General features: G+C 35.0%; 1 pseudogene; it reads right to left on the bottom strand.

Annotated features, from left to right (window-relative positions):
• Positions 1 to 25309: 25309 nt before the first annotated feature.
• Positions 25310 to 25860, bottom strand: LOC128563921 (ras-related protein Rap-1b-like; annotated as a pseudogene).
• Positions 25861 to 72089: the final 46229 nt, after the last annotated feature.

Here is a 72089-nt window from a genome sequence, read left to right as displayed (position 1 = left end):
AACTAGTGTTTCAATTTTATTCTCAATACTTACACAAAAGTAAAAATCTATCATTTATTCTGTATACATTATAATGCTTTTTTATAATACAAAACCTTATTGTACTTAACATTTTTCTAAGATGACTACATTAAATTATTTAATTATTAATAAATTATTATTTACAATATCAAGAAGTATAACTGTGCTTTAAAAATGTCCTTCACAATGAATAATCTAGGTAGGTTATATTGTCAGAAACAATATAACATTAATATTTTATCCATACCTTGCTTTAATATTGTATTAATAGCAAATTGGAATCTATGCCTCAATTTCATGTTTTGAATATTAATTGTAGAAACTTCATGGATTTTTTTTTCACCAGTTTCCCACATCTTAAGTAACCATGATTAAATTCTAAAGAGTAAAAAATGTCCATTGAAAATTAGTATTCCATTAGGTCATTATAAGAAAGTAAAAATGTACAAAATTAAAATCAACCAAAACTCTTGAAGCTTATGTGAAGGAATAAAAGAAATACTTTAATTTTAGTGTGAAACTTGGAATCATGCTTTTCTGTTTGAGAATATTTTGGCTGTTGAGATATTTTTGTTAGTAGGCAAGGGAGCCACATATTTGCTATTCAGTAAACTGACATGTTTTAAGGAAATGTTTGAACATTTAACATTATTCTTCTGGAATGATATAACTGCATAAATAAGTATCTTGACTACATCTGTAAGACTTGTCAGAAATAAAATTCTAGTATTCATATAGGGTGGCTTAAATGAGTATTTTCTTAAATGAGGGTCATTCATGTCAACATAGGTAACAGTATTGAGAAGTATAGGCTCATCATGGTTTGGATATTACGTAATGATATAATTCTTTGCTTTTCAACTAATAAAATATTACTCTATTTGCAAGTAGTTACTGACAAATCATTCTCAATGTTTATCTTCAAGTGTGTATTTTTAATAACAATTAAAATTTAAGGGTGATGTTATAAATCTTATGCTTTAGTAGAATAAATACAGTTATGCTTATAGCAAATGTAAATTCCTGATGTGATGACCAAAATAAACTGTGTATTTCCACATATACCAACTGTTTATGTGGATAGCATTGCATAATACATGGGTAGAGATTTGGGGTTCAGATAGATCTGGATTAAATCTAGATTCCATATTTTATTAACTGTGTGTTTGTGGCCTAATTGCAAAAGTTTCTTTTTTTCAATGCTAAAATTCTTTATCTATAAAATAAATATGGATAAAAACACCTATCCAATAGGGTGGTTGTAAGAAGTATATAAAAGCGCACACAGTATGCTTGGTTCAGGCTTAGACATTACAAACACCTAGTACTGGCAGCTATTATGATAAGTTCAAAGAAGACTTTTATGTAGCTTTTAGAAACCTACATCTTAAAATATAGAATTATGTATGAATTTTACTGCTGTCCCAGCATCAAATTAGCTTGAGCATGTCAAATTTGTATAGTATCTCTATTAACATAAGAAAAAGGAATTTCAGCTTTGGAGCTCTAGATTTAAGATTTTTTTGTGGAATCAGTTTAATATTTATTATTACTAAGTATATTGCTCATATGTTTCCATTCTTCAGCATACACGGGTCAAAACATGTGATAGTATATATGTATATATTTACACAAACCCTTGTATGTTGTTTCTTCAAATGTTGTTGCATATAGAGATAAGTACATGGTATAGTTATATGAAGATTATATAGATGTACATATGTTGTATATCATGACTATAGAAAACTCATTTTAAAATAATGAATTTGTTAGAGCTTTTATACGTAGTATAGTAATGACACTCATTTTCTCTTTTTTTAAAAAATTAATATCAGCATTTTTTTATTAAATTATAGCTGTGTACATTAATGCATTTATGGGGTACAATGTGCTGGTTTTATATACATTTTGAAATACTTTCATCAAACTGGTTAACATAGCCTTCACCGCACTTTCTTAATTATTGTGTTTAGGAATTTATACTCTACACTTAGTAGATATGACATGTACCCTTGTAAAAACGCACCATATTGGTGGGACCACACCTATGACACTCATTTTCTTGGCAGTGATTCACCTCTGAAAATATCGTCCCATTCTTTGATTCTTCTTCACATTTGGAGAACCTTGAACCTAGCAAATCTACATTCTTTCAGAATATGTTTTAAAACTAGTAAAATGATTGCCCCTATCATAAAATGTGCATGGCAATGCTGTTTTGTTTGTGCATTGCTAACTATGACTTCTAAATTTGAGGATGAATTCAGCAGGAAAGAGAGAGAATCCTCAAAGAACTTAAAATAAATCTTCCACTTGGTCCTACAAACCCATTACTAGGCATCTAGCCAGAAGAAAAAAATTATTTTATCATAAGGACATTTGCATATTGTTTATTGCAACTCAATTTATAATAGTCAAGATGTGGAAACAACCTAAGTTCCCATCAATCCATTAATAGATTAATAAACTATGTATATCATGTATACCATGAAATACTATTCAGCCATACAAAAGATGTAGACTTTACATCTTCTTGTGTTAACCTGGATGGAGTTGAAACACATTCTTCTTAGTTAAGTATCACAAGAATGGAAAAGCAAGTATCCAATGTACTCAATACTAATAGGAGCCAGTAGACAAACTCAATACAAGCACACAAATGAATACAAGAGAAAACTCAATTGAAGTTGGGGGGAGAGGAGAGGAGGAGGAGGATTGGTGTGCTCCCACCTAAGAATGTATGGCACACCTCTTGGGTGCGGGACACAAGTACAACAGGGACTTTACCCAGCATTGTAACCTAATCATTTGTACCCTCATATTAATCTGAAATAAAAAAAAAAATCAGGAAAGTTCTACCTGAACAACACTATTATGACCCAACATTGGCATACTGTGTAATAGGCATATATAACATTTATAGGGATTTTTTTTCCTCTTGTGAATGATGTTAATTCTTAGTATCCTAAGATGTCTATTTTCTGTGTCCATATTCACACGTATTCACACTGATATCAGAAAATTACACAGATTTGCTCTTTTTACCTTTAAGAAAAACTAAATTCCATTTAAAATATTCATCACATTTGTAATTCTCTTCAATCTTTTGATGTAAAATCTGAACCAAAACTCTATTCGGAATAACACTAACCTTGTACCACATGCTATTTCCCATACTTGATGTCAATCAGCACTTTCCAACTCAATCTTCTCTATATTAAACATATTCAGATTCTTTAATTTTTTATTGTTAGTCTTAAGTCAATTCACAATCACAGAAACTTTTCTTTTTGATGTTCTCCCCATGTGCAATATGAGATATAGCATAGTGGATAAAAGCACAGATACTTGGGCTATTTTGCTTCTGCCGCTTACTGCCTGGGAAGCACGGGATGAGCAAAACTTCTTTCTGCTCAGTTTCCCCATCTCTGTAATAGGGATACACATCTCAGAAGGTTATCGTGAAATTTATGTGAGATACAAATAAAATTAGTTATTTATATTCTTGTGAGCTGCTGAACTCAGTTTTTATTCAATATCAATCATGGTATTATAAAAAAATATGCTTAAAGGGTCAAAGAAGGCAGAGGGAATCAAAGCTGGATTCATGAAATGAGTGTAAGAGAAAAGACCTGGGGGGAGACGGTAGAGATGATGTGACACAAACATCCTTAACGCTTTCTCCCATAAACACAGCATCTTAGCTTTATGAAGAAATCAAGAGACAATTTCTTTCTTTCTTTTTTTTTATATAAAGAGAATCCTAGGGAAATTTGTGATTACTGTCAGGATGAAATGTGCTGGTGGTTTGATCTCTTAGCTAGCACAGCTTAGGAGCCATTCTATGGTGCCTTTTCTTACCACAGGATTTGTTATTCTGGATGGTAATTTCCTGCCATTGGTTGGGATCCCCAACTAAACTGTATGGTTTGTATAGATAGGAAATTTTCTCTTTTGTGCACTTTGGTATTCCTCATAGTCTACCCATAGAAAATGCAGAAAAAAAAATTTACTGAATGAATTTTGAGTAGTATAAACACACCATGTGTAGAACTGGAGTTGTATTGTTTTTCTGGGTTATGAGCTATTTATGCAGTGGTGGAAACTTTGTCAAATATTTAAACACACACCCATATAGTATAATGGCAAAAGTAATATAGCTTGAAAAATTTAAGGAAACATTTCAAAAAATAAAATGTGTGAGGAGAAAACAAAATTTAGGAAAAAGACTTCAACCTTTTAAAGAAAAAGATAAATATATGAAGGAAATTATCAACTAGCAACAGGAATAATTGGATTTGTTACATATGGATAGTTCAATATACCAATTATTTTCAACTTAAGGCTGCTCTATAGTTTATGTATGTAACAGTGATTACACAAGGTTTACAAGAGGGAGAAAAGAAAGTTACACTAATAAGTAAAATTTTAATCTTTCAGATTTTGCCTATCCACATTTACAAATATTGAAGATATTTTTTTCTTACAGAATAGTTAGAAATTATAATTGAGTATTTTGCTCTCCTTCTGGTCCCTTTTGTCTCCCAAATCAGTGGGTTTGTTTATCATCTCCCAGCTACCTAACTATCTGTTAACAAAAGCAGTAACAAAACAGTTGGATGATGATGTAATTCTCAGGACATTTGTGACCATAACTTCTGCATATTTGATTCATTCAGTCATGGATTGGAAACATTTGCCGGAAAAAACTAATAAACAACAATACAACAATAAAAATAATATAAATTTGAAAACTAGTATAACTATTTACTAAGCAATTTCATGATATGTGATATTATAAGTAATCTAAAGATGATTTAACGTGTATGGGAGGATTTGCATAGGTTATATGCAAATACGACACCATTTTATATAAGAACTGAGCATGCACACGTTTTGGTTTCCCAAAGGGCCTATTCAAACTAATCCCCCAAGGACACATAGAGAAGGATGGTGATACCAGATCAAGTGAAATTCTCAAATTTAAGAGTGACAGCCTGAAAGAAAATATTTGGGTAAGAAGAATTCAGGAATTCAATATAAAATTTACATTTTTATGGACTATGTTCTAAATGAACGTTTCTCAAACATATTTCCTTTCCCCACTCATCTGGGTAGATATTTATTTTTCATCTTTACTTTATTTTTTTTTGAGGGGTTGTAGATATTTAAAACATTGTGTCATTCATAGCTCCAATCTATTCCTTTATTTAAATGTTTGGGAGTAGATTCTAGACTTGATAGATCTAACCAACTTTAGTTTTTAGACACTTTAAAAACTGCCTGCAGATGGACATGTGGAAACTTTTGCTACAAATATTTGACCAGATATAGATCATAAAAGTGAGCTTCAAAGAGTGAAAGTACATAGGGACCTTCAAATATCAGTAAGGTACTATGATATAGGAAATACATTTGGTCTTTATTTCAGATTCCTGGCACAGAACTCTTCAGACTTTTCTAAGTGCTAGGAGTGGCTTTTGTTATTCACAAGGAGCACCTTTTGATCGTACTGGATTTATGTTAATGAGGTGACTTGCGGTAAGGCCCCCAGATAACCTCAGGACAGGAAGAGTCACCAAGTGACTAGAGGATTAGAAGGTTGAAACTTTCACCTCCTTCTACCAACCTCCAGGAAGGTGGTGGTGGGGGTGGTAGGGGTGGTGTGGTGGGGGTGTGGGGGTGTGGTGGGACTGGAGATTAAATTCCATAAAAACTATTAAGATGTGATGAGCTGCCGAGTTAGGGGACACATCAAAGTTCTGGGAAAGCGGCTTGCCCAGATAGGGCATGGAAGCTCCAGGCCTTACCCTCTTCATTTGTTGCCCCAGGCATGTCTTCATCTGTTCCCGAGTTAAAACTTATAATAAACCAGTAAACATAAGTAAAGGGTTTCCCTGAATTTTAGGAGATATTTTAGCACATTATTGAAAGTGAAGAAAGGATCACAGGAACCTTCAGTTTATAGTTACTCAGTCAAACTTGCTGTAGGGAACTTTGGTGGGGACAGACCTGTGGGACTGAGCCCTTACCTTGTGGGAACTGATTTAATTCCAGGTCAATAGTGTCAGAATTTCATTGACATGAAGAACAACAGCTGGTGTGAGAGAATTGATAACTGTGGGGAAACGCGTGAAGTTCTGGTGTCTGAGGTGTTCTGGGTGAGAAGGTAGAGTAACAGAGGTTGTTGCATTTTTAATAGGTACCAAGAGAAATTATACATTTTTCTTCCTTAACAACTTCATATATCAGCGGATTAAAAACATGAGAACTCCAAATATATATGTACATTAACCAATATAAAGAATCTTTTTGTTAAATGACAAAGAGGTGACCTTAGAAGAAATCAATTCCATCATATGTGGTTATGCAAGTATGTACTGTTTGCAGTGGTATTCTCAGCCACAATTGTAATTGAACAAGAAGCCAAATGTTGAGTTTCAAGTCATTGGTATCAGACTGTGGCTGGAATAATTCAATATGTTCATAGAAACTATGCTCATAATTCCACATTGAGAAAATGTTCCGTAGTATGCTCATAAAATGGTGTTCTAATCATGGAATAATGAATGATCTTGGTGGGAAAAAATAGGGAGAGTTGTCTAGGAAGGCCAATGTACTTTTCTATTGGCTTCTTTAATAAGCAAAAATTAAAAATAAAAATATACCAAAAATTCAAAAAAGAAAATTAAAGAATATGAAAAAACATTAGCAGGTTTATTTCCGAACCTCAATAGGAAGGCAGATTCTCAAAGTGTGTTAATATTTTCAGTCCCTAGAAAAGCAAAGTTTTCAGTTGTGTTATGAGCAAGGTTGTAAAAATTCCTCTTCCTGGGACAAATACTATAATAATAAATAGCAAAAAAAGGGAAAGATTATCTCTTAACTTCAGTTTGTTTCCATCTTTTCTTTCAAAGAGAATGATCTTCATGTTGGGAGTATGAAACTAAAATAGTGAAGAGAAATTAAAATTCTAAATAGTTGAAATATGAATGGAAAAAGTATAAAAAATTCTCCAAATGACTTGCTCTCCTGGCTCAGAAAATATCTAAGTTAAGGCACTAATTTTGAAAGTAAGGTAGATGTCAGTAATCTTTGAGGAGTTATTGGTAATAGGGGAGCTGCCATGAGAGTAAAGAAAGGAAAATGTCCCTAGTTTCCAAAAAGGTTAGGCAGAGTCTTAAAACTATAGACTAGGGATCTTGACATTTATATTCAGTGAAAAATTTGAAGAGAATACTAAATGGATGGATGGTTTCTGAGTACCGAGAAAGGTCATAATTTTAGCAGCAGTCAGTATGTGCTCCCCAAGAGTAAGTCACGATATCCTGTCTTTATCCCCTGTGTTTGACATAATGACTTAGTTGGTATTCCAGAGGACTGATACAGAAATGGCACATTAGGATTAACCAGGCATTTGCAATATTTCTTTCTATAAGGTGGAATATGGAAGTGTGTGAACTGTGAGATAATAGTGATAAGCAGACTCATCACTGGTTTAATTTATCTATTGAATGCTAATTACTAAAGTATCATCGTCTTGAAGGAAAATAGATCTGTGTTCTCCCCTTTTTTCCTAGCATTTTTTCCCCCAATAACATGAAGGAATCTTAGGTAGCTGCAATATCAGGTATTTCAAATTTCATGTCATGAGTTTAAGCCACAAAGATTTTAGGTACCATTCGAGTATAGGAATAAAATAGCAGTAGATGAAGAACATGTGATGTTTATAAAATTGAAAGACAAACTACTCATCAGGTAGACAGTTGCAGCTGAGGGAAACAAGGGCTCTCTTTAGGGAGTAAGAAAGAACTTCAGATCTGTAGGCCTTTAAAGATTCAAAGTGTTCACTAATGTTCAAGGCCAGCGATAAAGCTGAAAATTAGAATCATGGACTCCACGCTTGTAGCTCAGTTGTTAGGGAGCTAACCACATACACTGGGTCTGGTGGATTCGAACCCAGCCCCGGACTGCTAAACAACAATGGCAACTACAGAAAAAAAAAAAAAATAGTTGGGTGTTGTGGTGGGTGCCTGTAATCCCAGCTACTTGGGAGGCTGAGGCAAGAGAATCACTTAAGCCCAAGAGTTGGAGGTACCGAGGGTGACATAGTGAGACTCTGTCTCAAAAAAAAAAAAAAAGATGAAGAAAAAAGAAAAGAAAAAGAAAAGTAGAATCATAAGCAAAGGTACTTTAGTTTGAAACACTCTTGAGACTGTTAGAAATAAGAAAAATGGCAGAAATAGAAATAGAAAACTTCAGGATGGAATGAGTATATCTGTATACATCTCTGTAACTGTGTCAGAAACCAGTGTAAAATTTCAAAAATCCCAAAGTTAAGACTCAGAATATGCTTTAAAAAGTACTGTACCTGTTCTGTCATGGATAGGAGTGATAAAAATGAGCATCATTTTCTTATTCCAGTTCTTAGAGGAAAGGCTTTCAGCTTTTCCCCATTTACCGTTTGGTATGTTCACTGTGGGTTTGTCATATCTGGCCTTTATTATGTCAAAGTGTACTTTTTCATTACTGAGATTTTAAATGGGTTTTATCATAAATGAATTTTGAACTTTATCAAATTCTTTTTCTACATCTATTGAGATGATTGTATGTTTTTTAACCTTCATTTCTTTGATGTGATGCCCCATGTTTATTGATTGGTGTATGTTGAATTGACATGGTATCCTTGGGATAAATCCCACTTGATCAAGATATACTGTCTTTTTGATGTACTGTTGGATTTACCTTGCTAGTATTTTGTTGAGGGTTTTAGCATATGTGTTCATTGGGGATATCAGCCTATATATTTCTCTCTTTCTTTTTGGTATATCCTTGTCTGGTTTCAGTATTGGGATAATGTTAACCTCATAAATGAGCTAGGAAGAATTTCTTCTCCTTCAACTTTGTGAAATATTTTGAGGAGAATTGTTGTTAGTTCTATTAAAGTACAGTAGAATTTGCCAGTGAACGTAAAGTTTTATTACTGACTCAATCGCATTACTAATTATTGGTCTGTTTAGATTTTCAATAAATTTTTGATTCAGTCTTTGTAAGTTGTACACATACAGGAATTTATCTATTACCTCTGGTTTTCAGTTTGTTAGTGTGTAGTTGTTCACAATAGTTTCTGATTGTTCTGTACTTCTGTGGAATCAGTTTTAATGTCTGCCTTTTCATTTCTTATTTTGTTCATTTGGGCCTTCTGTTTTCTTGGTTAGTCTAGCTAGCCATTTATCAATTATTTTGTTTTTATTAAAAAAATATTTATGTATGGATCATCATTTGTATTTTTATTAGTCTATTTTGTTTAGTTGAGTTCTTCTCTGATCTTTATTTCTTTTTTCTATTTATTTGGTGTTTAGTTTGTTCTTGCTTTGCTACTCTCTTGAGGTGTATCATTAGATACCTTATTTGGAATTTTTTTACTTTTTGATGTAAATATTTATTGCCAAAATCATCCTCTTAGCAGTGTTTTTGCTTCATTACATGGTTTTGGTATTCTGTGTTTAAGTTTTCATTTGTTTGAAGAAATTTTTTAATTTCCATCTTTCTTTCTTTCTTGATCCAATTGTTATTCAGAAGCATGTTGTTTGATTTCCATAGTTTTCAAAGATTCTCTTCTTATTTATTTCTAGTTTCATTTCATTATAATCTGAAAAAATGTTAGATGTGATTTCAATTTTTAAAAATTTGTGACTTGTTTCCTAATGTTCCGTGTGTGAAGGAGAAGAATATTCTGCAGTTGTTGAATGAAATTTTTTGTAAGTATCTGTCAGGGTCATCTGGTCTAAAGTCCAATTAAATTCCAATGTTTCTTTTTTGGCTTTTAGTCAAAAAAGGTATAGATTGTTTCAAATGATTTTTCTTTAAGTTCTGAAATCTTTTACTCTACTTGATTTTGTCTTTTATTAAAGGTTTCAAATGAATTTTAGATTGAATTCAACGAATTTTTCAGCTCTGAAATTTTTTAATGGTGAACATCTCCTTGGTAAAATTATCATTCATCTTCTGAATTGTTTTTCTGACTTTTTTTGGTATTATTTTCCTATATTTTCTTGTGTATCACTGAGTTTCTTTATTGTTACTTTAAATTCCTTTTCTTGTATAGATTGAGTATAGATTATATAATGCTTAGAATGGGGTTTTGAAGTCTCCCACTTTTGTATTGAAGTTAATTATAATTCGCTATTGTATAAGTTAATTATATCTTTCTCTTTTTCTCTCTTTAGATAGAGTAATATTTTCTCTCTTTAGATAGAGTAATCCACCCTTAAATTAGGGTCCTCCAGTGTTGGATGTATGTATGTTTAGAATTGTTATATCTTCTTGATATATTTACTTCTTTATCGATATACATGCATAAATTTTCTTTTTACTATTGTTGATTTGAAGTCTATGTTATAACAGTATAGCCACTTCTACTTGCTTTCAGTTTCTGTTTGCATGAAATATTTCAGTCTAGGGCAGCGCCTGTGGCTCAGGGAGTAGGGCGCCGGTCCCATATGCCAGAGGTGGCGGGTTCAAACCCAGCCCCGGCCAAAAAAAAAAAAAAAGAAATAGTTCAGTCTATATATGTCTTTACATATAAAATGCATTTCTTATATACAACATATATTTGGATAAAGTCATATATGTCATACACATACACACGTATATGTATAAACACATACATCTATGTATAGAATTTTAATCCGTTTATATTCAAGGTTATTGTTGATATGTGAGGCCCTATTCTTGTAATTTTATTACTATTTCATGTCTTGTTTTATATGTTTTGTTCCTTTTTTTTTTTTTTTTTTTTTGCAGTGTTTGGCCGGGGCTGGATTTGAACCTGCCACCTCCAGTATGTGGGGCCAGCGCCCTACTCCTTTGAGCCACAGGCACCACCCAGTTCCATTCTTTATCTTTTATTTTATATTGTTGTGGGTTGGTGATTTTCTACAATGATAACATTTGAGTATATTTTCTTCCTTATTTTCCTGTTTGCTTTACCAGTGGATTTTATACTTTCAGGTGTTTTCATGATGATATATATTATCCTTTTGCTTCCAGGTGTGGTATAGGATTTGCTTAAGTCTATTTTGTAGGACTAACTTAGTGGTGATGAATTACTTCAGCTCTTCCTCGTCAAGGAAAAACTTTATTTCTCCTGCATTCATAGGATAACTTACTCAGAATATCCTTGGCTTGCAGTTTTTTTTTTCTCTCAGCAGTTTGGATATACATAGAATCATTTCATTCTCTCCTGGCCTCTAAGGTTTCTATGGAGAAAGGTGCTGTTCATCTGATGGGTTCCCTTATACACCTATGTGCCTAGATATGTAGGGACGTTTCTAGTGCTACTTTTAGAATTCTCTTTGTCTGAGGGGTCCTCAAACTACGGCCCGCGGGCTACATGAGGTGGTGTGATTGTATTTGTTCCTGTTTTGTTTTGTTTTTTTACTTCAGAATAAGATATGTGCAGTGTGCATAGGAATTTGTTCATAGTTTTGTTTTTTTAAACTATAGCCTGGCCCTCCAACAGTCTGAGAGACAGTGAACTGGCCCCCGGTTTAAAAACTTTGAGGACCTCTGTATTAAGACTTTTCATCATTTGAAATAATGTGCTGTGGAGAAGACTTTTTTGAATTATATCTACTTGGAGATTTCTGAGCTTCCTGTATGGATGTGTCTAAATTTCTTGGTAGACTTGGGATGTTTTCAGCTATTACACGTATTTTATTAAATAGATTTTCTATCTCTTTTATTTTCTCTTTACCTTATAGGAAACTAAAAATTCAAATGTTTGGTAGCTTTATTCTGTCCTATGAAGTCTAATAATTAAGTTCAAGAACTCATTGTAGATAAAGTGTTATATACCTCATTGCTGAGTATCACTGCAGTTACCTATGAAGTACTCCACTTCGAAAGCTATGCACTGACACCAATACCTGGTCCACCCTTCAAAGCAATTTGGGAATTCTTTCTGGAATGATCATCAGAGCTGTCATTGCATGTAAACAAAAACACACAACAATAATAATAAATTCCACTCAGCAAGACACCACCAGGCATTAGCATGAGCACAGCTGTAAGGAAGTGATATACCAAGGTTATAAAACCTTACTAAGTTATTGGTATACTGCTGCCAATGTAAGCATGTGGTGGCAAGTTCACAAACTTAATTGTAAGGTCTCATATATATCACATAGACTTTGTTCGTTTGTCTTTATTTTTTGTCCTTTATTTTTATCTGACTGGGTTATTTCAAATGACTTGTCTTTGAGTTCTGAAATCTCTTATTCTAATTGATGGAGTCTATTATTAAAGCTTTCAAATGAATTTTAGATCGAATTTAATGAATGTTTCAGTTCTGAATTTTGTTAATGATATACATCTCCTTGATAAAATTATTATTCATCTTCGGAATTGTTTTTCTGATATTTTCGTATTATTTTCGTGTACATCACTGAGTTTTGAATTTTTTTGTATTATTTTCTTGTATACCACTGAGTTTCTTTATTATTGTTATTTTAAATAACTTTTCTGGGACTTTATAAATTTATTTTTCTTTGGAATTTGTTGCTTAAGAATTATTGTATTCTTTGGGGGTGTCCTATTTCCTTGCTTTTGCATGTTTCTTGTGTCTTTCTGTTGATCTACGCGCATCTGCTATAGATTTCTAATTTTTTTTAATTTGCTTTTGTAGGGAAGGACTTCTTTCTTTTTTCCTTTTCTTTCTTTTTTCTCTTTCTCAGACAGAGTGTCACTCTGTCACCCTGGATAGAGTGCCATGGCATCATAGCTTATAGCAGTCTCAAAATCTTGGGTTTGAGCAATCCACTTGCCTCAGACTCCCAAGAAGCTGGGACTATAAGCGTGTGCCACATTGCCCAGCAAATTTTTATATTTTTAGTAGAGACAGGATCTCACTCTTGCCCAGGCTGATTTCAAACTCCTGAGCTCAAGCAATTCACCCTCCTTGGCCTCCCAGAGTGCTAGGATTATAGGCATGAGCCAGCTTGCCTGGCCAGGAAGGACTTTTTCTTAAGTACGTATCCGTGTTCTTGGTTGGGCATAGCACTTTGATTTTGATTCTGTATGCACACAAAACTTCATTAAACTGAAAAGCTTCTGTACAGCTAAGGAGACAATAACCAAAGCAAAGAGACAACCTACACAATGGGAAAGGATATTTGCATATTTTCAATCAGACAAAAGCTTGATAACAAGGATCTATAGAGAACTCAAATTAATCCACATGAAAAAAGCCAACAATCCCTTATATCAATGGGCAAGAGACATGAATAGAACTTTCTCTAAAGACGACAGACGAATGGCTAACAAACACATGAAAAAATGTTCATCATCTCTATATATTAGAGAAATGCAAATCAAAACAACCCTGAGATATCATCTAACCCCAGTGAGAATGGCCCACATCACAAAATCTCAAAACTGCAGATGCTGGCGTGGATGTGGAGAGAAGGGATCACTTTTACACTGCTGGTGGGACTGCAAACTAGTACAACCTTTCTGGAAGGAAGTATGGAGAAACCTCAAAGCACTCAAGCTAGACCTCCCATTTGATCCTGCAATCCCATTACTGGGCATCTACCCAGAAGGAAAAAAATCCTTTTATCATAAGGACACTTGTACTAGACTGTTTATTGCAGCTCAATTTACCATTGCCAAAATGTGGAAACAGCCTAAATGCCCACCAACCCAGGAATGGATTAACAAGCTGTGGTATATGTATACCATGGAATACTATTCAGCCATTAAAAAAAATGGAGACTTTACATCCTTCGTATTAACCTGGATGGAAGTGGAAGACATTATTCTTAGTAAAGCATCACAAAAATGGAGAAGCATGAATCCTATGTACTCAATCTTGATATGAGGACAATTAATGACAATTAAGGTTATGGGGGGGGAAGCAGAAAGAGGGATGGAGGGAGGAGGGTGGGGCCTTAGTGTGTGTCACATTTTATGGGGGCAAGACATGATTGCAAGAGGGACTTTACCTAACAATTGCAATCAGTGTAACTGGCTTATTGTACCCTCAATGAATCCCCAACAATAAAAAAAAAAAAAAAAAAAAAACAAAATTGCAGTCTCTGTATGATTACTTCAACTGTAGAAAGTGTCAGCAGTCTGTAATTTCCTCCATGTCTTTCTATGTGGTCGTTAGGGGAGGCTGTGGTGAACTTTTCCTGAAGACAGACATGCCTGATTGGCCAAGGCCTCGGGCCCCAGTGGTTGCAGTGGAGACTGAGTTTGGCTATCCTTGGACCCAGGGTGATGCATGCTGACACAGATGTTAATTCTTCTAGGTGGATGAATTCTTTATTCTCTAGGTGGCTAGCTCAAGTGCTGGTAGTGCCAGTGGTAATCCAGGGGGTAGGTTAGTTCTTAATCCATGGGCAGTGTGCATGGCATAGCAGTAGCAGTGGCAAGACAACCCTCTGGCTCCCAAGAGGTCCACACTCATTTTGGCAGTGGCTATGATAGGCTGGGTAGGCCAGATCCCAGGCCCAAATTTGGCATGTCAGTGGGTTCCAGCTATGGAGTTAGAAGCAGGTTGGATGGATTCAAGCTCAGGCTGCCAAGTTGAGCTCTCAGGTTCCAACTGTGTTTGGCTGGTCTGGGTTGTTGTTAGACCCTTGGATGACATGCTAGGGCATTGGGTTGTGGTACCGCTGTGTTAGGCAGGCATGTTCAGGCCTCCTAGTCATGAGTGCAGATTCTGGCTCTCGCAGGCTGGGTAGGGTGGTCTCTGAGACGCTCCCAAGTGGTTAGGGGAGTGTGGCAACAATGTGCAGGTGGCTGGTGAGTGCTTCTCTCCCTCATGCTTTGGTCTTGGTGACAGGAGTCTATCATGGTGGTAGCTATAGGTTGGAGAGTTTGTCCTAGGATACGAGGGAATTTTCAAGGACTTTTCTGTGCAGGACAGTGAGGTCATTGCCAATGTCTCACACTGAAAGCCCAGGTAGTAGCATCTAGCCAACATAATGGCACAGGTGGGGGATGTCAGTGGGGTTCCAGAGATATGGAAATTTGGGGGGGTGGGACCCCCGGGCAGGCTGAAGTCTGGTGGAAGCTGGGCTTAATGTAATGCCTTGGTGTAGCTGCTTAGGACTTGGGGAGCGTGTGGGATCCAGCATGAACTCCATCTCTGGAGCTATACTCTCACATGGTTTCTGGGCAGCTCCTGACGTTAGTGTCAGGATCATGAGGGTCTAGGGGCTCTCCCATTGCGAGGACTGCAGGAGTCGTGCCTGGAATGTGGACTGCAAGATGTCTCTCATTTATCCTTTCGTTGCATTGGAGAGCTTCTCCAAGCTGACAGCTAATCCCGACTGAGTAGGCTATTTCACTTCCCCCTCTTTTCTTGCTTTGCATATTTTCTCTCATTTTTATGTTGAATTCCAGGGTAATCTTTTAGATGATCTATTCAAAGTGTGATTATCTACTTGCTATTTTTGTTTTCTTTGCTAAAAAGGGATGAATCAGAAGCCTGTAGTCAGCTAACTTGAAGGCCCATGAAACCATCTTACCAGAAATATTTTATATGAGAAAAATTTTAACTATCAATGTATTTTCTTAAATAGTAGACATGACATACTTTACATTTTATAACTAGTTCATGCATTTTATCTAACATGATGAATTTATGGCCTTAGCATTGTCCATAGTATCCCCTAATCACCTTCAAATGTTCATAGATCCAGAGTAATGTCCCCCTCATTATTCCCTACACTGTAATATGTGTTCATTGTTTTTTTCTTTGTCAAAGTGATTAGAAAAGTATCATGTTTATTGATCTTTGTAATAAAGCAGGCTTTTGGTTTCATTAAGTTTCTCAGTTATTTAATTTGAATTTTACAAATACGTACTTTTTTTTTTATTATTACTTCTTTCCCCTCCCCTTCGTTTGGTTTAATTTGTTTCTCCTTTTCTGGTTTTTTAACAATTAGGCTTTGGATTATGGATTTGACACATTTCTTCTCTTTAACATAGCACTTACTACTGCATATTTCATGGAAAGCACTGCCCTGGCTGCATCTGACCAAGTTTGATATGTTGTGTTTTCATTTTTCTTTAAACATTTTCTGATTTCTCTTGATATATTCTTGTGGGTTGAAACATTTTCTGATTTCTCTTGATATATTCTTGTGGGTTGATAGGCTATGTAGAAAAATGTTGTTTATATTACAAATATTATTAATTTACCAGCACTGCCACAACGGACTGAGTGGCTTAAACAACAGAAGTTTATTTCTCACAATGCCAGAGGCTAGATGTCCAAGATCAAAGTGTCAGTAGGTTTTTTTTTTTTTTTTTTCTTTGTCCCCCTCCCTGTGGCTTCACTTCTTTACTCGCATGTGGCTGGCTTCTTGCTGTGCTCTTGCATGACTTTTTTCTGTTCACATGCATCCTGGTGTTTCTGTCTGTCCTCATAATCTCTTCTTATAAAGTTATCAATCAGATTCAATTAGGACCCACCCTAATGTCATTTGATTTAGTTATTTTCTTAACGACTTTATCTCCAAATACAGTCACATTTTGAACTACGGGGGAGTAGTGTTTCAACACACGAATTTTTTGGAGGAGAAGACACATTTCAGCCCATAACACAAATATTTGGGGTTTTAAAAATAGGAATTTCTTGGTACTAATTTTCTGGTTTGATTCTGTAGTAGTCGGAGAACATAATTTGCGTGATTTAATTTTTTAAATTTTGTTAAGGCCTATGTTATCCCCAGAATGTTATCTATTATGGTGAATGTTCCATGAGTGCTTGACATGAATGTGTGTTCTGCAATGGTTAGGTGGAACGTTCTGTAAATGTTAATTAAAACAAGTAGGTTGACAGTTTTATTTAGGATTTCAATATCCTTACTGATTTTTCTGATCACTTGTACTATCATTTACTGAGAGAAAAATGTAGAACTCTCTGACTATAATTGTAGAGTTGTCTATTAATCATTTTTTTTTAAATCAGACTTTGCATCTTATACTTCAAAGCTCTCTTGTTAGATGCATATACAAGATTGTTGTATCTTCTTGGAAAGTTAACTTTTGCTATTTTATAATACTTTGTCTTTATGCTTGGTACTATCTCATGTTTTTAAATCTTATATTATTAATATAGCTACTCCTGATGGAGTTTGGTTGTTATAATCGTTGCTATGGTTACCCTCAGTGCATTATATAGGCCTTTAATTCTTCTGTTATTTTGTATTTAGGGTGGGGGTTGGTTTGCCAAAAGATTTTTCTCCATGTCTACTCCACTCTCAGCTCCCAGTCTTCCTTTTGTGCACGTACCTCCGGGAGAGTGTCTCTCTGCTCCTCTCTATCAGCAGTAACTTGCTGTTAGATGTTTCTTAGTGCTTGGCAGTGAGGGTGGGAGGAAAGTGTTCTCTGCTGCTCTGATTTCATGTGTATATCAGTCTTAAGCACGCATTGTTTCCCTGGGTCTCTGACACGGGGACTTTTCAGTGATCCCGTCTTTTTCACTACTGTAAGGTGACTTCTAATGGTCTGGACTCTGTGAAATTTATGCTCCACGGCAGAGGTAGAGACTTTTTCTTTTTCTTTCCCTTTGTCTTCACAGTACCCTAAGGACAACAATTTTTTTTTTGCTCTTTCCAGGTTGTTAAAAGCTTTTGCTTCCTTGGAGAGATAAGGAAGATGGATCTGGGCAGGGCTTTGTCCCTTTACTGTAGTGGCTGTTGTGCCCTTCCTCAAGCCTGCATTGTGATAGGCACTTTCTCAGGACTCTGGTCCTGTACTCAGTTGTTTCTGTGAGTCTATAGTGAGGTCTGTGCAGAAAAGCTGGGAGTGGGTGTGAATATCTGCTGTGTTTGCATCTACTCGGCTAGGGCTTCTATATTTTCATGCTGGTCCCTTTAGCAATTCATTAAAAATAAAAATCAGGTAAAATATTATCCAATTTGACAGTGTTCGGCAACATCTATCAAAGGCAAAGAGTTCTCACTTTATGTCTCTCCTTTGATGGATCTGCATCTGTTTAGATGTGAAGTTTGTTAGTGGATTTGTCACCTGAACTCTCTGATGGACTAAAGAAAAGCTGTGAACTTGCATTCTTCATAATTATTTTGTTATTTGGAAGTCAGTGATACTAGTTCCAGTTTGTGTCTTATGCAGATGACAAATATTTTAATATGTACTTATACAAATTCAAAATTAAAATTTTCTATTGAATTTTTTTTTTTGCTTAGATTTGAAACTCATTGTATCTTAGTTTGAATCTAGAACTACACCTAGACTATTAAACACAGCTTTGATAATTGACAGGTTCTTCATGACATCAAGATGCTATAAGATGTGCTCTTGATATGAAACTATTAGAAATATATTCAACACATTTTTACATTTATCTTCAATATTTTAGTTTTTTTAGAGATAACCATCACAGAAATTTGTGACTGGTATTCCATTTTTAATTTTTAAGAAGCAAAGATAAATTAGTCTCTTTTTATGGGCATATTTTCTTCCTAAAATAGCTTCAGTAAATACTGTATTGACTTCCTTTTGTATAAACCTCATAATACATACTGGTAGGTTGAATTGTTTACACACTGAAGAATCTTGTTATTTAAAATAACCTCAGACAATTTCCAAACAATGAAATTGAGATTGGTTTTTAGTTCATCTTTTAAACCCTCTTGTCTTTAGGGAATTAAATGGTCAATCAGCCAAACTTCAAGAGTGATCACTTATAATTACATATAACTTATTTTAGTCATTTTTATGATTTCATCTTTGAATTCTTTCAAAGCTCCTATGTGGTTTCCTTCCAAATTCAATTTTTCTTTTATTCCTTTCATTTGATTTATAGATAATCCCCGGGTTACAAATGAGATTGGTACTATAGGGTAGCACCTGTCGCTCAATGAGTCGGATGCTGGCCCCATATACTTAGGGTGGCGAGTTTGAACCCAACCCTGGCCAAACTGCCAAAAAATAGCCAGGAGTTGTGGTGGGTGCCTGTAGTTCCAGCTACTTGGGAGGCTGAGGCAAGAGAATCACCTGAGTCCAAGACCTGGAGGTTGCTGTGAGCTGTGATGCTACGGCACTTTACCGAGGGCAATAAAGAAAGACTCTGTCTCTAAAAAAACAAAGAGAGATTGGTACTATAAATTTGTTCTTAAGTTAAATTTATGTGTAAGTTGGAACAGGTACGTTTACATATTAACAGTAATAGCCTCTGTTAGTAAGTGTGAGTTGCACGTCAGTCTGCTGTTTATAACTCGGGGACTTACTGTAAGTCTCCATTTGTAAGTGTGAGCTGTATGTGAGCTAGATGTTTTAAACTCAGGGACTGCCTTATAATGTTTATATAGTTAGCCCGTGAACAGTGCAGGGGTTGGAGGGCCGAACTCCATCTCTGCACCATCAAAAATCTGCATATATCTTTCGATTTCCCTAAAACTTAACTACTAATAACGTAACGTTGACCAAAAGCCTTACCTATAATAGGAACAATGGATTAATGCATGTTCATTGTTTTTTATGTGTATTATATAATGTATTTTATAAGGTAAGCTAGCACAAAGAAAATATTATTAAGAAAGTTATAAAAAAGAGAAAACACATTTACTATTCATTAAGTGGAAATGGGTCATCATAAAGGTTTCATCCTCATCATTTTCACAGTGAGTACTCTGAGGAGAGTTCTGTCTTGCTCTCTTTGGGTGGCAGAGGCCAAAGAAAATCTAAATCTAAGTGGACCCACTCAATTCCAACTTGTGTTGTTCAAGGGTCAACTGTATGTTTAACACTAGTTAATTTAATACTCTGGTTACTTATCTTAAAAGAATTTTCAAATTTGGTTCACTTAATAAAAATATTTATAAAAGAATAGAACTTAAAGTTTCTCTTTTTTAGTAGTATTTCTTAATTTGTTAACAAATTCTGGCTTTAATTATATTTTTAAAAACCTAATTATTAGCATTAATTTTCTTTTAGGAAAATTTTCATTAAATAGAAACAATGGGTTATTTAACAGCTAAAAAATACTATGCACTGTAATGAGTGGTAGATTTGCAATGTTTATGACCCATATATTTAGCTTGTATTATTATGTATATATTGTTATTTTTATTTGTTCATTATCCTACTTAAAAATGTCCTTTGAAAGGTGCCTCTGTCAGTAAGAGTGCACTAGGAAATTCAGAACACCACTTACACTGAAAATAGCTATACAAGCTAGAAAATAAATCTGTTTAAATATACTGGAAAGTTAAAAAGTGAATAGGGAAAAATGCGTCAAGGTATAAAAGAGTTAGAGAGGAAAGAAACCCAGAGAGGTGAGCCCATCATTTTAGGCTGCTCTTACTTAGGAGATTTTTTTTACTTAGGGGATTTTTCTGATTACTGCAGAGGTGGCTGAAGGGTTGAGATCCTGAACAAAGCTTTGAAAGCCTCATGGAGCCTGAGGACAAAAATTGGAATCCAAGGCCCTTAGGCTTTATGTTAGGTCATAAAGGTCTACATAAGGGGAGTAAGGGTTAACCAGAAATAGTTTAGTCATTTCAGGGACTGAAGCACTGTTTTAGCTCATCTCCTTGGAATTGGATTATGTGATCTGAAATTCCAAGTGCCTGTAGCCATCTGCAAGTATAAAAGCAAAGTTTCTCTGAAGGAACATATAATCATTCTAGGCCTCAAATTATTTCTATGATATATTAAACCTAGGCACTTTGTCAAAGTAACAATGTGTATATTAAGGTTACATGTTTTAGAACAAAGAAAAATAACAGGCAGAGAAATACAACCTCAGGTAATCCAGAAAATGTAATTCTGAGAGGCACCATTTCAAACAGCTAAACTTGATATAATTAATGATTTCAAAACAAAATTGAGAATTTGGACAGAGAACTGAAATACAGAAGAATAAGCCACAAAAAAATCCAGGAATTAAAAAATTTAGTAAGTGAACTAAAATTCTGACTGTATTTAGCATTATATTAGAAACGTGTACAAATTGAATTACTTACATAATATGTAGGGCAGGAAAAAGTGTTGGAAGATGCATGGAAAAATAAAAGGGCGAAAAATGCACTTAAAAAGGAGAGAGATAGATGACACATTGGGAAGGCCTTGCATAGGGGTATAGCAGTTTCAGAAAGAAAATGGAAAGCAAATGGGTCAGAATCAATGTTTGAAAAGATTAATACTGTTGAGAATTTTCTGGCGTTGACAAAAGACATTAAGCTTCAGATTTAAGAATCTTCATGATAATCAATCTAGTGCAAATGTCCTTATGATAAGATGTTTTCGTCTTTTCGCCTGCTGGGTAGATACGTAGTAATGGGACTGCAAAATCAAATGGAAGGTCTCTTGTGGGACACAGCTACACCAAGAACCTTACCTAACAAACGCAAACATTGTAACCTGTTTGTACCATCATATTAATCTGAAATAAAAACAAAAGCCATAAATTAGTTTCAGAGTAGGGCTGAGTACATTGGATACTTTTTCTTCCATTCTTGAGATACTTTACTAAGAAGAATATGTTCCAGCTCCATCCATGTAAACATAAAAGAGGTAAAGTCTCCATCTTTAAGGTTGCATAATATTCCATGGTGTACATAACCACAATTTATTAATCCATTTGTGGATCGATGGGCACTTGGGCTTTTTCCATGACTTAGTTATAACCCAAGAATAGGGGGAAGGGGGAAAGGGAGGGGTGCGGAGGAAGGGCGATTGGTGGGATTACACCTGCGGTGCATCTTACAAGGATACATGTGAAATTTAGTAAATGTAGAATGTAAATGTCTTACACAATAACTAAGAAAATGCCAGGAAGGCTGTGTTAACCAGTGTGATGAAATGTGTCAAACGGTCTATAAAACCAGTGTATGGTGCCCCATGATCACATTAATGTACACAGCTATGATTTAATAAAAAAAAAAAAAACTATGAACACCATGCAAAATAATAAATAAAAAACCAGAGAAAATTACCAAAAAAAGCAATTATAGAGAGAACATTTTAAAAGCATTTACAGAAAAACATATTACTTTAAAAACAGGAAAAATTAGCTTGAAAACAGTTTCTCAGTAGCAGAAATAAATAAAAGTAAGACTTCAGAGCAATGATACCTTTAAAATACAAAAAGGAGAAAGTGTCATGAGACAAAAAAATGTCATGCAAAATGAAATCTATGAGAGGGCAGACAGACACATAGATGCAAGCAGAGGTGCCGTGAGAGACAGATCATACGGCCCCTAAGAGAGAAGGAACAGCAGGAGTCCAGATTCTATAATGATCTGCAATGAACTCCGTTGTTTTCTTTAAATAAACTTATAAAAACTCTATAGTCTGGTAACTACCTGTCATGATAAAATCCATCTTGCAAGTACATGTATTTTCCTGATGTTCATTAATCCTCCTGTATCTGTATATCTAAATCTCTTACTATACCAGGGAACTCATTGTCAATGGTTTCCTTAAATAGGTTTTCTAAACTTTTTTTTTTACCCCCCATGGGAATTCCAGTGATTTATAAATTCCATCACTTTATGTAGTCCCACATTTCTCAAAGGCTTTGCTCCTTCATTTTATTTTTTTTCCTTTATTTTGTCTGACTTTATTAGTTGAGACAAAATTTTTGTCTGAGATGCTCACTTCTGAGTGGTATAGTCTGTTGCTCAAGCTTTCAACAGTATTTTGTAATTCCTTCAAGGTATCTCTCATTTCCAAGAGTTATGTTTGGTGTTTTTTAAAAGATATTTATCTCCTTTGTAAATTTCTCATTTATATCCTGAATAAATCTTCTAATTCCTTTTTATTGGTTTTCAGATTATTCCTATTGAGGTTCTCTAAACCTAATATTTTGAATTACTTATGTGGCATTTCAAAATTTTATTTTAGTTAGGGTTCCTTGCTGGAGAGCCAGAGTGCTTTTTGGTGGTGTTCTCACACCCTCCTTTTTTATATCTCCACGATTCTTATACTGATTTATTCACATCTGGACAATCAGTTCTTTTTTAATTTTTTTAAATTTGTTTTATTTTTATTTATTTTTATTTTTTCTTAAATCATAAGCACATAGATCATGTATACATTAATGCATTTATGGGATACAATGTACTGATTTCATACAGAATTAGGAATGCTTAACATCATACTGGTTAACATATATCTCATCTCATTTACTTAGTTATTGTGTTAAGACATTTATACTCTATACTAATAGATCTGACATGTATCCTTGCATTATGCACCATTGGTGTGATCCCACCATTCACCCTCCCTCAATCTGACCTCCTTCCTCCCTTTTATCGCCCCTCTTCCCTCCTTCATCTTGGGCCTTAGTTGTGATCTATTCTTCATATGAAAGTGTGAGTGATTATAAATTGGTTTCTTAATAGTACTGAGTAAATGGGATATTTTTTCTTCCATTCTTGAGACACATTACTATGAAGGATATGTTCCAACTCCATCCATGTAAATGTGAAAGAGGGTGAAGTCTTCATCTTTTTGAAGGTTGCATAATATTCCATGGTATACATATACCACGATTTATTAATCTATTCATGGATCAATGGGCACTTGGGCTTCTTCCATGACTTGTCTATTGTGAATTAAGCTACAATGAACAATCTGCTGCAAACATCTTTGTTATAAAGTGATTTTTGGTCTTTTGGATATACACCAAAATTATAGAGAAATTGCAGGATCAAAGGGCAGGTCTACTTTTAGATCCCTAAGTATTCTCCATACTTCTTTCCAAAAGGGACATATTAGTTTGCACTGCCACCAGCAGTGCAGATGTGTTCCCTTTTCTCCACATCCATGCCAACATCTGTAGTTTGGGGATTTTGTTATGTGACCCAGTCTTATGGGAGTTAAATGATATCTCAAAATTGTTTTGATTTGCATATCTCTGATGATTAAAGATGATGAGCATTTTTTCATATGTCTATAGGCCGTGCCCCTATCTTCTTCGTTGAAGTTTCTGTTCAAGTCCCTTGCCCACAATGAAATAGGATTACTTATTCTTTTCTTATTAATAAGTTTGAGTTCTCTGTAGATTCTGGTTATGTTTCAAATTTATTGAACTACTGATGCTAAGTTATACAAAATTGCACCACTTTAATTAAGGCTTATAGTTTACATTTGGCCACCTCAAAGTAGTTGTAACAATAAGTTGGTCAATTTAAATACTGTGGCTCCCTGTTGGATAGATACACAATCTTTACATCCAAACATTAATGCATACAAAGCAACAAAGCATTGTTAAATAAAACAGCAATAGTTACTGCAAATTAGGCCTGGTGACCAATTACACATGATTAAAATTACTTCCCACATTCACATCACAGTACTCATCCACCATTTAACATCAACCAAAACATTACATGTGTGAAATAATCACTAACAGGGACAAATACTAAAACCATATATTTGGTATTGCAAATACACTTATGCATGAGCAAGCAAGGGATTCACAGTGAGAATCTATAGCTGCAGAAGCCTGGAAATGATTTACAAAAATTGTGAAATCATTAAAAAATTGTTTGAAAATATACACTTCTTGTTGTAGACCCCCACTGTACACACAACTATAAATATTGTTCCCTATGTAAACAAAAAAGGAAACATAGTAAGAGATTTGAAAATTCTGGACATTTCTTTCCCAACAGATATTAAAAGCAACATCTTTAATATAGGACATTATACTTAAAGGACTATCATATTTTAAAGACAAGATCATTGTCTCCACAGGTTTTTTAAAAAATTAAAAAAACTATACAGCTGTGTTAATCAAAGCACTTATTTTGTACAATACAATGATAATGACCTTGAATTTCTTTTAAAAAATTACAATAAACTACAAGTATCAAAGAAGTGAAGTTATCTGGAGTAGTCAATATAGGCTCTCTTGGACTTTCTTTTATTATGCTAAAATAGTGGTTCTTTCAGGATTTACATTATTGTACTCTCTAATACAAAGTATGGGGCATGTTAAAGTATACAGTACACCATTTTCATACATGTACAACATTGGTGGATGAAGAATGTCTCTTAGAAGTAATACTGGGATGTAGCCTCTAGGACTCTTATATAAGTAAAAATCTCTTGTGATACTGGAAAGTGATTAGAATGTGCAAACTGTTATAGTAGCTTTCATCTGCCTCTTAAAGGGTACCACCAAAGGAAAGTCCATTTAAGATGTTGGTAGGTTTAACCAAGTTGGAATGCTGGCCCTGTTGAACTGGGCAACAGTTCTTCAGACGTGGCTCAGAGCTACAACGCATTTAGTATATTAAAGCAGCTGACATGATGATTTTTTGCAAGGCTTCCCAAGCATTGGAGTCTTTCTGTTAATTTGCCGCACTAAGTCATAAAAGAACTCATTAACATTTATTTTTGATTTTGCAGAAGACTCTAAGAATGCACAGTTGTTCCACTGTCTTGCTAGATTTTGACCTTGCTCCTTTCCTACAACTCTCATCTTCCAAGTCACATTTATTACCAACCATAATCATTGGTATGTCATCAGTGTCTTTAACTCAAAGAATCTGTTCTCTCAGATCTTGTAAGTCATTAAATGTAGACTGCTATGATCAAATAAACTAATGCAAAGCCTTCTCCATTTTTCATGTACAAATCCCTCATTGCTGTAAATTGTTCTGTTCCTGCAGTATCTAAGATTTCAAGCATGCGCTGTTGTGCATCTACTTCAAATTTCTTTCTGTAAGAATCTTCTATCGTAGGATCATATTTTTCAACAAAAATCCCTTGAACAAATTGTACAGTCAGAGCAGACTTTCCATCACCTCCTGAGCCAAGAACAACTAGCTTATACTTGTGCATGATACAAATTTGCTAAAACTTAGTACCTCTCATGCCTCCACCAGGTCCCTGCAGCCAGGGTCGTCCCGCGTTTCCTCCCAGTCACTCTTCCGGCACCAAGGCTATTCTGCTGCTGCCGCTGCTGCCACTCAGGCTGCTTTACATGCCTGAGTCTGGGCGAGGTTTGGCAGTGTTGCCTTGACGTCAGGTGTTCGGCCTTGCTCTCGCTTCTTCCCTCTGGTGGGGCACACGGGTCCCAATTTATATTTTTGATAGGCTTATCAAAGATCAAATGGTGTTAAGTGTCTGGGTTCATCTCTTGTTCTCAATTCTGTTCCATACATCTAACTCTCTACTTTTGTGCCAATACCATGCTGTTTTGATCACTATAGATTTATAGTATAGTTTGAAGTGTGGTAGCATGATTCCTCCTGATTTGTTTTTATTTCTGAGTAATGTCTTGGCTATTCAAGGTTTTTTTCTGGTTCTATATACAATGAAGTATTAATTTTTCCAGATCTTTAATGTATGATGGTGGTGCTTTGATAGGGATTGCATTAAATTTGTAAATTGCTTTGGGTAATATGGACATTTTAACAATATTGATTCTTCCTAGCCATAAGTATGGTAGGTTTTTCCATTTGTTAACTTCTTCAGCTATTTCTTTTCTCAGAGTTTCATAGTTTTCTTTATAGAGATGTTTCATGTCCTTTGTTAGGTAAATTCCCAATTATTTCATCTTCATAGGCACAGCTGTAAAGGAAATAGAGTCCTTGACTTTTTTTTCAGCTTGACTATTATGAGTATATATAAAAGCTACTGATTTGTATTGATTTTATATCCTGAGACACTACTGTGTTCCTTGATCACTTCTAAGAGTTTTGTGGTTGAGTCCCTGGGGTTTTCCAGGTATAAAATCATATCATCTGTAAAGAGTGAAAATTTGATCTCTTCTGACCCTATATGTATACCCTCAATTGCCTTCTCATGCCTGATTGCAATGGCTAAGACTTCCATTACAATGTTAAAAAGCAGTGGAGACAATGGGCAACGTTGCCTGGTTCCTAATCTGAGTGGAAATGTTTTCAATTTTACTGCATTCAATATGATATTGGCTGTGGTTTGCTGTAGTTGGCCTCTATCGGTTTAAGAAAAGTCCCTTCTATACCTATGTTAAGTGTTCTGATCATGAAAGGATGCTAGATATTGTCAAAAGCTTATTCTGCATCTACTGAGAAAATCATATGGTCTTTGTCTTTTAGTTTGTTTATGTGATGTATTATATTTATAGATTTATGTATATTGAAACAACCTTGAGACCCTGGAATAAAACCCAGTTGGTCATGGTGTATAATTCGTTTGATGTGTTGGTGGATTCTGTTTGCTAGGATCTTATTGAATATTTTTGCATTTATGTTCATTAAAGATATTTGTCTATAGTTTTATTTTCTTGTTGGGTCTTGTCCTGGTTTGGGGATCAGGGTGATATTTGCCTCATAGAATGTGTTGGGAGGTATACTTTCTTTTTTGATGTTTTGGAAAATGTTAAGTAATATAGGCACTATTCCTCTTTAAAGGTTTGGTAAAATTCTGATGTGAAGCCATCTGGTCCTGGAATCTTCTTTTTTGGGAGATTTTGTATAGTTGATTCTATTTCAGTACTTAATATAGGTCTGTTCAGCATTTCCAATTATTTCTTATTAAATCTAGGAAGTTGGTGTGCTTCCAAGTGTTGGTCAATTTCTTTCAGATTTTCATATTTCTGAGAATAAATTGTAGTATTTATTAAGGATTCTTTGAATTTCTGAGGTGTCTGTTGTTATTTCACCTTTATCATTTCTGATTGACGATATTATAAACTTTAATTTTCTATTTTTGTTTAGGTTGGCCAAAGGTTTATCAATTTTGTTGAATTTTTCAAAAAACAAACTTTTTGATTCATTGATCTTTGAATAATTTTTTTTGTTTTTGATTTCATTTAATTCTTCTCTAATTTTAGTTATTTCTTTTCTTCTGCTGGGTTTGGGGTTGGAATTTTCTTCCTTTTCCAGTTGCTTAAGATGTCCCATTAAGTTATTGACTTCCTCTGTTTCTGTTTTGTTGAGGAAGGCTTGCAATGCTATAAATTTCCCTCTTAGTACTGCCTTTGCAGTATCCCACAGGTTTTGATAATTCACGTCTTCATTATTGTTTTGTTACAAAAATTTGGCAGGTTCCTTTTTAATCCCATCTATGACCCAGCTATCATTCAGCATAAGGTTATTTAATTTCCATGTCTTTGTATGAGTATGCAGATACCTGTTATTGGTGAGTTCAACTTTTACTGCATGATGATCCGAGAAAATACAAGGAATAATTTGTTTACTTTTCAATTTATTGAGGTTAGACTTGTGACCTAAGATGTGATCAATTTTGGAGGATGTTCCATGGGCTGATGAGAAGAACGTGTATTCAGTTTTGTTAGGATGAAATGTTCTGTCGATGTCTGTTAAATTCAATTGTCGTATGGTGAAGTTTTAGTCCAAAATTTCTTTGTTCAGTTTCTTATTGGAATCGCTATCCAATATTGCCAAAGCAGTGTTAAAATCTCCAATTATTATGGTGCTGGAAGATGTTAAATTACTCATGTCTGTTAAGATCTGCTTCATAAATTGAGGAGCATTCTGGTTGGGCGCATAAATGTTAATAATTGACGTCTCATCATGTTGAGTGTTTCTCTTAACAAATATGAAGTGAGCATCCTTGTCTTTCCTTACCTTTGTTGGTTTAAAGCCTAGTGTATCTGCAAATAAAATTGCCACCCCTGCCTTTTTCAGCTTTCCATTTTCCTGAATTACAGATGCCCATCCCTTCACCCTGACTCTATATTTAGCCTTTAAGGTAACATGAGATTCTTGTAGGCAGCAGATGTCTGGCATGTGTTTTTGTATCCACTCAGCCAACATGTTCCCCTTAAAAGGACAGTTTAAGCCAGGGGTACTCAAACTTTTTGAACAGGGGGCCAGTTCACTGTCCTTCAGACCATTGGAGGGCCAGACTATAGTTTAAAAAAAAAAACAATGAACAAATTCCTATGCACACTGCACATATCTTATTTTGAAGTAAAAAAACAAAATGGGAACAAATACAATCACACCTCCTCATGGCCTCCTGGCCCACAGGCTGCAGTTTGAGGACCCCTGGTTTAAGCCATTCACATTAATTGAGAGATTTGATAAGCCTGGTAGTATTTTGGGTGTCCAGTTTTTTGAAAGTCCGGTGGACATTTTGAATGTTTTCACCACTGTGGAAATTGGGTTTTGGTCAAGAATTTCAGAGTGAGTTTACTTTGGTGGTAGAGCATTGTGCTGGTCATTATGGAGGATGGGTGTCAGGATATCCTGAAGGGCTGGTTTATATGGCAAATTTCTTCAACATGTGTATGTCATTAAAGTATTTAACTTCTCTGTCACAAATGAAGCTCAGTTTAGCTGGATATAGGATCCTGGGCTGAAAATTGTTTTATTTTAGGAGATGGAAGGTCGATGACCATTCTCCTCTGGCTTGAAAAGTTTCAGCAGAAAGATCTGCAGTCATTCTAATATTCTTCCTCTTGTAGGTTATGTTTTTCTTCTGGCTGCTTGCAGGATTTTCTCCTTCATACTAACTTTGGTGAAGTTAATTACAATGTATCAAGAAGATGTTTGATTTGGTTTGAGTTGTGCTGGGGTTCTGAAACTGTCTGCTATCTGAATTTCAGTATCTGTTGCCATGCTTGGGAAGTTCTCCTCAATTATCTCTTAAAGTAGAGTATCTGTGCCTTTTGGACCATCCTCTTCTCCTTCAGGGATTCTTATGAGGCGAATGTTTGCTCTTTTGGAGTGTTCCCATAGTTCTCTTAGGGAATGATCCATTTTTGCTCTCCGCTTCTCTTCCTCTTTGAGCATTTGGGAGCATTCGAAAGCTTTGTTTTCAATGTCTGAGATCCTTTCTTCTGCTTGCTCCATTCTGTTACTGGGGGATTCTACTGTATTTCTCAGAAACTTGAGGCTGCAAGTTCTTGCCTCAATGTGTCAAAATCTTTGGTGATTTTGTCTTTGAATTCTATTTTTTTTTTTTTTTTTTTTGCAGTTTTTGACTGGGGCTGGGTTTGAACCTGCCACCTCTGGCATATGGGACAAGCACCCTACTCCTTTGAGCTATAGGCACCACCCTCATTGAATTCTTGAGACTTTTGAATGTCTCCTTAAATTTCTAATTCCATCTTTGCCTCCATTCTGTTAATCTTATTTGCAATCCAAATTCTGAATTCGATTTCTGACATCTCAGCCATTTGTTTATTAATGGGATCTTCTGTTGTGTCTCCTTTGTCATTACTTGGGGGAGTTGATCTACTCTGATTATTCATGTTGCCAGAGTTTTTCTGTTGATTCTGCCCTGTGATTATTTTTCACCATTTGACTAGAGGAGCTGGCAAGGTGAAATTGAATTGAGGGCTCTAGGAGCTGTAATTGACCAGCCTTTTACCAAAGAACTGGGACTGGTTATTGTAGCTTTTCTCTGAGAGCTTTACAAAGTTCCCATTCAGAACTACAGTCTAAAACTCTGGGGACCTGCTTGGTGTGGTGGGGCTAGATTGTGCTGACTGGTATTCAGCTAGTTTCTGCCCAATCCTGGTGAATCAGTGGCTTTGGGCTGAAATCTCAGCTGTGGAGGTATATAAGCAACTAAGATACCCCACTGCCCCACAGGTGACAACTGGCAGCGGAGAATCCCACACTCCCCCAATAACACAACCAAGGTACAACCTTGGTTGGTCTCCAGGTGATTGGCCTAGGTCAAGAGTACCAAACCAATTGTTCTGGTCAACACAAACAGTGTTGGGAGAGATCAAAAGGTCTTCAGCATCTAGGCAGTGGGGGGTCCACTGGCAGCTCAATTTGACCACAGTGGGAGGGACTGTGGAGCCACCACCACTGTCAGGGACAGCACTGCCACTGTCCGGGGTGGTTCTGTCAATCTGGGGTACGGCTATGTGCAGGTCCCTGGAGCTGTCAGGAAACAGGAAGGTGTTGCCACCAGCTGCAAGGGTCAAAAGAACTGGATGGGAAACTGGAGGGCAGAGTCACTGGCCTCTGGGGCCTTAGGGGTTGGAGGAGCCAGCCAGGTCCAGCATAGGCCATGGGTCACAGAAACCAGCAGGAGTCACTGGCTGCAGGCCACCGGTTGCAGGAGCTGGTGGGAGTCACCACCATTGCTGCAGGTCACAGGAGCCCAGCAGGGAGCTGAGCCGCCCACTGCCAGCTACTGTGCTGAGAATAGGGTGGGCCTCGGTCCCTGGTGGTCAGTAGTGCAGGTCCTGAGCTATGCTCTTTCCAACACAGGGCAAGTCTCTCTCCCCTTGTGACTCCCTGCCTCTATTAAAGTTATAGTTTCAGCGCAACTGCCCCACAGCTCATGAGGGTCCCCGCCCTAGCAAAAATCTGCAAATGCTCCAGATTTTGCAAGGCGTAGTCTTCCAGACCACCAGGAGAGGTGGGAAGGGTGGATTGGGAGTTCAGGAAGGTAGGAAGTACACCAGAGCAACTTTTGCCCCAGCAAGAGACTGCCTGGGCTTGCAGTGGTATCTCTCCATGGACAAAAGGTCCTCTGTTCTCTACTCACCTCAGGCCACTCTCCTGGGGTGGGGGAGGAAAAGGATTTCTGTCCTCTGTGGGTTGGGTTTTATACCTGAAATTTGTTTCCTTGGAGTCCTAACTTGTTGCAGCAGGGGTGATGGGAACCTATCGATCCTCTCTCTCAGCTCAGCTCCCAATCTTCCACTTTACTGCGTTATTTCTGGCCATTATTTCTCCCTCTGAACAGGAGCCTCTGCTGAAAGCTGGCTTCAGTCAGCCATCTTGCCTCCCTCCCCAGTTCTTCTTATCTTTGAATTTATCTTTGTTTCGATAGGACTTTTCTTTTTCCTGAGTATGTGACTATAATATATGTTGACTAGAGGGCCATTTGGCTTTTTTTCTGGATACACTCAATGACAAAGACTCTATGATTTCTTTGGTAATACTAGCCAAATGTGATGGCTTTCTCAAATGGTGTTTGTAAGGTAAGTGTGCTTATAGTCTCCTGTGTAGCTGAGGTGACTTGGAAATAGTTGTAGCAGAGGTGGTAAGAAGCTTGTCTTCTAAGTGCTGTGTGCTTGTGTCAGATGTTGTGATAGGCTGTGTGGTTTTACCTCCAGGCCAGGAAGTGGCACTGCAGGTGACATCCTACTGAGTGGTGACAGCAGGGTTTAATGCTTTCCCTTTGTTAATGAAGAGAACTAAAGGGCATTCCAGGTGATGGATTAGGCTATAGAGCGCTCAGTGGTCTTGGTCCCCTGATTTGCCTTGAGGGAAGGGGGTAGGGTGTACGCCTCCTGGGAGTAGCAGAAGAGAAGCTCAGTAGGCCCAGCAAGGCAAACCCTCTCTTAGGTCCCCTATGGTGAGAAGAGCTGGCTCCCAGGAGAATTGGGTGAGAAGTTCTCAGGTCCCTGGAGAAACACCCCAGTGGGGAGCAGAGCAGCCATTTCCCAGCACTGGGAAACAGAGACATCTCCACTTTCATAGTCTGGTGAGTGGTAGGGAGACCCACATTGGGCTCATATTCCTGAGTCACTGGGGATCCTTAGACAGCCTAAGGTTAGAAGTGGAAGTGAGTCGGGACAGTCAGACAAGTTATGAACAGCTTGCTTTTCGTCCCTGACACTTCCCCGGTTAATAAAACTTTTCCCCAGGGCAAATCTATATCCCTCCAGCAGATCTTCATCCACTCTGGTCCCAGGAGGGGTGAGGCACCGAACTCTAGTGTCTCCCTCTGGGGTCCACACCGTGCCTGTCTCTCAGTTCTGGCTGGGGGCAGGGTGCATCTATTACTCTGGACCAGATGGCCAATCCCCAGTTCTAGACACTGCAAACCAGTGACTGCCGGCCTTGCTAGCTGGCAGGTTCCCACACAAGCCCTATGACCTAGAATTAGGAATAGCTTCCTTCTACTGGTGTTCATGTCGGAGAGTTTACATGGGGAGAGCTTCTGTATTGCTCTCCAAGTCAGACCTAGGGTCAGGGTGCACCTCTGTGGCCTGCATCACCTGGCTTCTGTATGGGCCTGTGTGTCCTGGAGACACACACTCCCTTCCTCTCTACTACTGAGAAAACTCAGTTTTCTGCTTGACTCTGTCACATGGGCTCCTGTTGCCAGACTTCTTTTTCCCATTACATGAAGTTTTCTTCACTTGTATGTGGAACATGTTTCTTCATGGATAAAAGTTCACAGTGTAAATATCTGTAGACTAGCTATTTCCAAGTTGGTAAGCACTTTGGCAATGCTTCCATTCTATCATCTTGTAAAAAGAGAGAGAGAGAGAGAAAATAAAAAGCCTTTTCAAGTTTCTTTAAGAAATTAAGAATTTTCTATTCTAGTTAACCTTTTTAAGTTGACTAATATGTAATTATTTTGTTCCTAATCTTGAACCCATTTTGCTGGATTATTGTAAAAAAATATGCTCACTCCATGTGCATGCTCCTACTGCCATTGTTCACAGCCACCAAGGGCAGTTCATGGTACACTGTTTTTCTATAATTAGGAAGTAATAATTTTTCTTGGCCTGCTTTTCTCAGATGAATCAAGGGAAATTTAATGAGTATTTGGCATATAATTTTTTTATTGTTGGGGATTCATTGAGGGTACAAAGAACCAGGTTACATTGATTGCATTTGTTAGGTAAAGTCCCTCTTATAATTGTGTCCCACCCCAAAAAGGTGTGTCACATGCTGTGACCTCCAACCCCCTCTGCTATATAATTTTTATAAGAACTGTGGATAATAAAAAAACTAGTATGATGATGGTGCACATTATTTTTCCATTATAAGGAAAAACATGTAAAATTACCAAAAATGAGGCAATATATACATAAAAATAGTGTTTCTTAAGTTTAAAATAAAAAAAGAAAAAGATTGATGTTTATTGTACTTATTGTTTATGATTTTCATTGAGATGCATTAGGACTTCAATGAACATCATCCTAATTTGGAGAAAATTAAAGACAAGTTCCAATATGTGAGCTGGTAAAAAGGGAAATTAGTATGAAATATGCAACATTTGAGAACACTACAATATATATAGAAAATAAAATTTATTTATTTATTTAATTCACAAATATTTGTTGAGTGCCCAACATAGTCGGGTGCTATGTTAGGTTATTGGAATCCAGTGATGAAAAAGACAGGTAGTCTCTTTTCATCAACAAGCTTATTTAGTATTATGGGACCATATCATGAACAAGAGGCAGAAAATGGAACATGGAATAATTTGAACTATCCAGAGGAAATACTTGGCTAAATGCAGACATTCTTTGTTATTAATTTAGTTATTACAGTTTTCCCTATGAAAAATTTTTATGTTAGATCATTATGAGTTTCATTATTATTTTATTAGATATAACATTTTCCCAACAATGATTATCTAATAGAACTAATATTTGTTATAATTTTTCTGCATATTTTATTATTTTCTCACATATAATGTACACTTAACTTACTTGACTATAAGTAAGTTTGTACTTTTGTTCATTTTGTTTTGTAGTTTTATTCTTTTAGACAAATAACCAAAAATTATTTGTTGACTGTAAGTTATATGTTGAGGTTAGGTTTCATTCTGGGCTCTAAAGAGCAAAGAGAATATGGAGAGACATAAATGGTGGGAGAATAGAGAATAAAGGTTTTATGAGTGGAAGAATAAAAAAAAATTCAAGAAACAAGTGGGGAGACAAATCCATTTAAAGGGAAAATAATATAATGGATTATGAGGAAATAAGACTGGGCATACTATTGAGAGTCTTAAGGAATATCAGAAAGTTTGAACTTGAGGCAGTGTGTGATAGAAAAACCATCTGAACTTACTGCAATAGTAGAAATGATACAGTAGCAATTTAGGAAACTTCATAAGGTGCTTCACTGATTTTACATTTTAGTTGTCTATTTTCTAAGAAAATCAAAACAACAGAAATTAAAATAATAACTATAAGATCAATATTTTATATATCCCAGTAAAGATTTACTGTTTTACATTGTTCTCAAAAGTTCTAATGGTAAGAACCATCTGTTTTAAATCTCTAGTTTAGTTTCCATTGTTTTCAAAATAATTTTAATCTAGGGCGGAGCCTGTGGCTCAAACAAATAGGGTGCCGGCCCCATATGCAAGAGGTGGTGGGTTCAAACCCAGTCCTGGCCACAAACTGTAAAAAAAGAAAAAAAATGATAATTTTAATCTACAATGAAGTATATAGAATTTAAGTATACATATGCATTTTCCATAAACTTGCATGTATATCTTTCTATAGATTTTTGTTTTAGCCTAATATGTTTCAATACCAAGAATTATGATGAATTAGAACAGGCATTTACTTCAAACTGTGTTTTAGTTTGTTGCTACTGTAGATAATAAAATCTACAGTTTGTAGGAAATAATAAAAATTGTGAGGCAATATATAAACAAATTTAATTTTTTTCAGAAATGATAAAGATTAATGCTTAGTGTAATTATTCTTCGAGTTTTCAAAGCTGTGAGTCCGTCCTAAAGCTACATTAATAATAGGGAGTTCTAAGGTCATCTGAGAGTTTATAAAATATGTTTCTCATTTTAAAATATAAATTATAGCAAGATAATAGCGTTGGCTTCCTGCACAAGGGATAGTATTTGCTTGTTTTGAAATTTTTTAAGTAAATTAGAATCTAACATATTTAGATAATTTACAAAAAGTATTAAATTAGGAGTAGGACACCTGCAGCCTTCAGGCCACATGTGGCCTTCTAGATTCTAAAGTGCCACCTTTTGACTGAATCCAAATTTTACAGAACAAATGCTTTTGTTTTTATTAAAACATTTGGGCCATCTTTTTAAATTTTATTTTATTTTTAAAATGAAAACATGTAAAAACCAAAGAATAAAGTAAGTTTCAACAACAACAAAAAAAAAGAACAAGGGTAAAGAGGACCCATTTTCTGCACTTAATAATGTAAAAAAATGACATTAATGTGATTGAACTCCCTGGACCTCAGTTCTTTATGGATAGACTAAATGGTGTCATCACTTACAAATGTGTCTTGAACATGATGGTGCTTATGCTGAGAAATGAAGTTTATATTTTCTAGTTTTATCTTTTAATTCCACTTTTCTACATGCTTTTTAAAGTCCACCTCCCATGTATGGATTTATTTTGAGAAATTACCTCATGGCATTGTGGGAGCAAGTGAGGCTGAAGAGAATAAGAAAAGCCCGACAACTGGAAACTGAGGCAGCAGTTCACACTACACTCAGTCCCAAGGCAGAATTTATTTTTCTTTGGGAATCCCCATTTTTGATCTTAATGGCTTCAGTGTTTTAGATGGGGCCCCACCTGGATTATCAAGGACAATCTAATTATAGATTCCAACCACCATATATACAATACCTTCCCAGCAACACTTAGTGTTGGTTAAATAGCCTAGTGTTCGGTTAAATAGCCTAGCCGAATTGAAAAAATTGGCCATCACAATAAAATTCATGTTCCTCTGTATCACTGAAGTGAGAAAATGGGAAAAGAACAGGACAAAAATAAAACATATTTATTTCCAATGAAATGATTAACATTCATTATGATTAATAGAATGGGTGTTTAATATAATTTGATGAAGTTCAAGGTCAGCTTTAGACATAATATTAAGACACAGATTGAACATTTACATTTTGCTGGTAAAAAGGACACTAGGATTTATCCATAATATAGTTTTTGTTTGTGTTTGTGTTTTTGTTTTTTGAGACAGTCTCACCATGTTGCCCTCAGTAGAGTGCTGTAGTGTCACAACTCACAGCAACCTCAAACTCGTGGGCTCAAGCGATTCTCTTGCTTCAGCCTCCCAAGGAGCTGGGACTGCAGGCACCTGGCACAATGCCTGGCTATTTTTCTGTTGAGGTTGTCATTGTTGTCTAGCAGGCCCAGGCTGGGTTCAAAACTACCTGCCTTGGTGTATGTGGTCCGGCACCCTAAACACTGAGTTACAGGCGCTGAGCCTATCCATAATATAGTTTTAAGGACTTTATAATCTTTAAGAGAAGACAGGCATACAGATTGCCTTCAGCATCAAGTTGCAAATTTGAGAGTACAAAAGAAAAAATGTTTCAAATATACGAAATATCTGTGTTATTAAGATAGAAAAATAATCCATTAGGATATTCTAAACATGAAAATGTTTTATAAAACTTTTTTAAAAAAGGAATAACTTAAAAATTCCCAGTGCATAAATTGAGCTCTCTCACAAAGTATTATAACTCTTTCCCTAACAGAATAGAAAAAAAATTTTTTTTTTAAACCCAAGAAAAAGATATTCTCAACATACTTCCAGCTCATGAAAGTCAGGTTCATCAGGAAAGACTGTTTTGCTCAGAGAGGATGGAGCAAAAAACACTGCCCACAGTGGAGTCACATTTCTTTTCTTCTTTTTTAGTCTGCATTCTATGGGCAGAATCTGTGACGAGAGACTCAACAGCGTGTTGTTCCCGGAGTGAAGGGCTTGCATTTGTAGCAGTCCTGTCTTTTGTTAGAGCTGAGCACTCGTACAAAGTTGACGGAGGACACCATTATCCACTGATAGTCTTCAGATCATATTACCCAGATAATCTTCTTGTCTTTCTTCTACCAAACTCTTGGGTTAGATCCAGAAAAAGAAAGAGGTGCTGAATTACTGTATTTGTTATTGTTCAGAGCTGTAACTCAACCCTATTCTCCTTCATTATTTTTTCAAACCATCAGAGTTAATTGACAGCAAGCCTTTATATCTAGATTTGTTCCCATTAGAAGTCCTTGTGTCCTTGACTACACAGGTAAGGTAAGAACTTTAATTACTGCTGTAATTAGATGTATTTGAGGCAGCTGTGCTTTGGTTTAATCAAAGGTAAAGCTCAGCAATGAGCTGTCTTACTACAACATTGATGGGGGTGGTGTCCTTAGTGTTATTTCCTGAACAATCAAAAACAATGCAAGTAGAAAAGAGAATAACTACAGTCTTAGGGAATTTCATCCTGTTTCTAATTCTAACCACCACCCTCACTCCATCCCTAGCTGATTTTTTAAAGTAGTATTCCATTTATTATTGAATTAGCACAGTCATCTGTAAGGAAGATTCTATAAAAGACATAGGATAGCTTTGAAAAATCCATAGCCTGTTGCATTAACAGGAAATCAAAGATAAAAGAATAAATTTTTAATGTGGTAAAATGACAAATTAATTGATTACATATAATGTGTTATAACTTGTTTAGTTTCTGTTCTAAGATTACATTCAGGTAAGTATGATGGTATACAGAATTACTATTTTTCCTGAATATTGAATTCATTAAAAAGATTTCAGAATAATTATGAAAATTAAGTGGTTTAAGAATTTACAGGGTGGGCATATATGTATATATATTTTTTATTTTTTAAGCAAAGAGTTGTTTTCTCAATTCAAAATTATTCCTTAGACCTCAAAAGGCACTACGCTACTGTGTGACTCCTGTGTGCTGAAGAAAAGCCTAAAACCAATTTATTGTTATTTTTTGTAAATTTCTTTACTTTCCCTCTCTTACTATATCTGTGTATATATGTGTGTATATATAAATATATAAAACATAATGAAATATGCATTCTAATAAGTTATAATGTAAAAGTATCACAAGTATACAAATATATAGTTCCTATTATCAGGGCATAATAACATTACCAAGTATTCTGTTTTGGTTATTTATTAATACATAAAACATCATACTAAAACTTAGTGAAAACCCAGCTATCATTTACTTATACACAAATCCATATTTGGGGCAGAGTTTGGCACAGGTGTCTAGTTTCTGATGGACACAGACTCAGCTGAAGTGGCTCCACTTCCAGGATGGCTTTCTATACATGGCTGGCAATTGACGTTGATTGTCACGTGAAAACCCAGTGGGAACTATTAGCTGGAGACCACAGTTGTCTCCTCAGGAGCCTCTCCATGAGATTTACATTATGGCACCTGCTCCCTCCAAGCAAGGATATAAGAAGAAGAAAGTGAAAACCATCAGCTTTCTATGGTCAAGGCCTACAAACTGGCCAAGGTTCAGTCCCATCACGTTCTACAGGTCAAGTAGTAACATAACTTTTCCAAATATAAAGGAAGGGAACATGGACCCTCTTTCAAATGGAGATAATTCAAAAGATTTGCTATAAATTTTAGTCTACCGTAGTCCAACTCTGGTGACAAATTATTTATAGGTAGCATTCTTTCCATGTACAAAATATCATCAACTTCCCAGGCCCTAAGTATATCAGAAAAATATGACATTGACCTGAAGCTCAGTTAATCATCTAAACCAGATCTAGTTGCGTATGAGGCTCTTGTAATGTCACTTTCCCTGTTCTTCACCTGTGAAATAAAGAGACAAGTTACCTGCTTCCTACATACCTAACAAGTAATGATGGAATAGGCATAAAATAATCACAGTAGACACACACACACACACACACACACGAGTGAGAGAACAGGACACTGAGAACTCAGGGGTCCCTAGCAACTCTGAAATGCAGCCAGCCACACATTACTACATTCTTGATTAAAACCCAAACATGGTCCCTGGGAATGATTATATTAGGCTTCTGGCTCTGCCCTCTGAAAACTTAATTCAACACCCCGGGTCCTTCTTTTCTCATAATGAATAGAATGCGTCAGCTGGGAAGTGTTCTCAGTCTTCTTTCTGCCCAATGATGGGGGATTCAAAACTTCCTTTTAATTTTAGACTGGCTCTATCTCTTCTAGATGAAGTTGAAGTAGTATCTTTAATAATTTTAATGACTTCCTCGCTTCTATTTTATATTACTGTTTTGTATTCTTATTCTCTTAGATATTGAATGTCTACTATTGATTGGACCTTTATGTATTTAATATTTTTAACATATATTTGAGCTTATTTATTAATGTATATATTTAATCCATTACATTTACTTTTTAGATATTTATTTTTCAGAAATTTTAAAATCCTCTCTAGTTCATTCTAATTTTTCTATTTTTGAGGCATTCTAGTCATGTTTTTGTAGGTATAAAATCTGCTCACATCTCTCTGAGACTATACCAATTTTTTTGGTATGTTGTCTTTTTTCTTCCTGAATTATCTCTGCTGCTTTGGGAGTCATATGCTGTTTTACATATTCTTTAATCAAGGAAAAGGATAATTCTTCGTTGCCTATTCATATTTACATAATTTGTTTTAATAGATGTTTCTGGGCATTTGGTATATGTTTCCTTCCCTGTATACATAGATTGGCTGTTCCCAGGCAGTCTCACCTCTGAAATGGAAGTAAAAGGCCTTCTGTAGAACAGAACCATTTTGACTAGTGAGGAAGGTTTGGCTCTGTGACACTAACTTATACCTTGAGCCTTACTTCCTTCTACACAATCTATTCAGGTGAGGTTAAGAAAATTTTAACAAGTCATCTGCCAGTAACTCTACAGAGGGAGCTCATAGGAAGTCTCTAGACCAGTGGTTCTCGAATCTTAGCTTGAATTAAAATTAGCAGGAGGGTTCAGTAATACACAGCAGTTGTCCAACTCCAGAGTTTTTGATGCAGTATGTTTGAATGGATACTAGGAGTTTGCCTTTATAACAAGTTTCTAGTAGGCTGTGATGCTGCCCATCTGCACTTTTATAACCATTGCTCTAGATAAACTTTCAATTAATTCACCCCTCCTTAAATCTGTTCTTCAGTGCCATATTCCTGTGTTTTCTGTCTTCCCCTATTCTTGCTCTGTCACTAATATGTGTAACAAACCACTCAAAACCCATGCTTAAACCAATAATAATTATTTTGCTTACTAAACTCCTATTTGGGTAGGCTTAGTAGTGCTAACTTATCTTCATAGTATTAAGCGAAACAGCTTGAAGGTTGGGAGCTGAAATCGTTTGAAATCTCATGTTCTCATACGTCTGGTATTTGGGGATGTTGGCTAAAATATCACATCCTCTCCATGAGGCCTGGGGTTCCTCAGTACATGGTATTTGGGTTTCAAGGGTAGTCAAACAAAAGTGTGAGATTCAAGTCAGATTAGCTTTTGTGACCTTTCCTTAGAATCTATGCAGTCTTTTCTGCTGCATTCTACTCATGGATACAGCTGCAAAGTCCTATCCAAATTCAAAGGACAGTGAAAGAAACTCCATTGGGAGGGGGAGGTAAAAGTGGCAAGACACTAAGAGTCTGTGCGAAGGGAAATATTGCGGTAATCACTTTTAGAAAATACCAACCACTATAACCTTTGCTAAATATAAGCACAATTCACTTCTTCCCCACATGCAAAGTACAATCACATCTTTCCCCCAAGAAAATCCGAACTCTCATTCCATTATAACATTAGTCTTAGGCTTGTAGACTAGGATCTTGTTGACTAATCATGTTTAGGTGTTGATAAGTTTTCTCATGTGTGTTTCTTTGGGTAAAGAAACCAACAGCCTCCTAAAGGGCTATCATAAATTGGCTAATAATCTCTTCACGGTCTGTTAGTCTTTCCCTAGTGCCTTCCTCAAAGCACTTACCACCTGCTACTAGAACCTCAAACAACATGTTTTACATTTATTATGATAGCACACAATTTCTAATTAACAAAATTAATTATGGTTACCTATTGCTACCTAAAAGCTACCCCAAAACCTGGTGACTGAAAAGAAAAATATCATTACTTTTGAAAATGATTTTCCACCTTGGCGAAGGCTTAACAGGGATAACTCACTGCCATTCAACTTGGTATCAGCTAGGGAAAAAGTTAGGGAATGGATTTGCCTGAAGACTTGCATATTACCTTCCCCACATGAACTCTCCATAAGGTCTGGGCTTCCTCACAACAGTATGTCTGGGTTCCATGAGCAAGTATCTTAGTAGGAAAGGCGGGCAAAGACCATATCACCTTTTATAACCCAGTCTCAGAAGTCTATAACAGCATTTTTGCCATATTCTATACATTCACACAGTAAAATGGGTCCACCCAAATTTAAGGAAGGGAAAATATTCCGTGAGGGAATAGGAAGATTTTGAATAGCATATCAAATTAGAAATATTGCTCTGGTCACTTTTGGAAAAAACAATTTACTACAACTCAGTTTCATCCATTGACAAGCTTTCATCACTATTCTGTTTCAAAGTTTTGGTCAATTTTTAATTTGCTCCTTTATGTGTAATTGTTGTTTGCTTTTTTGAGTTTATATATTCAACTATTTCCTTATTGGCTTTACAGTTGAGTTTTGTAAGAAAAGATAAAGAAATACATGACTCAAATCAATTTTTTAAAACTGGAATCACTTTTATTTTTCCTAAATAGCTATATTAATAATTTGGAATTAAAAGTCTCTTAAATTGAGTTCTCTTTTAAAATTAAAATTTGATATTAAAGGTGAAAATTACATTATAGTAATGTGTGAATTAAATACTGCTAATTACACTGTACACAAAATAAAATTAGCAGAAAACAAAAATGAAACAATAATAGTTAGCAAGTCTCACATGAATGATCAACGAATATCATCTAAAATAAGGTAATTCTTACAAAATTCTTAACCAGCTACAATAAATTAAGTTCTATAGTAATTACAGGAACAATAATTATAAACAATTTTTAAAAATCAGAATGGAGGACACTGTAAACATCTGCTGACCCATCTTCTCTCGAATTTTGATATTTCTTACATATTCTAATACAAATTATTTACTTCTATTTGCATCTAATTTTTACTTTTGTCCCTGAAAATACTTCAATGTATGCAAAACTAAGTACATATGTTAGAGAAAGGTAAGATACTTCATTTTTAGACTCTAACTTCTTTTTTTTTTTTTTTTTTTTTTTTTTAAGGTTAGTCAAGTGAAGCATTAGGAGTGGAGAAAAAACAAAGGAATCTGTAACTGGTTGTGATCAATTAGCTGTAAACACTACTGCACTCAGACCAGCTGACTCTAACAGTTTTAAGGTTACCTAGAGTCTCTTCACAATTACATTGTTTAAAAATATAATTTTTACACCATCATGGACAACCACATCACTTTGATTTTTGGTGAGAGTAACAGTCTTTTTATTTCACAACAAAAATGTCTTTCTATCAAAAGTACAGGAAAACAAAATGGATAAATCAAATTTTCTTATAATTTTCCTTTTAAGAAATAATTATGCTGATATTGTATTGACTTCCTTTTATTCAGTTGCACCCTTGTTCTTCTTATACCTTCCCCATTTCTTCTTTTTGCCTTTCTTTCTCAGCTTTCCTCTGTAATTATCGTACACAGTGATTTTTTTGGTCATCTTTTTTTTTCATTTTTCTTTTCTTTTTTTTTTTTATTGTTGGGGATTCATTGAGGGTACAAAGACTTAGGTTACATTGATTGCGGTTGTTTGGTAAAGTCCCTCTTGTAATTGTGTCCCGCCGCTAAGAGATTTGCCATACACCATGACCCCCCATTCCCCTCCTGACTCCCCTCCATACTCCCTAATTTCCCTACTCCCCCTCCTTGAATTAGGCCATCTATTGCATTTATATTAGAATTGAGTACATTGGATTCTTCCTTCTCTATTCTTGTGACGCTTTTGTCTTCTTAACAGGCACTGAACTAGAATGCCTTTATTAAAAAGTTTATTATGTAGAATTAAACATGAAAATATTCTGCATCTAAATAATTTTATAGGTTTAAACATAAAGTTCTTGTGTCCATTTTATATTTTAAACATTTATTATCATAGTCACATATCTCTTATTGAAAACATATTTTTACACTCAATTTGTATTGTCTTTTAGCTGGAGGTTTTAGAAGTTGGAAATCATAGTCTAGGGTGCTGGTAATATAGGCTCACGTGAGTTCTCTGAGTATCACTGGGAACCCTCCAACTCTAAGCAGAAAAGAATAAATCATGATGTCTATTCAAAGACATTTTATAAGTGAATGTCTTTTTGACTAAGAAGTCCATTCAATTTAAACACATTACAAGTGTCATTTATGACTCATGAAAGAGCAGATACAATTCTAGAGGGAATGGGTTGCACCAGTGATTTTTATATTAAAGGAATGCTTGCTTCAAAATACGATTAATATTATTTAAAAGTTCTTTTTCAGTTATATTTTGGCCCTGACTTCAAATCATCACACACAATTTTCTGACTTCTTAACAGCCACCAAGACAGTATGCCACAATCAAAAACCAGTGTGCTTGAACAAGTTAGCTGTTTAGTAAAAACATTATCTTCAGAAAAAAAAGAGAGTGAGAACAGAGATAACTACATACAAGAGCGATTGTTGCCCTTGTTGCAGAGTGATTTTTTTTTCCCCAAACTTCAGCTATTAAAGGGGAATCTCAGATAGCCAAAGGTATATATTTCAAAGGTTCCTTCCAAAAGAGAGTTTCCTTTCTGTTACAGTTACCTGAATGAGAAATAAATTGTAAAAGGCTAGCTGACCAATAAATAGATTTTATGGGTGCAATTCAGTTTGACTTTCTACCTTTTTCATTTGAATTCCATTTTGATTACCATTTTTTCAGAAGCTTTCAAATGTTTACAATTTATCACAAGTGTCTTCTTTCATACAGCACTGGACCTCCTTCCAGCAGGCACATCTCAGCATGACTCCCGCATTTATAAAGAGGAGATGACTCCTAATAGCCTAGTTTTTCAACTGCAAGTGGAATAAGGCTAATTGCAACAAACCACCTCAGTTTAGTTAAACTAGAAGTCTCCTGGCCAGTGAGACAAATCCATTAGGATTTTATTGGGTCCTAAAAAGAGTTATGCGATTCCCTAGGATCCAATCCTTGTCAATCAGGCACGGTAAATTGGATTCTTGAATAGGGAAATCCCTTAGGGAGAGTAGATGTTATCTAGATCAGATGCAGTGATTTTTTTTGACTCTGTGCTCACTAGGTTCTGTTCTCTCTTTAGTGAACCAATAAAACCATAATAAGTATTGATTAACCCATTACTGAACATTATCCACTGGCTTCTGCCCGGCTGTATTTAAACACTACATTGTACTTTCACAGTGCCACAGTACAGACACTTGCTCTGGCCTTATTGCCAAGATGGTGCCAAGCACATTTCCTTTGAGTGAAAACTAAATATTTCAATTATATTAACTCTGTTAGTTTTCAAGATGTTCTCCTTATTCTCTAAAGAAAGAAAATCATGCAAATGCCTCTGGTACAATTGGATATATGTGAAATTCAAGTATTTGAATATTTTCAAACCTGAAGTCTTGGTTTCCACTGAAGAAAATCATGAAAACCTTATCACAAGACCTAAGATAAATTTCTTGTTTATTCAAAACAAACAAACAAAAAACCAAAAAACAAAACTTGACTTTTGAATTAGTCTTGCATGTATATCTTTGGACAAATTATGTAATCTTCTAATCCTTTATGATGTCAGTATAGAGAGTTTTCATTAGCACATAGCTGATTTCATTAACTATTGAAAATGTCATAACATTCAAGAGACTGCAGAAGTGTAGTCTGTCTGATATGGTGAAGAATTAGTGGGTGTGTTTAAGATTCCCTTATAAATTGACTGTTCATGAGTGAAGGTAAAATTCTGGCATGGCTAATATCTATATTTCCAGAATTTCCTTCAGAGCATTAGCTTGTTGGTGGCTCTCTCTCTCTCTTTTGTTTTTTTTTCCCCCTGTATGTTGTTTAATACTTAGACATGTAAAGATCAACCAGACAAATTAAGCTTGATTAGAGGGGACAAGGTCATGTGCTGAATGAAGATAGGTCAATCTCAGGCATCAGAACAAAAAAAAAAAATGTTTTTTTACATTTGCACGAATTATATGCTTTTAAAAACTATTTTGTTTCTTATTTATTCTGACCACATACAAGATTTTTAGAAAAAAATGTGCTTTGAGAAATTGATGTGTATTTATGTTATTTGTAGTTTATAGTTTCTAAGCTCACATTGCCTTTTGTGTTCATTACAGAATAGTCATTTGATCAAGTGATTTTCAATACATTGTCAAAATAAATTACATTCACTTCATTAGATGTACAGGAACTGTAGCCAAAGCAGGGACAAGTATTAATTTAGGACTCTGCAGAAACTGACACTCCATCTTATGACCCTGAGGCTGTATTATTCAAGATACCTAGTGATGGAAGGAAGTCTGTCTCCATAGCAATTACCTAAATCCTTTATCAGTCATTTCTGGGAAGAAAATTAGAGCAATTGTGTCAGGATGGTCATATGGGCAGAAATTGCACACTCATTCAAACCACTTACGTCTCTGACTTTGTCCTTGCCTGATGGCTGCTTTTGTTTATTTCTCTGTGTTTGAAAGCTTGATTGGGCATGAGCAGATGTGCCAAACTATAACCACAAAAGGTTGGCCTTTGTTTTCCTCTCATTTCTTTTTTTTCCTTCCTTTCTTCCTTCCTTCCTCTCTTTCTCTTTGTTTCTTCCCTCCATCCCTCCCTCCCTTCCTTCCTTCCTTTCCCCTTTCTTCCCTTCCTGTGCCTTTTTCTTTCTTAGCAAAACAGCCAAATATACTTACTCTTGTCTGTTAAGCAAATCACTTGGATTAAGTGAACAATTTAAAGAAACTCAATGACAAACAGTTAAAATAAGTAGCAGCAGCTATTCCTCCTTATCATAATTTAGTTATTATTAAACCTGGCAATCCTAATAGGGAGGTGTTTGGTAACTTGGAGAAAAGACCGAGAATATATTCCTTCTTTTACCACATTTTATGACCTATTAATCGATTAGATAATTGATGTCACACCAGTAAACATGTCAGTTTGCAGGACCTAGATATGATTTTATTGATCTAGAAGTTTTAAAATTATTGAAACAATTTAATAACCAAAGAAGAATTTCTGTTGTAGTATGTGAAAAGCTTCAACTATCTCTCCGAACATTTAGGTTTTTGTGCCATTGGATTTTAAAATAAAAATAAAAAGCTTAACTCTTGATCAATGTGAGTTGTAGTTTTCATTGAGTGGTATGAACAACGCTGTCTAAGCTTTCCCTTCAAGTTCCTTGTTCAGGAAAATTTACAATTAATGGCTTTCTGCAACAGCTAAGATATCCCCTTCTTCATGGCTCAGCTAGGGACCTGCCAGACTAATCTATTCCCAGTGGGCTGGCCATGGTCCTTACTCTATCTGTCTTAGCATATTGATTTCTGAGCTGTCTTATTGGTTTCTAACATAATTATAGCAGGAGTGGGTCTCTTAGTACAGCTAATACATTTACACCATGGCATTTAGGGGAGCTTATTATAAAGGCACCCGGTAGTGCTGCTATGGCTGAGGGTCAGTTTCTATTTCCATTACACAAACCCCATTTTTCAACGGGTTATACCTGGGCAGTTTTAATTTATTTAAAATAAAAAAAACCTGGATTCATGTCATCCAAGATCCCCATATTTCTGCCCTTAAAATTAATAAAACTCAAGTTTCTGTCCTTGCCGCACTTTAGACATTTTTCAGAAAAACAAATGATATTTTCTACTCTTATGGGATCTTGGACTTAGTAACTAATTTCATACATACCCTAAGCACTTTTTGAATAGTATACATTATTTTGTTTTCATGTACAAAAGTTACGATGACTCCCAGCTTCAAAAGACTAAAAGAAGTGTATTTATCCACTGAATGGATGGAAATTTGACAGAAACGATATTTCTTGAAATAGAAAAATTAACATCAAGATGATCTTTAACTAAACTATTAATAATAGAATGCTCTTTCTAATATGTAAAGAAAGAAATGCAGCTTATTTAGGATAATTTTGTTCACTTAGAAAACTTTAGGATATACACAAGATTTTGACCAATTGTCGGATAGAAATTTGGTTTGTATTTTTGTAAATTTGAAAAATATGAAACCATCCTCTCTCAAAACAAGCACAGTTAATTGTGAATTTTTTAAGTGACCTGGTTATAGATGACTCACTCAACTAACAGATACACATTGGAGATGTTAAGCAGTAGTGACCTATAGACATTTCACTGAAATGCTGTGTCTTAGGATCTTTGAATTGAATTCTAGAACATTTTGAAACTTCTCTGCTTGACTATATGTGTTTTTAGGTGATTGGTCTTAGAAATAACAGAAAATGGTGCTAAATATGCCAAGTAAAATTTGTGGAATAACTCATGGTTTCCCTGCCAGTATTCCTGCCATACAAATTGGTTAAGCTGCAGTAAAGTGAAATTCATATCATGGCCACATTGGCACTAGAATCATTTCAATTTTTACATTTAATAATGATGGGATAAATTGATAGCATGTACGCATGTCATTTTCATTTATATACTCAATGTATATTATATTGTAAATAAATATTTAATATAACATATATGCATAGATAAGCTTTTTAAACAACTCAAAATTTCTTTCTCTAATGAAAAGAGTGTTGAAATCTGAACATTCATTTCTTAAACTGGAATATCTATTCTCTTCAATTATAAAAAAAACAATAAACAAGTTTTAATGCTGTCAGGAGAGTAAATTGGGATATCATTTATTGTATTTTTCCCTGCTGTAATATTGAACTATATTTGGAATTTTGGGAAGGTGACTTGATTTATCCATTTCACCTATTTTTTATGGGAAACATTGTGCTAAACACAGAGTGGAGAAAGATTTAAAAATTTTAAAAATCCATTACCAGTCTACAAAATCTTACAGTTTAGAAAAGAAAAATAATGTTATTAGTGCCATAATGCAGGCAAGTAAAAAATATTGATGATTCCAAAGCCCAGAGGAGATAGTGATAATTCTGACAGAGAAAGTCAAGGAAAGCATCACCAACGATGTGATACTGGAATGAATTATGTTTTCAAGGATGAGTAGAAAGTTTGACTATGTGTTCAATAGCTTTAAGTTATCATAATGTATTGATCGGACAATGTTCTTTCTATGTATTCATTTACCTGTCTTATGCTTTTACTTATAGAGGAAGCTGTTTTTAGCATACTTGCCTATGTGGCAACATCTATTTTTTAAACTTAAATTTTTTTTTAAAGTTTCGATTCCTTTTTAATAACAAGATTGCTTAAGATGACAGCATAAATGGTGAGCAATGTGAAAACAGAGCATAGACTTAATTAGCGAGACCTCCCATGTGTGTACAACTGAGAGTATAGAATATACAGTCTTGATATTCAACTCCATCAATTTTGGTATTTACTATTTCATGTTACAGAATAACTTTTTGATAGAGAAATAACTAATTTAATAATTAAAATGTACATATTCTATAATCATTGTTACATATTTCTTTTAATTTATGGTAGACTCAGAAACTGAGCAACAAACATTAAGACTACATAAGAAGCAAAAATTTATTAAGACTCAGTAGTTGTTTTAATAGCTCTGTAGAGTGTGAAATGCAAGTACTGTAATTCAGGTACTTTACCACATATGTTTCAGATGTTCTGACTTGCATTTCAATTATAGAGGGTTGCTAAATAGTGTAGTTCAGAGTAGACAGGGCTGATATTGGAATTATTATTTTTGTGTGTTATAAAAGTGTCACAGATCTATTCTGTGTTCCCCTTTTCCTAGTAGACAGCACAGCTGGGGTGTGGTTAGTTATAGCCATGTGACTACCATTTAGTTAATGGAATGTGTGACAGATGAATAGGTACCATTTCCAGGCAATTAGATGTGAATTTACCTTCATGCTGCCTTCGACCTTCTGCAGGCTGGATAACACAGCCCTCGTGGCTAGTGAAACTACACAATGGAAGAAGGTGCTTGAAGGTTCTGAATCATCAAGTGGAGAAAAGCCAGGTGTTGTAGTTTGTATGTTCACAGCCCAAGGACCATCATTTGGACAGTTATATGAAGGGAAAAATAAAGTTCTGTTAACTTGGAAGGGTGTGTGTGTGTTTGTCTATTTTTTTACCATAGCTCAGACCACCTGAATTAGTACAATTGTGTATGTATGGGTATAAGTGGAATTATATTGAGTCTAAAGAGATTATGTGTATCATATTTCAATTTTCAGAATTTTCAAGAATTTAACTCTTTTCTTAAATGTATTTTTAAAAACCTGCTTTTTGTTTTATTTTGCTTTTCTTTGATTTGCTTTTCTTCGGAGGAATCCCAGGTCCACTGACGCATGCAATGACTGAACAGGAGATGGGGTCACTCATTGGTTTTAAGTGATTTCACAAACTCGATTCAAGTAATTCATTAGTAGCTTCTGACAGGACTTGTTCAAATTTCTTACCAAATAGACTGCTAGAATCTCTATATCTGTAGAGATTCAGTCCAACCAATGAAATATCACCTCTTCCTGTTACAGATGATAGTCTTCAGATCAACGTGAAGTACAGATTCACAGAATTTAAAAATAAAAAGTGAACTCATGATTATTCTTTCAACAGGGGAATCTGAAGTTTATAAACTACATTTCATTAGAATAAACCCTAAGATTTAGAATTTTAGCCAGCACTCTGGAGTCATTTAGATTTTTCCAGAACATTTCATAAAATATTATGGTTAGCTATTTCATATTAAAAATAAACTTTAACTGGACATTTTTACCCATTTTGTGGGTTCTGTATGAAGCATGGAATTGCAGTGGCACAGGAATTTTACAAATAAGGAGGTGAAAACAGCTTAACTAAACTTCTCAAATCTTCAAAAGGATTCTACTCTGGTTTCTAATGGAAGTGCTTACAGATTCTCAGTCACGGCAACATGGCTGGGCATTACATTTCATATTCATAAAATGGGCTTTTTTTTTTTTTTTTTTTTGTAAAAATGGCTGTGCATCCCCTGTCATAACAAAGAAGAATTGCCAACTATTTATTTCAGTGTTCCTAATTGTTGTCAGAACGTGACCTAAAACTCTGACATGGAATTTTTCAAAGTCAGGCTTATGCCAGGCACACGCATTTATCAACATTTATCCCACATTCACCTATGCAGCAGCACTTGTGAAGGTCTGTTTTTATTTAATTCTCAAGATTTTGTTGTTAATGGGAAAACTGTCTCATAAATTAGGGAAGTGCTCAATTACAAGCCTGACAGAGATTGATTTTGGTTCTGCTGCTGGTCACTACTGGAAAGTGAAGGCCACAGAAACCACAACTCTAACTAATGCTGGAGTCACTTCAGAGGTGTTCATGGAACAAGTGTTCATTAATAGGTGGAAGAACGGTTGGCAACACATTCGTGTGTTGTTCTGTTTACAGCACTGAATTGCTCTGAGTATTCCTTCGCTATGTAGTTACATACATTCATGTGATAGAAAAATGGAGCTTTAAATTGCTTGCATATAGAATTTTTATATAATTAACAAGATGAAAGTTTCAGCCATCTAATATGAAACAAGAAACTATATCGCTGAAGATTTGAAATTATAGCCATCATATTGTAAATCCACAAAATAAAATGAACCGCAACTGAAAAACAAGCACAAAATACAAACTTTAAAAACATACAAAAAAACCCAAACCTACTAACAAGTGGTTAAATGTCATGAATTCTTTCATGAAACTCATTAAAAGTGAGATTCAACCAATTAGAATTGTAAGTTAATTCCAATATAAAGGAGTGCCTGAATTCTAAATCTTTGAGAGTGAAATTATAGCTGAGTTTTAAAAAATGATTTTAATCCTAAATCTTTGGGTTTAGGATAAACAAATCCATTTGTATAAGGTTTTTATTGATTTTTTTTTTTGCTTTAATTTTCAAAATAAGTGCATTGTATTACATGATTTCTTTGGAAAAATGCAAGTATATTTACTGCCTCAAATAATAATGGATACGGGCTATTTTGGATCACAAACTGCATTTAATTGTAAAAGTAAAATATTCTAAAACTATAACCGAAGGATTCGTGTTTGCTTTACTTCCAGGAGGATCTATTCCTACTATCCCAGCATAGCGTAGCTGGCATAACAGTCTCTTTTCTCTAATGTCTTTATATATTTTGACTATCACACAAGGCATTTTGTTCTAGTTTTTGACAACAGATTACATTTTTTTCTGTAATTATATAAAAAAAGTGTAAAAATTAAAAGATGAAGGACTTGGGCATAGTGAAGTCTTGAGGTCAAACAAAGTGTCTCAATTAGGAAACTTACTCAAGATATTTGGGAGGTAAACAAAACATTCCCTAAGTCTGAGCCCTTTGGCTTCCAGAATAATAAGGGTAACTTTAAAAAATATGTATATATTATTTGATTTTATGAACCTACGTAGCTATCATCAGAAGAACATTTAAGGAGTGCATATGCTTGAAGGCAGGGTATATGTACAATGGTATATTCTGTGTCTGTTCTCCTTACCCGCTTCCATGCTAGATAAGTTAAACATTGATTTTCATTCATTAGTTTCATTTTGAAATCTGAATAAGAAAAGTAAATACTTCAAACTTTTCTTCAAAAATCATATTTCATCTATAGTTTTAATAATACAAACAACATTAAATAAATTATTTATGTTTTTGAGGTTTTGGTTTGTTTTGGTTTGAAAATATAGCACTAAGATATTTGTGTGCGGTGTGGACAATAAAACTTCACAGTGTCTCCCTGGAACTGAAATACACAGTTCAGACATTTTCTGTGGGAAAGGAATAAAATCAGTTTTTGTAGGAGCAAATATAAACTGAAAGTGCTTTCAAGAGAAATAAAACTGTAATACGCTAAAAGTTAAGGTTTCTTTCTTTTTACAAGTAACATCACAGGGTCTTGAGGTTGTTTTCAAAGTTACCTAAGGGCAAGAATGGAACATACGTTGACTAAAACAGTGCTGTACAGAACGGCCTCATGAAATAGCACATTTGCTAGAAGCTGAGTATGAGAATCACTGTATTATTAAATTACCATTTTTTAAAAAACATTAGACAAATAACAGGAAATCACGCTGTGCAGCAGGATAATATAATAAAGTTCCAATTATAAGAGTTATGAACAATAAGTGAGCGTCTAAATGGCGAAGTTGAAAGTGGCCTTTTATTGTAACTTAACGTTTTTATGGTTTCAAACTTAAATCACTGTTTCTTTAGCAGAAAAAAAATAGTATGTTTATCTATACGGTACATACAATTTTCCCCCTATAAACTTGTAGATTAATATTGTTAGAAAAAATGACTTTAAAGTTTAGTTTAATGAACAATGTTTATTGATAGCTGCATTGCAGCTTCTGGTGATGGAATGAATGTTTTAATGAAGGACCCGGATCTTATGGCCTTCTTGGCCTGGTTCACTTTGTAGAACACAATGTCAAGGAAAACTGAAAATGTGATGTCACATGGGCATTGGACAGAGTGGTATGATGACCAATACCCACACTATTGAACAGGACTATAGGGCATGGAGAAATTCCTAAAAATATTAGAAATTCTTAAATCTTCTACTCCCTTTTCTCATTCTCATTCACTTAACATAACAATAATTAATTCTTAATTTGCTCTTTAATAACTTCTATGACTAGCAAAATTTTCAGCAATCATGTCAAATATCATTACCTCCCTGAAGGCATTCTTATTCTCATCACAAGATGAAATTATTACAGTACCAAAGTCCTCTATGTAGGACATATTTTTAGAAAATAATTATAACTATCATTTATTTTATTTTATTTTTATTTCAGATTAATATGATAGTACAAATGATTAGGTAACATTGTTTGTGTTTCTAAGGTAAAGTTCAAGTTACAGTTGAGTCCTTTATCCATGCGATGTGGTATGTACCCTGCGTGCACATTTTGTGAGTGCTTACCAACCCCTCTCACTCCTTCCCTTTCCCCTGTTTCTCCTTCCACTTTCCCTCACTTGAATACACTAGTGTTTTTCTCTCATGTGGGCATGTAGTTTTTTTTTTTTTCTATTGGTTTCATATCAGTACTGAGTACATTGGATACTTGCTTTTCCATTTTTGCGATACTTTTAAGAAGAATGTGCTTCAACCCCATCCAAGTGAATACAAATATTATGAAATCTTTATCTTTTTATGGCTGCATAATATTCCATGGTATACATATACCACAGTTTATTCATCCATTCATGGATTAATGGGCAGTTGGGTTGCTTCCATGACTTGGCAGTTGTGCATTGAGCTACATAAATATTCTAGTGTAAATGTCCTTGTGATCAAATGTATTTCTTTTATTTTTTCCTTCTGAGTAGATAAAATTAGTAATGGGACTGTGGGATCTAATGGGAGGTCTACTTTTAGCTTTTTGAGGATTCTTCATATTTTATTTCCATAACAATTGTATTAGTTTGCAATCCCACCCACAGTGTAAATGTGTTCCCTTCTCTCCACATTCATACCAGCATTTGCAGTTTGGGGACTTTGTGATATGGACTATTCTTACTGGGGTTAGGTGATATCTCAGAGTTGTTGTGATTTGCATTTCTCTGATGATTAGGGGTGATGGGCATTTTTTCATGTGTTTGTTGGCCATTTGTCGCCTTTGGAGAAGTTTCTGTTCAAGTCTCCTGCCTACTTATAAATGGGATTGTTTGCTCTTTCTTACTGATTACTTTGAATTTTCCGTAGATTCTAGTTATCAGTCCTTTGTCAGATTCATTGCACGCAAACATCTTCTCCTATTCTGAAGGTTGTTTGCTTTAGTTGTTGTACCCTTGGCTGTGTGGAAGCTTTTTAGCTTGATCATGTCCCATTATTTATTTTTGGTGTTGCTTCAATTGCTTAGGGGATCTTCTTCATAAATTTTTTTTCCAGGCAGATAGCAGGAAGAGTTTCCCTATACTTTCTTCTAGTATTTTTATTGTTTTGTGTCTTAAATTTAATCTTTTATACAGCAAGAGTCAATTTTTGTCAGTGGTGAAAAGTGTAGGTACAGTTTCAATTTTCTATATGTTGCTAACCATTTCTCCCAGAACCATTGATTAAAGAGGGATTCTTTTCTCCAGTGCATACTCTTGTTTGGTTTTTCAAAGATCTGATGGCTATATGTGACTGGATTCATCTGTAAATTCTCTGTTCTATTCTACAGATATATATCTCTATTTTTGTGCCAGTACCAGGATGCTCAGCAAATCTGGAGGCATCACATTACTGGACTTCAGGTTATAATTATCATTTTTGATCATTGATTCTGTGCCAGCCTAATGTTATTCCATTTCATTTCATTTCATTCAACATCCCCATGGGGGTGAATTGAGGTAACCTCCATTGAAATTCTCATTTCACTGTGGGGAAGACTGGGACACACTAAGGTTAAGCAGCAAAGTAGTTAACAGCCAAAAGGGAATGGAGCCAAGATTGCAATCCAGATGTTTCTCATTGCAAAGTTCATTCTCTTCTATCATTATATTATACTGTATTTAGTTTCAGGTACGAAATCAAATAGACATAATTCAAGGGTACTTTGGATCATAACACTCTATGTTAGAGAAACCCTATTGCTCCAGATGCCCTTCAGGGTTGTTTACACAAATAAAACAAAACAAAACAACAGAAAAGCCTCCGTGCTTTGGTTCTCCCTAATACAGAATGAGTAACTTATAATAAGAATCTTTAGCCCTCTATGTAAAATTGGGTGAATGATACAGATTGCACTACTGGTCCCACATTTCAACCCTCCATGCATTAATGCTTTTGTCATGGCCTTATCATGAGTATAGTCTATACCCCGTCCTTTGACTTTGAGTGTATATATGTGACTATGTGATCAGTAATAAATAGGTAGGGATAGCAAAAGTGATAGCAAGCCAGTTTGAGCTGGAGCCGTGGCAGGTTTCACATGTTTCTGCTTGTTGTCTTGCATCACTGCCATAAGAATAATATGCCCCGACTAGCCTGTTGGTTCTAAGAGGATGCAGAAGAAGCTATTTAGTTGGACATAATCCAGAGCAGCTGCACTGCACAGCTTGTCCACAGACATGTGAATGATAATAGATGATTGTTGCTTTAAGCCACTAGGTTTGGAGGTAGTTTGCTATGCAACAAGGTCTGTGACTAACTCAGCATGTGTAAGGAAAGAATCACAGTGACTTAGCATTGATCCAGCACATACTATATTCAATATATAAACTATAGCATTGAATTGGCCAGAAAGACCTTGCCACCAGAATGCATTGATTCCTAATATGTCTAAAGTTTATCTTGATAAGCAAGATAAAGCCATTGAGTTCATGATAATTAGAAACATGCTTTTCTGATCAAATTCAATCCTCTATCTGACATTATAATATTAAAAGAGTTGGAGCAGAACTGGGCTAGCTCCTGGTGGAGTAGTGTAGGTAGGAGGAAAGAGATGCTCTAATAGATAAGTTGGTGGACATACAACATTTCTTCCTTTAAAGAAGATTTATTAAAACTAAAGCAAGCACACATTTTTCCCCCAAGGAACCAATACCCTGGAATTGACAAGGCCTAAATAAGACACTGACATCATGCTCGTCCCCCTATATATCAGCTAGCTGTATCTTCCAGCTAGCTCACAGAAATTGCCAGCAGTTACTCTCAAGAGCTAGAACTGACACATTCTAGTCCCGAGAGTTCTCAGGATGAATTTGCATATGAACACAGCTTAAGTTCACAATGAGACAATAAAGGAAAAAGGACAATCATGTTCATGTCATTATGGGCAAAGAGCTTCTTTTTAAGAGTTGAGCTGTGATACTTTTAACTTGTGGCATGATGTTGGCTTGCCCTTCAATAAAGATCAGAAATCCTACTGAATGTCTTTGTTAGCTTCCTAATTGCGCCAGCATGTAAAGGTTCATAACTATCTAAGCCTTCCTTTTTCTACCTCTGTTCTTTTCTTATTTAGAATAATGACTTTTATTCTTAGTTATCACCAAAAATGGAAGTTATAAGGCATAAATTATGTCAGTTTTCTGCACTTCCATTTGGACACTTATTAACATTGAGAATAATATCAGAAGTTTTTCCTTTGGGAAGCTTCTCTAATGCAATCATACTTTATCACATCAGCTCTTATCCTTAGCCTTTTGTTTATTTATTTATTTATTTTTATTATTATTTTTTTTTATTGTTGGGGATTCATTGAGGGTACAATGAGCCAGGTTACACTGATTGCATTTGTTAGGTAAAGTCCCTCTTGCAATCATGTCTTGCCCCCAGAAGGTGTGGCACACACCAAGGCCCCACCCAGCCATGGTGGCTCACACCTATAATCCCAGAACTTGGGAGGCCGAGGTGGGTGGATTGCCTCAGCTCACAAGTTTGAGACCAGCCTGAGCCAGAGCAAGACCTCATCTCTAAAACTAGCCAGGCATTGTGGCAGGTGCTTATAGTCCCAGCTATTTGGGAGACTGAGGCAAAAGAATTGATTGAGCCTAAGAACAAAGTGAGACTCTGTCTCAAAAAAGAAAAAGAAAAGTGACTATACAAACACAAATGAAGCAACCAAATATAGTAACCTGGCATATGAGAGAACCTATCTCCACCAGATTTTAGGGTGGTGCCTGTGGCTCAAGGAGTAGGGCGCCGGCCCATATACTAGCCTTTTGTTTTCTACTGACTCCTTTATTATAAAGTGTGGTGACATATCTTCTACTCTTATGCACTTTCCAACTCATTGTTCTCTCTCGAGGTATCTCCATGTGACTCTGTTTTAGAACCAGGCTTTTAGAAAGAATAGGTTAAATTCCAGTTCCACCCTTGTCAGTGACATTCGCATCAGACTGATTTTCTACTAAATACTACTACTAAAGTGGAACAAAATATATAACAAAACTATTTGGAAATGTTATGGGAGAACCAATGCAAGGAGAATTTGTGGGAATATAATTCTACAGGGAAGAGAACACACATAAGTAAGTTCTAACACTTGCTTTTTATCAGGGCACAAAGGCTTGCTATGAAAAAAATAGACTTAGCTATACATGGAATATTATTCAGCTATTTAAAAAAATGGAGACTTTATATCCTTTGTATTAAAATGGATGGAAGTAGAAGACATTATTCTTAGTAAAGCATCACAAGAATGGAGAAGCATGAATCCTATGTACTCAATTTTGATATGAGGACAATTAATGACAATTAAGGTTATGTGGGGGCGAAGGAAAAGCAGAGAGAGGGAAGGAGGGAGAGGGGCGGGGCCTTGGTGTGTGCCACACCTTCTGTGAGCAAGACATGTTTGCAAGAGGGACTTTACCTAACAAATGCAATCAGTGTAACCTGGCTTATTGTACCCTCAATGAATCCCCAACAATAAAAAAAAAAAAAAAGAAAAGAAAAAAATAGACTTTCTTCAAAAAGAGCAGTATGGGAAGAGGAGAAGTTTAAAGCTTGTTGGCTTTTAAACTTTACAGGCAGAAGTTAAGACACAAAAACCACCTGACACAAAGGAGTAAGTGGGATGCCCAAAGAGAGGAGCAAAGGTATCAGAAGTTGTTAGGTGCTGGAGGTACTGGTTACAGTGTACATTCCAGACTTCCAACAGGAAACCCCCAAATGCCATTGACACAACACTAATACTGATGGTTTTCCAGAAGAAACAATGAAAGGAAGAAGATAGTAAAAGAGCATATTTGGAGGCCTTAAAAAAAAAAGCACTGCCAACTTAAATTTCCATCCATAGTGAATATGTTTTTTAAGGTAAAGATAAAGAAAAAGTGCAAACAAATCAAATGTCAATCAACCAATGAATAGATAAAATAGAGTTTATCTATGCAACAGAATATTATTTAGCAACTAAAGGAATGAAGTTTTGATGCATCTAGGCATTCATCCTGTGAGTCCTCAAGTTATCTACAAGAGAATATTAAAAAGTTTATAACAAGCCAACTAATAATGACAAAATATAAATACAAATATATAAATAATACAAAAGTAATAAAAATAAATGATGGGACACACTAAGAGTGGGACCAATGGAAAACAAATAAAAATGTTTAAAAATAATTTTATTAGTATTACATGAAATGTAAATTGAACACATAGTTAAGATTGTCAGATAACAAAAAGATTGTTTCATATATGCTTTTGATAAGACACATATGTTAAATTTAAGGGGAAGTTAAAATTTAAGAAAAGTAGTAAAAATAAAAGAAAAGTAGTAACCACAAAAGTGCTGAGAGAAGAAAGCTAGGGCAGCTATATTAAGTATAGAAAAATTGGAATATTAATCAAAATTATTGTAAGATATAAAGAGGGATATTTGATAAAGAAAAAAGTTCAATTTAGCAGAAAGGTATAGTAATCTTACATTTGCATACACCCATTATAGTGACAAAATTTAAAAAGCAGAATTATATGGAACCAAAAGGAGAGTTTGACAAATCTATAATCTTATTTAGAGATTTAAACATGCCACTTTGAGTAATTATGAAAGAACTTCCCCCACTCAAAAATTAGCTAACTTAACAGCGATTTGAACAGCACAGCTACCCTGTTTCAACTTATGGTTATTTATCAAATACTATTTCCATCATTGATGGCATACTGTAATGCCAGTGTTCTAATTTGGACAGACCAGGGCACAATGGAGTGGACGGTAGGTGTAACATGTTTATTCAGCTCATGGCAGCTGATGACCTACGTTACATGGGAGGTCGGCCTTTATCCAGCTCCACTCTATCTGGAGCTGGGGAGCTGGGATACATAGAAACTTCACAATTCACAGTCTGCAAGAAGGGAAAGGTCCTGTACACCTTTATACTCAGGGGGACAAAAATGGCAACATGCCAAGCAGAAGCTACATGAGCATAACATCGGTGTACACAGTTATGGCTATCTGGGAACACAAGGCTCCTTCCAGCAGGGTCATGCGGGAGAAGACCCAGATAACTTTATCTCATCCCACACCCAAGGCTGTGGGCAAGAAAGCCTGCACACCATTATTGTCTGTCTCTACATGTACCAATACTTTTTAAGTATACATGAATCATTTACCAAAGTAGACAAATATTGAATCATAAATTATCCATACACTGCAAAAAGAATAAACTTATCCAAGGAATGTTCTCTAATTTCAATAGAATTAACCTGAAGTTTATAATAAAAAATAACTTGACAAATAGTCCAACGTTGGACTGTTGAATGGTATACTTCAAATAACGAACCAAAGAAGCTATAACATGGTAAAAAGCAGTTGAACAATAGTTTGGAGAAACTAAAACTTACAGTTCAAACATTCTTAAAGTGAAAGTAATAACTTTGCATAAATATATTAGGAAAGACAAAAGGTTGAAAATCACTCCTCTAAATTTCTGTACTGAGAGTCTAGGGCTGCACTGGCAATCACAAGTGGCAATTGAGTGCTTGAAATGATGTTGGTGTAAATCTAGAAGTGGATTTTAAATTGTATTTGTTCATTTAAATTAAATTTCAATACAAGTTCTGCAGTTACATTAACAGCAGTTTAAGTGCTTGATAATAAACGAGAAATGTCCAGAAAGTATTCAGCCCTGTATGTCTATTTTTTATATTATATGACTGGTTACCTTCTAGATATCCCTTCTATGTACCTAGTGGCTACTAAATTGTAGATTTAGAACCTTATCATCATCACATATTTAATAGCTCAGCTGCTAAATATTCTATTTAATAGCTCAGCTACTAAATATCCTATTCTAATATTCTATTCCAAATATTCTATTTAGTAGCTGAGCTATTAAAAAATATCAAGTTCAACTCAAAAAATATTGAAGGAAGAAACCAACATAAATAGGAACAGAAATTACTGGTATAGAATGTACACAATATAGAAGATAAATACACAACTTGGCTCTTTGAAAAAAATAAATAATGTTAAACATTTAGTAGGACTGATTTGGAAAAATTTATAAGAAAAAATTTGTTAACATCAATAATGAAATACTGGACATAATTATAAGTCCTTAATGGCACTTAAAGATATTAAGAAAAACTTTATGCTCATAAATCTCTCACTAAGGAGAAACAGTCACATTTTTTTCAAATCATATGTCAATATGATACAAGAAGAATTGAAAAGCTGAAGACTCCTATACCTATGATAGACAATGATTCTGGTTTTAGAATCTATCCCTTAAAGAAAAATCCAGACCCAGATGATTTTAAAGGTGAATTCTTTGAAATAATTAAAAAAGAAAAATTAAAATGATCAATGTTATGCACCATCTTCAGTTCTGCTTACGTAGCCACTGTAACCTTGTTACTGAAACCTGACATGGAGTATTCAAATAGGAGCATTAAAGACCAATCCCTTTGATGTGTATATGTCAAGTATAGTTGCAAAATTATTAAAGAAAATATAAAAACATGGAATCTGCCAATTTATAGAAACATAACTATAATATGTATATTCTATTTTTTCATTATATATATATAATAACTAGAATTTTTACTAAGAAATCAAAATGAGTTTAACATTAGAAAATCAACTGATACAATGTGTTATTAATAAAAAAAATCAAACACATATTAATAAATGTTTAGAAAGAAAGCATTACAAAATTTCAACATTTATTTATCATCGAAAAACCTCTTAGTTCTATCAGATTAGCCACAATAAGTGATTGTGTAGCAAACTGATAAAAATGAAAAAAAGTAATAAAAATATTTTATTAATTTAAAAGAAGTCAATTCAATAGAAATAATAGAGCTAAAATATGAACTGAATAGAAAAATTGCATAAATTATAAATTGAATAAATAACTAAATTTTTGTGGATAGAAAAATCTGCTACTTTTAAAATATTTCTTCTACCCAAGCTTCTCTAAAGATTTTATACCATACCCTAAAAATGTACCTAGCAGTTTAAGTTGTGTGTGCAGACCATAGCTCTGGTATTCATATAGAAAAGCAAAGGAACAAACGTAGCTAGTGCAATATTAAAAAATCAATGAAGGGGGAAGTGCTTGTGGCTCAAAGGTGTGGAGCACCGTCCCCATATGCCACCGGTGGCGGAGTCAAACCCAGCCCTGGCCAAAAACTGCAAAAAAAAAAAAAAAATCAATGAAGGAAATCACAAGTTACAGAGCTATTAAAACTTATAAAGTTGCATTATTGTATTGGTACAAGAAGAGACAAATAGACAAAGAAATCAACATAGGAAATATGGAAATAGACTCTCCCACATGCTCTTCTACAACAAAGATGACTGTGAAACAGCAGTTTGTTTCCTATAATGGTACTGCTTTTCTTGGACATCTATATGAAAGACAATTCAAAATTTTATCTACACATCATGCAATGAACAAAAATCAACTACAGATGGAATGTACACTTTTATGTAAAAAGCAAAATTATAAAGTTGTTAGAAGTAAAGCGAAGGCTATATTCATAACCTTGAGCTGGGCGGAGATAGAATAAACAGAAAACAAGAATATTAAAAGTTGAACTTTTAAGGATAAAATTAAAAATTTATTTTTATCAAAACACATTAAAAGCTGGCAAGACAAGGACTGATATAGGAGAATATATTTATAATTCAGATATTGAAAAAGTACATATTCAGAATATATACTGAACACCAAGAAATCAATAATAAAAGGATATAAAACCACCAAGTAGAAAAACAGTCAAGAGATTTGAATGTGCATTTTATCAATGAACAGTAATATGCTTTGTTGTCAGAGAGATACATACGAAAACTGAGTGAAATCACAATGAATAGAGCATACAACTTCTAGCCTGGGATACTTTGCTTGGAATAAGCTCCACAAAATCCAACTCATTATACACTAAGTCTCAATTCATTTGGGGCATCTGCTTCCTCCGTGTATCTTGCACCTCCCTTAGGGCAGCTGATGCATTGTGGGTAAAGTGTTTGCATGCCTGACTTCAGTAATAAATTGACAATGTAAAATTCAAATATAGGAAAATTGAAATGCCTAGAGTTTTCTAAATTTAGAGGATTTATATAGCATGAAAAAAAGTTGATATTTGTACTATGGACTAAGTATTTGCCTAAATTAAATACCTAAAGCCCCTAGAACTTCATTTATATTTATTCAGTGTATATTTAGCATATTATTCATACACATCAATGACTAATATTACTATTTTACAAATAAAGTAATTAAGCACTATATCTGCTATATCTGTCTCAGTCTGTGTTATTTATGAATTCTATAGCTTACATTTTTTTGAGGAACTGTTGGGAATACTAAAGTAGGGTGATACTATCATCTGTTTTCAGATGCTACAGCAAAAATGTTCCAAGCAAAATTTACTACTTCATCTTCAATGTTCCTTCCTAAAGATGCAACACTATAGTCATTGACATGAAAATGGCATAGACATAGAAATTCTGAAGATATTTCACAATGTTTAAAAATCTATATTTTGAATTTCATTTCTGTAGCATTGATAACCAATAAAATACATCTTTTTAATTTCAAAAACACCACATAATTTCATACAAGCATATTTATTTATTTTTATTTTTTTAATTTTGGGTTTTTTTTATTTTATTTTATTTATTTTTTTTGGCTTTTTTATTTTGTTGCTTATTTTTTATTTCTTTACTTTTTTGTTGAGACAGGGTCCCACCCTGAGCAGAGTGCAGTGGGTGTGGTAGCTCACCGCAACCTCAGACTCGGGCTGCGGGCACCCCGCTGCCTCAGCCTCCGGAAGCCGCTGGGATTACAGGCGCTCGCCGTGGTGCCCGGCTGGGTTTTTCCATTTTTTTCATGAGTCGGAGTCTCACTGTCGCTCAGGCGAGTCTCCAACTCCTGAGCTCAAGCAATTCTCCCTCCTCAGCCTCCCACAGTGCTGGGATTACAGGCGTGAGCCACCGTGCCCAGCTCAAGCATATTTATTGTACAACACATCCCCATAGGCAAGTACCATGTACAAGAGTAAATGAGCTATCACTTCTGCTGTCAAGGCTTTCCTTCTCAAGGGAAAGAGAAAGAGAGACATAAAAATAGAGATCTGAGCTGAGGTGCAGAAATGACTTAGACTGACTTTATGTAATACTCCCTATCAGCAGTGGGCACCTGACACACCATACCACCACCAGGCATAAGAAACTATAGCAAATACTTATTAAAAGAGGATGACCACTTAATTAACATTCTGGAATAATTCTGTTGGTTGGATGCTTTTCAGGTTTAGATTCTTGATAAAGTAAGTTCTGAAGAACAAATAGTAAGGGAGTCTCTCCATTAACACTCTCATAGCTTGCTTTCCCCCACCCCCAGTATTCATCAAACAAGGAAACTTGTTTTAGTGAATGTTTGCTGCATTTGATACTTGTGTGTTTATCTAGCATGTGACCTCTCAGGAGGGATTCAGGGCTTAGTGTCACTTCTGGGGCTCTTCCTTTGCCTTTGTGTTGGGATACATGTGTGACACAGATTCTTTCATGCTTGCTCCTTCTCTTTTCTTTAACTTCTTTGTTCACTTCTACTTCTCAGTTTCAGGATTCTCAGTCCCCTTCTGTAGAAAAACTACAGCAACTTCTCCTCTCTAAAAGTTCTACAGTTTCTGTTGTATTCAGACAGAATTGTAGTGAGCCACAGATGTGAGAGTTGAAGATTTAGAATAGTTTGGAAGATTCTTTTCTATCCTGTTGTCTCAGCAAAATATCCCATCTATCTACTCTCAGAAACTCAGTCTTTCCCCTGTTAGTATAATTTATCAAAAATAATGGGTTTTGCTCCCAAATGAAAAAGAACAGAGAGAGAAATAAAGAAGAGAATAAAAGCTAAGACACAATTTTTTCTTTGTCAGCTTATATGAAGAAAATGGAGTTTCAGAAAGAAGTTTGCTTAAGGGTCAAACAATGGAATGTTCGTATGCAGAATAGTTTGTCTTATCTACTTAATACTATTTAAAAAGTAATTACAATTATGTTTAGTTAATTGACTTGTGTTTTATATGGAAAAATACAGTCACTTCATTTATAAATAGGTTATTTTGGTCTGTCTGAATTGATTGACACTGATAATTTAAAATTTAGGAATAAAGTAAAATATTCCCAATTGAAACAAAGACATAAGAGACAATTTTGGTTAATTTTTTTTTACTTTTCATATTGTTTTGGTTTTGCTTTATATCTTTTTAGCATATTATTTAAGATTTTTAGGGGAGAATAAGAATACTATTACTTACAACTGACAATGAGAATTTAGTCTATGTTGTTGAAGAAGAGTGGGATGAATGCAAAGATATTGTAAAGGCAGACAGATAGATTTAAAAATGGATTATGTAAAGAAAGAAAGTAACGGTCATCTTGCCTGAGAGACTGGGGAAACAGGAAGAGGAATAATTTGAAGGTAAAACATTCTCCAGATCTCACATGAAAAGAACTTCATAATGTACTAGGAAACACAGGTTAGAGTATTAGGGAAAAGCCATAACTATAGACAAAGTTTTCTCAACCTTTTGCACCGAAGTGAATGTCAAAACTTTGGCAAGTATTTGAAATTGCCAAACTAAAATGTGTAAGGAGAGATAATATTGTAGACAAAAATGACAAGTGGAGTAAGAAAAAATATATATCATTGAGTTAGTAAGACCGTTAAGAGAGCACAGGTTTACCAAAGGCAAGCAGATGAATCAGTGAAAAGACACTTGATGCTGATGGGAATTGAGAAAAACCAGAATATAGGAAAGATTGAGGAGGAATCATAGTCCAGAGAGTGGTACCATAAGGAAAATTCAAAATACTTGAAGACTGATGGAAAAGAATTGGGTAAAACAAACATATAAAAGCCAGGGGAAGGAAGTGTTCAAGGAGTATTCCAGAGAATACTATGAAGTCAGTGATCACACATAGAAGGACTTGCCTTCTAAAGGGATGATTTGTCTTTCTCTGCTATTAGAGGGAAAAGAACAAAAATAATGGTGGTTATATACAAGTAGAAGTTGAGTGACAGAGGAAAATAGTTCAGGTTGACAGATTTTCAATATACAAGAAGATGAAGGAATGTAGAGAATGGGGTATCTACTCAGGGATATGGGAAATAGCATATGTTTGAGAGTTTGAGGCAAGACGATTGGAGCAGCTTATATGAAAAATGGGACTGAGCCAAAGATTGCACAGTAAGTTTTAGTATCCAAGAAAAATTGGGGTTAGCATGAATTTAGAGTGTAACCATTTTAAATACCCCCTCCCTTGAAAAACTTACAACTAAAGAATCAGGATAAATAGACAATGTGTAATGAGTCTACCCATTATTGGGCAAGAAAATCAAATTATGGCAAAAAAAAGCAAGTAGAATATAAAATTATGTGAGGCAAAGAGAAGAAACATTAACCTATGTTAATGAAGAAAAACAACAGATTCAAAACTAAAATAAAACAAAAATAAAAAGAAATGGATAATTTAGAAATTTAAAATTGTCATTTAAAAATAAATTTTCAAATGTTTGTGTGCAATGAAAATTATAAGGTTTTATGTTTATAGCCAATTTTAAGAAATTTTCTTTTTAGTAATACTTGAATTCTAAAAACCTTACTTAGAAATGTACAAGAAGGTGTTTATTAAAATATGCATGGTGGCCTTAAGGTTCATGTGCAATTTAAAATAGACAACTAATTTTTATTTTTACATAAATGAAATAGTCTACTTAAAATAGATAACTATTTTAAATTGCACACGAACCTTATGGCCACCCTGTGGATAAGGGACCAAGGGAGTGCAGCACATCTTTTAGCATTATCCCATTAAGAAAAGTGAAAGGTAAGAAAAAAGCCACAAATGTAAATGATATTTATGTTAATCCTACCAGGAAACAAAGTAATCTAAACTCCTCTTAAAATTGCTCTGGGAAGTATTTGAAATGAAAACAGGAAAGATAGCATATTCACAGGGTAAGACTCTAAAGCCAGACTGAAACAATATTTAACACAAAAGATGTCACCTCTAGCTTGACACCTTGCAGCCTGCAGGAGCAGAATTTGCAATCTCAACAAAAGGAACTGTGGGAATTGGATTAGAATATGAGAAGGAGGAAGGCAGGTCAGCCAACATTCTCCAGTCTTTAAAATGACAGCCTATCCAACTCCTGTTTCTATTGGTTAAGCAGACAGAACAAGACTTATCTATGAAAAACAATAAATAAAACATTTTCCAAATTTTCTTCTAGGGTAAAGAATATTGCCATATGCCATTGAGAAAGATAGAGTAGTAGAAATGAGGGTGTCTTCAAGAAAGTATTCATAATGAAGATTATTACAACTTCAGCAGGAGAAAGGGAGAGAATGAAATAGAGGAGTACATTGAAGGATTAAGAGAATGTGGTGGGGTGAACGGGGCTTACATAGAGAGGAAAACTTCTTTTCTTTTTAATTAAATCATAGCTGTGTACATTAATGCAATCATGGGGTATCATGAGCTGGTTTTATATACAATTTGAAATATTGTCATCACACTGGTTAACATAGCCTTTCTGTCTTTTTCTTATTGTGTTAAAACATTTATATTCTACATTTAGTAAGTTTCACATGTACCCTTCTAAAATGCACCATAGGTGTAATAATACCAATCACCCTCCCTCCACCCAATCCCTCCTCCCCTCCCCTCCCTTTCCCCTTTTCCCATATTCTTAGGCTATAATTGGGTTATGCTTTCATATGAAAGCTATAAATTAGTATCATAGTAGGGCTGAGTACATTGGATACTTTTTCTTCTATTCTTGAGATACTTAGCTAAGAAGAATATGTTCCAGCTCCATCCATGTAAACATGAAAGAGGTAAAGTCTCCATCTTTCTTTAAGTCTGCATAATAATTCCACAGTGTACATATACCACAATTTATTAATCCATTCATGGATTGATGGGCACTTGGGCTTTTTCCATGACTTAGCAATTATGATTGGCCTGCAATAAACATTCTGGTACAAATATCTTTGTGATAATGTGATTTTTGGTCTTCTGGATATATACCTAGTAGAGGAATTATAGGATCGAATGGCAGGTCTATTTTTAGAGCTCTAAGTGTTCTCCAAACATCTTTCCAAAAAGGAAGATATTAGTTTGCATTCCCGCCAGCAGTGTAGAACTGTTCCCTTTTCTCCACATCCATGCCAACATCTCTGGTCTTGGGATTTTGTGATAAGGGCTAATATTACTGGAGTTAGATGATATCTCAAAGTAGTTTTGATTTGCATTTCTCTGATAATTAAAAATGATGAGCATTTTTTCGTATGTCTGTAGGCCATGCGCCTGTCCTCTTCAGAGAAGTTTCTTTTCAAGTCCCTTCCCCAGCCTGAGATGAGATCACTTGTTCTTTTCTTGCTAATACATTTGAGTTCTCTGTGGATTCTGATTATTAAACCTTTGTGGGAGACATAACCTGCAAATATCTTCTCCCATTCTGAGGGCTGTCTGCTTGCTTTACTTACTGTATTCTTGGCCGTGCAGAAGCTTTTTAGTTTGATCAGGTCCCAGTAGTGTATTTTTCATGCTGCTTCAATTGCCTGGGGTGGGGGTGGGAGGTCCTTCTCATAAAATATTCAACCAGGCTGATTTCTTCAAGCGTTTTCCCTGCACTTTCTTCTAGTATTTTTATAGTTTCATGTTTTAAGTTTAAATCTTTAATCCAGTGAGAGTCTATCTTAGTTAATGGTAAAAGGTGTGGGTTCAGTTTCAGTCTTTTACAGGTCGCCAGCAAGTTCACCCAGCACCATTCGCTAAATAGGGAATCTTTTCCCTACTAAATGTTTTTAATTGGCTTGTCAAAGATCAAATAATGATAAATAGTTGGGTTCATCTCTTGGTTCTCTATTCTGTTCCATACATCTACCTCTCTGTTTTTGTGCCAGTACCATGCTGTTTTGATCATTATCGAATTATAGTATAGTCTGAGGTCTGGTAGCGTGATTCCTCCTGCTTTGTTTTTATTTCTGAGTAATGTCTGGGCAATCTGAGGTTTTTTCTGATTCCTATAAAATGAAGTATTAGTTTTTTGAGATCTTTAAAGTATGACAGTGGAGCTTTAATAGGGATTTCATTAAAATTGTATATTGCTTTGGGTAGTATGGACATTTTAACAATGTTGATTCTTTCCAGCCATGAGCATGGTATGTTTTTTCATTTGTTAATATATTCAGCTATTTCTTTTCTAATAGTTTCATAGTTCTCTTTATAGAGATCTTTCATGTCCTTTGTTAGATAAACTCCCAAATATTTCATCTTGTTTGGCACTACTGTGAACAGAATAGAGTCTTTGACTATTTTTTCAGCTTGACTATTGTTGGTATATATAAAGGCTACGGATTTATGATGGTTGATTTTGTAACCTGAGATGCTGCTCAAGTGATTCCTTGATCACTTCTAAGAGTTTTATGGTAGAATCCCTGGTGTTTTCCAGATTTACAATCATGTCATCTGTGAAGAGCGAAAGTTTGATCTCTTCAGACCTTATATGAATACCCTTGATTGCCTTTTCATCCTAATTGCGGTGGCTAAAACTTCCATTACAATGTTAAAGAGCAGTGAGATAACGGGAAAGCTTGCCTGCATCCTGATCTGAGTGGAAATGATTTAAATTTAACTCCATTCAATACGATATTAGCTGTGGGTTTGCTGTAGATGGCCTCTATCAGTTTAAGAAATGTCCCTTCTATACCCATTTTTATTTTTCTTTATTGTTGGGGATTCACTGTATACCCATTTTCTTAAGTGTTCTGATCATGAAGGGATACTGGATATTATCAAAAGCTTTTTCTGCATCATTTGAGAGAATCATATGGTCTTTGTTTTTTAATTTGTTTATGTGATGGATTATATTTATACATTTATGTATATTGAACCAGCCTTGAGACGCTGCAATAAAATGCACTTGGTCATGGTGTATAATTTGTTTGATGTGTTGCTGGATTCTGTTTGTTAGGATCTTGTTAAATATTTTTTGCATCAATATTCATTAATGATGTTGGTCTACAATTTCCAATATAGACAGATAGAAATTTCCAGGAAATTTCTTGTTGGGTCATTTCTTGGCCTGGGGATTAAGGTGATGTTTGCTTCATAGAATGTTTTGGGTAGTATTCCTTCTTTTTCTATATTTTGGAAAAAGTTGAGTAATATAGGTACTAGTTCCTCTTTAAAGGTTTGATAAAATTCTGATGTGAAGCCGTCTTGTCCTGGGCTTTTCTTTTTAGGGAGATTTTGTATATTTGATGCTATTTTACAACTTGATATAGGGCTGTTCAACATTTTCCACTTGATTCTGGCTAAGTCCTAAAGGTGGCGTGCTTCCTAGTATTGGTCAATTTCCTTCATATTTTCATATTTCTGAGAATAAAGTTTCTTGTAATATTCATTAAGAATTTTTTTAATTTCTGAGGAGTCTGTTATTTCATCTTTGTCATTTCTGATTGATGAAATTAGAGATTTTACTCTTTTTTTCCTGGTTAGATTAGCCAAAGTTTTATCTATTTTATGGACCTTTTCAAAAAACAAACTTTTTGATTTATTGATCTGCTGTATAATCCTTTTGTCTTCAATTTCATTTAATTCTGTTCTAATTTTGGTTATTTCTTTTGCTCTGCTGGGTTTGGGGTTGGAATGTTCTTCCTTTTCCAGTTGCTTGAGATGTCCCATTAAGTTGTTAACTTCCTCTCTTTTTGTTCTCTTGAGGAAGGCTCACAGTGCTATAAATTTCTCTTATAGGACTGCCTTTGCAGTATCCCAGAGGTTCTGATAATTTGTCTTCATTATCGTTTTGTTCCTAAAATTTGGTAATTTCTTTCTTAATCTCATCTATAACCCAGCTGTCATTCAACATATGGTTATTTAGTTTCCCTCTTTTTGCATGAGTATACAGATTCCTGTTGTTGCTGAGTTCAAATTTTATTCCATGGTGGTCCAAGAAGATGCAAGGAATACTTTTAAATTTACTGAGGTTAAACTTGTGACCTAAGATGTGATTGATTTTGGAGTATGTTCTATGGGATGATGAGAAAAATGAGTATTCAGTTTTATTGAGATGAAATGTTCTGTAGATGTCTGTTAAATCCAAATGTTGAATGGCTAAGTTTAAATCTAAAATTTCTTTGTTCAGCTTCTTATTGGAGGATCTATCAAACACTGCCAAGGAGTGTTAAAATCTCCAACTATTATGCAGCTGGAGAAAATCAAGTTGCTCATGTCTGTTAGAGTTTCTCTAATAAATTCAGGTGCATTCTGGTTGGGTGCATTAACATTAATAATTGAAATCTTATATTTTGTATTACACTTAACAAATATGAAATGACCATCCTTATCCTTCCTTACCTTTGTTGGTTTAAAGCCTATTGTATATGCAAATAGAATTGCAACACCTGCTTTTTTCTGATTTCCATTTGCCTGGAATATTCCTTCATCCTGAGTCTATATTTATCTTTTAAGGTAAGATGAGATTCTTCTATGCAGCAGATATCTGGCCTGAGTTTTTGTATCTAGTCAGCAACCTGTGCCTCTTTAGAGGACAATTTAATCTATTCACATTAATTGAGAATATTGATAAGCCAGGTAGAATTTGGGGCATCGAGTTTTTCAAAATTCCAGTGGACATTTTTAATCCTTTTGTTACTGTGAAAATTGGAATTTGATCAAAAGTTTCTGAGTCAGTTTACATTTTTGGTGCAGGATCCACTGGTCATTACAGAGGATAGGTCTGAGAATATCCTGGAGAGCTGGTTTAGTTATGGCAAATTTCTTCAACACGTGAATGTCATTAACGTATTTAATTTCTACATCATAAATGAAACTCAGTTTAGCTGGATACAGGATCCGGGGTTGAAAGTTATTTTGTTTTAGGAAATTAAAAGTCAATGACCATCCTCTTTGAGCTTGAAAGGTTTTGGCAGAAATATATGCATTCATTCTCATATTCTTCCCCTTGTAGGTTATGGTTTTCTTACATCTGGCTGCTTTCAGAATTTTTTCCTTCATATTAACTTTAGTGAAGTTAATTATAATGTGCCTGGGGGAAGTCTTATTTGGCTTGAGTCATGCTGGGGTTCTGAAACTGTCTGCTATCTGAATTTCAGAATCTCTTGGCATGTCTGGAAAATTATCTTTCATGATTTTATGGAGAAGAACCTCTGTGCCTTGAGAAGCCACTTCATTGCTTTCAGGGATTCCAATGAGCTAATATTAGTTTTATTCAAATTATCCCAGAGCTCTAGAGAGAATGATCCATTTGTGCTCTCCATTTCTCTTCCTCTTTGAGAGTTTGGGAGTGTTCAAAAGCTTTGCCTTCAATGTCAGAAATCCTTTCTTCTGCTTGCTCCATTCTGTTACTGAGGGATTCTTCTGTATTTTTCAGATCTTTGTGGGCTACAAATTCTTGTCTCATTGTGTCAAAATCTTCAGTAATTTTGTCTTTAAATTCAT

Source organism: Nycticebus coucang, chromosome 13 (genome assembly GCF_027406575.1).
Source record: "Nycticebus coucang isolate mNycCou1 chromosome 13, mNycCou1.pri, whole genome shotgun sequence".
In the NCBI taxonomy this organism is placed as follows: domain Eukaryota; kingdom Metazoa; phylum Chordata; class Mammalia; order Primates; family Lorisidae; genus Nycticebus; species Nycticebus coucang.
The sequence above is the reverse complement of the archived record's forward strand: the minus strand, read 5'-3'. Positions and strand labels throughout refer to the sequence as shown.